Source organism: Lepidochelys olivacea, assembly GCF_965140295.1.
Source record: "Lepidochelys olivacea isolate rLepOli2 genome assembly, chromosome: 2".
Classification (NCBI taxonomy): Eukaryota; Metazoa; Chordata; order Testudines; family Cheloniidae; genus Lepidochelys; species Lepidochelys olivacea.
In genome coordinates, this window is record NC_140412.1 from 67,188,402 (window position 1) to 67,249,888 (window position 61,487).

Here is a 61,487-nt window from a genome sequence, read left to right on the forward strand (position 1 = left end):
AGAGCCTTCCCTGAAGGCAGCTGGGAAGCAGAAAATTTTCATTTGCGGTCTCCTGAACTGAATTAGTCTTTAAAACCTTTTCTCAAACAAATTTTGTGTTTTTGATGTTTCTTCCTGCTTCAGGATGAAACTTTTTCTTAAAAACACATAGTATTTTGTGAAAGGGATTCCCTTTTTTCAGCCATTTGTACTTGTAAGTATGCCTTGACTGACTGGGACTACTCGTTAAGTGGGCACTATTGGAATACAAATAATAAACTGATTATGGGAGTATGGTCTAATGATTAGGGCCCTAGCCTGTGGCTTCAGAGAGGTGGGTTCAATTTCCCTGTACTGCTATGGACTTCCTAGATGACCTTGGGCAAGTCTCTTAGGTGTTCTGTGCCTCCATTTCCCATCTCTAAAAATGGGGATAACACAGGGATGTTGTGAAGCTAAATATAGTGAAGGTTGTGATGTGCTCAGACACTGTGGTGATGGGGGCTATTTGAACTAAAAATAGTTAGGGGTAAAAACACTTAGGAGTTTGGATGTTTGTCTACCTTATATGTTAATACTACATTTGCACTCTTTATTTTAATAAATCAGGAATTACCTTTTTAATTCAAAACATTTATGGTTATAAGAAAGATAAATTAAAGGTCAGTTAATGAACAAATATCCAAGTGAGTTAATTGGCAAGATAGGGCTACTTCTATTCTAACCCTTGGCTTTTTCAAAATCACCTTTCCTAAAAGATCCTAAGTTGTTGGGTCAAATACTTCCTGGGTGTAACTCCATGGCCATGGATTTACAATCCGTGATGAATCTGATCTAGGGCTTTCGATTAATCGCAGTTAACTCTCGTGATTAACTCAAAAAATTAATCATGATTAAAAAAATTTATTAAATATTTTGGGTGTTTTTCTACATTTTCATATATATTGTATTCTGTGTTGTAATTGAAATCAAAGTGTATATTATTTTTTATTATAAATATTTGCACTGTAAAAATGATAAAAGAAATAGTATTTTTCAATTCACCTCATACAAGTACTGTAGTGCAATCTCTTTGTTGTGAAAGTGCAACTTACAACTGTAGATTTTATTTTGTTACATAACTGCACTCAAAAACAACACAATGTAAAACTTCAGAGCCTACAAGTCCACTCAGTCCTACTTTTTGTTCAGCCTATCGCTAAGACAAACAAGTTTGGTTACATTTACAGGAGATAATGCTGCCTGCTTCTTATTTACAATGTCACAAGAAAGTGAGAACAAGGCATTTGCATGGCACTTTTGTAGCTGGCATTATAAGGTATTTACGTGCCAGATATGCGAAACATTCATATGCCCCTTCATGCTTCAGTCACTATTCCAGAGGACATGCTTCCATGCTGATGACACTCGTTAAAAAAATAATGCATTAATTAAATTTGTGACTGAACTCCTTGTGGGAGAACTGTATGTCTCCTGCTCTGTTTTACTCACATTCTGCCATATATTTCATATTATAGCAGTCTTGGATGATGACCCAGCACATGTTGTTCATTTTAAGAACACTTTCACTGCAGATTTCACAAAACACAAAGAAGGTACCAATGTGAGATTTCTAAAGATAGCTACAGCACTTGACCCAGGGTTTAAGAATCTGAAGCGCTTTACAAAATCTGAGAGGGCTGAGGTGTGGAGCATGCTTTCAGAAGTCTTAAAAGAGCAACACTCTGATGCAGAAAATACAGAACCCAAACAACCAAAAAAAGAATATCAACCTTCTGCTGGTGGCATCTGATTCAGGAAATGAAAATGAACATGCGGCAGTCTGCACTGCTTTGGATTGTTATCAAGCAGAACCCATCATCAGCATGGACGCATGTCCCCTGGAATGGTGGTTGAAGCATGAAGGGACATATGAATCTTTAGTGCATCTGGCACATAAATATCTTGCGACGCCAGCTACCACAATGCCATGAGAAGGCATTGTATATTGCTAATGCTTTCATATGCATTGGAAAAGAGTTCAGGACGGGCTGAAAGAGTGTGGAGTGAAAGATTCCTTTGCAGGTTGCGAGAGGCCGAAGGGGGAGGAAGGGAGAAAGGAGCGGGTTAACTTGACACTCCAGCTAGGTCCGAAGATAAGAAGCTGACTCCAGCCCAAGTTTACTGCACACAACAGATTCTCTGCTACCTGCCAAGAAAGACGGGAGCCTAGATTCCAACCCCGACCAGCCACGAGAAAGGAGAATTGCTGAACAGAACTGCAGGGGCTGCAAAAATGAGTGAGACTGCGAAGGTCAGCGAGTGGGAAAACAGTCTCGCATCCCTGAAGGTGTATATTAGGACAGCTGAGGAAGCCGCAGAAAGCCAGTGTGGACCGGTACAAAGAGCACAGGGGACAGAGGTACCTGAACGAAACGCCCCAGGGCTTAAAAATCCTCTCAAAAGCCAAAGCAGGTCGGAGATCAACAGCAGACCCTGGACGGCCTGTGCACAGGACTGAACTCTTGTCCACCTTTCCCCCTCTTCTTCTTACGTTACTCCCAGGCTTGGCCGGCCTTGGGTTGTGCGTGTGAGTATGAAAGCAGATGAGGGCTCAAACACTAATGCTTTCTTCCTTCCTTTGAGTGACGTGGGGAGAACCCAGCATTCACCTGTTATTTTATTAATAAAGCTTCAAACTTAATCACTTGGTGTGCTCCTTCATCTCCTCCCCTAAAGATCCTGTGGCCTCAGCCTGATCACCTGATGCCCCAGACAGATCCGTAACCTAAATCTGTCAGATTTCAGAGCAGCAGCGGTGTTAGTCTGTATCCTTGACAAGAAAAGGAAGACTTGTGGCACCTTAGAGACGAACAAATTTAAATCTGACGTACAGTCAGGTCCTCAGCCCCTGCCCGGCTGGGTGGCCCTGGGCGAATCCCGGCCCGGCTCTGCGGCTCGGTTATGGGGAGGGGGGCTAGTGACGATGCCCGGCTTTGGATCCGGCTCTGCATGACTGACAAGGGCTGCGAGTCCCGCTCGGGCCCGCCCACTGGGTAGCCACTGCCGGGCCTCGTTAATAACCAATAGCAGCAGCGGCCGCGGCTTGGTGGGAGTGTCCCCGCCCGGGGCCGGCAGCAGCACGGCTCTGGCACATCCCCCTGCAGCCGCCACCGCCAAGCGCCGTGTGGAGCGAGCCCGGCCCGGGCCTGGCCAGCGGGGTCCGCAGCCGCCCGCGCGGGCGCCCCGGGCAGTGAGCGGGAGGCCGGCCGGCCGGCCCGCCCGCCCCGCGCTCTCCGTGCCCCGGCGGGGCCTGCAGGCGGCCCCATGGCTTTCACCCGGAAGAGGCGGCAGGAGCAGCAGCTCTACTCCAAGGAGAGGTGGGGACTCCGCCGCGGGCTCGGCTGGGCCGGGCAGCCTGGCAGGGGCGGCCCCTCCCGGGCCGGGCAGCCTGGGGGCAGGCTTCGGCTTGGCCTCTTGCGGCAGGGGGGCCCACAGACACCCCTCCCCCCAGCAGAGAGGAAGGGCCAATTTGGGCAGCGCTGCCCCTGCCCTCCAAGAGGAGGGGGTCGGATTTGGGCAGCACTGACAGTTCCCGTTTCCTTTCACAGTGGGGGTGTCTCGTACGGGGCTGTGCATAGTGCAGACTCTGTCACACACACACACACTTATACCCACGGAGCAAGTGTTCTGGACGTATGGAAGCACAGGATAAAGATCTGTTTCAGAGCAGCAGCCCTGTTAGTCTGTATTGGCAAAAAGAACAGGAGGACTTGTGGCACCTTGGAGACTAACAAATTTATTTGAGCATAAGCTTTCGTGAGCAGTTCACGAGGTGCCACAAGTCCTCCTTTTCTTTTTGAAGATAAAGATCTGTTTATTGTTACATTTGGGGCATGGGGTTGGGAAGATGACATGAACACTACTCTGAGCACTTCTGGTTAATGGAGAAGACTAGAGTCACACACATTGGGTCAGGCCTAACTCTTCATTGATGCATTGTACTCTTCATCCTCGGCAAGGAAACCACAGAACGATGAGACAAACTGAATGGCTAATTGACCAATGGCTAATAGAAAAGGGGAGCTGGGGTGAAATTAGTAAAGCATTCTACATATACATTAAATACAAATGTCCATTGGATTACTTTTATATTATTGAATATTCTGTTTACTTATAATAAAAAATACCACTTTTATGCTACTCTGATGCTTTTGGGGTAGTGTTGGGCACTGCCATAGGAGAAGGGTGTGATTCTTAGGAATATACAGCCTTGAGGGGGAAAAATCTTGTTGGAGGAGGAGGAAAAGAACAATCCTTAAAGCTCTGATGGGGCAAAGAAGTTCTTAGAGGGAAAGAGGATAGGAAAGAAACACTAAATCTGTTCCACCAAATTTCTTGTTTTGTGGAAGAATGGTTTTCTTTTGTTTGAATGGAGAACTTGTAAAATGTAAAAAACATGATGAGATCGGGGTTGGAAAACTTAGTAGTGGCTGATAGAAAAGGTGAAGGACCCATTATCACCTGGGTTTATGGGCAAACTCATGTCTAATTCATTGTTCATTATTTGTGGATTGTCATCACTGCTTCTGAGACATTTTCTCAGCCATTGAAATCTGATTATTTTTCTCTCAAATTTAATCTCACAATTTTATTGCCTATTGTTTCTAATTTCAGCAATTCAAGAAATACTGATTTCCATCTTTACTAGTATTTATAACCCCTCCCAGTTTAATATCTGTGAATTTCATTTCAAGTGCTTGCTCCTTCCCAATCATTAGTCAAAATCAAAGTTCCCTTGAGCCAGTGGCTCATGGGGTTGACCTGGTTAAGTGACGTCAATTTCATAGCCAACAGTACACAAGGTAATGATGTGGCCAGTGTGTCCTGGTGCCTTTGAGTGCCCTAACCTGCTGGACCAGCTACACATTTTGCAGCTGGGTGAACTGGAGCTGGCCTTTCAGTGTGAAATCGAGTGAGACTTGAACCCACAACCTTCAGAATTGTGATCATGTGATTGTACCTGTAGATTCCTTTGTTTTGATACCCAAATAGATGCTCCCCCTTTAGTATATTGGTTTGTACCCTTTTTATGACAAAGAAGACATGAAAACATTTAAAGCAGGGGTAGTCAGTAGGCAGACCCCAGGCCAAATCCAGACTGCCAGATGCTTTTGAATGAATCCTTTTACTTACGTATTGTCATTATTGTTGTTTTTTAAATTATTTTTCTCTGGAGTCTGGACCTTGCCTATACATTGACCAAGCAATTTGGACCTTGACAAAAAATAATTGACTACCCTTCCTTTAAAGTGTTTTTCTGCTCCACATGTTTTTTTTTTTTTTTTTCAGTAATATAAAGTCTTGACACTCCTGTTTTTCTTAGATGCTTTTTCATCCCTTAATTGAAGGGCTAAGCTGTTGATTCTCTAACAGAGAGATTTTCTTCTATTTGCTTGCTGGGTATTTGTTAAAGGGACACAATTTTTGTCCAAATGCCTTTATCTACTAATGTGATCTTGGGTGTTGTAACTATATAACTGAAAGAGATTTGATTTTTTTCCCATTTTATTTACTTTGTGCATTTGACAGTTTGTGTATAGTCAGTTTTGCTGGCTTTTTGCACAGCAGCATAGAGAAATATTTAAGATATAAGATGGTAAAAGTAGAAAATTTGACTGAGAGGCTGGCATAGTACCTCAAACAACATTTAACTCTCTTCGTGAAACTGACTAGATTAATTAGTTAATTGTATCCTTTTAAATGACCCACAGAAAAAGTTTTAAATCTCAATAAAAATAATTCCCTTCTCACTTAGTATCTGATTTCATAAGTCTCCTACTCTCCAGTTATCTACAGTTTTCCAGAAAAACAGGACAAGACCAGAATTTCTTGTGGTACAAACTGAGCAAATAAAAAAGCAAGACTTCTTTGTATTTCTTAAAAAATGTCAAACACGAAAAAAGGGCACAAAACCCAGTGTCTCTTTTTTTCCTTTGCAGACCATCTTTAATAGGTTTAGAACAGAAATATCCCTTTCAGATGGGTAGACATCAATTCTTATTTCTCTGACACTTTTTTTCTCCCATTTGCTTTGTAAGAAAACTACTTGAGGGGCATGTATTGTGTCCCTTTTAATTGACTTGAATGAAAATCTTCTGTTTTGTAGCTGCTATTTTTGCTGTATGTTTGTTATTTGAAGGAAATAAAATTAGGTTTCTAAAAAGTACACTAATTTTAGTTACAAAATTTACAAGTAAAATGATATGGCTTTATTTCCTGTAAGATCATTGTAGTGTTTATGGATTGAGTTCTCTATGCTGTTGACTGTTAACGTGAACAGATGGGGGTGGGATTAACTCATTGGTCTGACACCTGGTACAGAGGAACTTATAAACAGATATCTAATGATCTACATCTTGCATGCTACACCGTTTCCTGTTTAGGAAGCTTATCTGTTTCTGCATTAGTGTTCTGTTTGTGTGTAAAATATGGCAGCATACAGGTTCTGCAGGTGGATCCTGAGCAAAACAATTGTTTGGCTTTTTTTCCCCCCTAAGCTAATAACCTTGTCATCCTCTTGGAGCAAAATATCCAAAAACTTACTGAGGGCTGTCATGCTCAAACATCTGTAAATGAGTGCCACTTCTTATTTATGGATACTTTGTTCAGTTAATAGTGTCTAAAATTTTATTATGAGTTTTAGTTTATGAATAACCTGGTGATTCCAGCCATTGCAGATGTTACTCACGTTCTGATGCTGCAAGCTGTTCTATATAGATAACTTCAGTAGGGCTCTGTGCAGGCACAGAGGTCCACCCATGTGGGGCACGTTGCAGAACTGAAGCTTAAAGCTGCACAAGTTGGAAATCCTACTTAAGGTTGCCTCCTCTCAAATAAGTATGTCTTTGAAAGTCTGAGAGTGAGCTAAAGGTGGAAATAGAACTTCTATTTATTTTGTCTTACTGAAGGCTTTAAAACTCTGTAGTTATCTAAAATCTTCTCTCAGTGAATATAATTGGGCTGATTTGGTAAGCAGACAGCTTAGAGACCCAGTGGGAAGGGAGAGTGGTGAAACTTCAAATTTTCAGGCATCTACTAATCAGATTGATATGAGATGAATTTCTCAGCAGGATCCAGGGAGTACCCTCTCTGCCTAGGCGCTGAGGATGGTAATGATAGAAATGGGCTTCTCACAAGCGATTGACCTTGGTAGCCTCGCTTTCATATCGGTCTCTTTTTAGTAGGTTTGACCAAGGGGTTCCTGAGGTACAGACTCTTAGGGGGAAAAAACAGCTTTTCTTAGTGACGACACACTCTAGTAACATTTTTTTTGTGCACAGATAGAGATGAAACCAGAGCGCCGATCATCTCATCAGGGTCTCAATTGCTTGAGGGTGCCTAGCACCCATCAGCCTTTTGCAGGAGCTCAAATGAAAGCGTTATTTCAAAAAGAGTTTGGTTCTCCATGTTTGTGCATGTGAAACAGTTCTTAGGCTCATGTGCCTATTTATGTAGCTAATGGATTTCAGATGTGCAGAGAGAGAGGCTAGCTATCTGGAAAACTATCTCCACATCACAAGACCTCAGGGTGTGTTATGGTTAAGGTTGCGAATCTGTCATGGAGGTCACGGATTCCATGACTTTCTGCGATATCCATGAAATTCTGCTGCTGCAGCGGATAGTGTGGCTGACCCCCAGGGCTGTCTGAGCAGGTGGCCACGGGGCCAGCCGCTCAGGTGGCCACGGGGCCAGCCGCTGCTGGAGTGGCCCCACAGCCAGCCGCACTGTCTGCTGCTGGAGCAGCCGCATCAGCCGCTGCTCGGTGGCCCCGGGCAGCTGGCCCTATGGACCGCCCAAGCAGTGGCCAGTGTCGCTGGTCCTGGGTGCTCCCCAGAGTAGCAGGTCCCATGACAGCTAAGATTTAGTCACATGTGTGTATAGTAAAAGTCATGGACAGGTTCGGCTGTGAATTTTTGTTTGTTGCCCATGACCTGTCAATGATTTTTTCTAAAAATACCCATGACTAAATCTTAGCTTTAGTTATGGTCACTGGATCTGAGCACCACCTCAGTCATTGTAGGTTTGAACCCAAACCAGGGCAGAATCTGAAGTGAAAAAAGCAGACACAATGCTCCAATCCGCCTCTGTCAAAAGTTGGTTCTTATTTTGGGGAAAAGTAATTTGAATACAGCAGAATATTCAAAAGGTGCTGAAACCATTTTTTGAAAAGAAAACAAACTACATAAGAAAATGCTTGCTGGTAGAGGAGATGATTGGGGTGGAAGAGCAGGTGGGACTAGGGGAGAGGAGTGGGGGATGGGAGGGGACAGATGGGGGAGTGGGAAGGAGGACATAGAGATGAGTGACGGGGGGATTGGGGAAGAATAGAGGCAAGTGCCTGCCAGCCCCACATTCCCCTCTCCTGTGCGTGCCATGATCAGGAGGCCCCCAGCCCATCTACAGGGCTGTGACCCCCCTACCGTGCCTCCCTCCCATTTGAACCAGCTTTTAGAGGGAGCTTGCCTATCTGAATGAGGAGGTCTAAGTCCCTCTCGCTGTGCTTTCATGTTAACTGCAGTCTGGGGGTTCCTGTCCTTTGGGAGTGTCTGAGCCCTGAGCCATGCCCTCGTGGTGTGCCAGGATCTGGGGGGACTCTGCCCATATATGGGGATGTGACGTCCCTTGGGATGTCCCACTCACTGCCCCACTCTGTGTTCCAGAATCTGGATGCTCCTGCCCATCTGTAGGGGTCTGATCCCACCGTGTGAGCTAGATTTGAGGGAGGGGACTTGCCTCTCTAGGAGTGTCTGGGACCTTCTCCTTACCCCCTCATGTGAACTGGGATCTGGGTTTTATTGTGTCTCTAAGGGGGCCTGAACCCATCTCCCTACCACCTCCTTCCATATAAATTAGGATCTGGGGAAGCCCTGCCAGTGGGTGGGGAATTTAGGACAGGTGTGCTCAGAGTGTTCATGGACAACACACTGGGGTGAGGAACTGAGGATGGGTATGTTTGATCCACCCCAGGACTGGAGAGTTTCTGAGATGTGGCAAGGGAACGCTCACCGACATGAATGGATCAGTTTGTGCATCATAGTGCTATTGTTTCAGGCTGTGTTACTCTCCATTGGGTGTTCTGTTTCAGCTGAGAACAAGGCCATGTCTTTACTACCACTTATGTCAGCAAAACGTATGTCACTCAAGGGTGTGGGGAAAAAAACCACCCTCCCGAGCGACTTAAGTTTCACCGGCATAAGTGGTAGTGTGGACAGGGCTGTGTCAGCAGGAGAGCTTCTCCTGCCAAGATAGCGACAGTCGCTCGTGGTGGTGGTTTTATTATGTCGATGGGAGAGCTTTCTCCTGTTGGCATAGGGCGGCTACACAAGCAATCTTACAGCAGCACCGCTACATGGGTACCGCGGTGCCACTGTAAGCTCTCTAGGGTAGATGTGGCCCAACTCATTGAGATGAATGGGCACTTAACACCTTTCCGAGCCCGCTATGCTCCCTCTAATTTCATAAGAATTTATAATGAAGCGTCAGCTCATCTGTAGCTATGGTTGGGATTCTTGCTTAAAGGCTGACTCTTTTGAGGGGGTAGCTACACTTGAAATACTGTAGCCGCACAGCTGTGCCACTGTAGTGCTTCAGGGTAAACATGACCTACACCGATGGGAGGGGTTCTTCTGTTGGCGTAGGTAATCCACCTCCCCAAGAGGCGGTAGCTATGTTGCAAGAGATGGAAGAATTCTTGGGGAATAGAGATCCTGGAGATGGTCTGCAATTCTCTGCCCAAGGCTTCTTGGAAGGGCTGCCTTGTTTCTTCCCCCATGGTCGGACACCTTGCCATGCCACTGGGCAATGACTTCCGGAGGCACCATTGCGGCACACAGGCTAGCAGCATACGGACCTGGTCTGCAGTCAGACGCATGCAGGAGCTGTTGCCTTGTAACTTCAGTTACTGTCAGGAGTGATATATCAGGTAAAATCACCACCAGCTGTGAAAGACTGAGCTAGTTTTCAGTGCAGTAGCCCTATCCATTTGTACTGATGCCACAGTGCAATCCCTTCCTATTATTCCAACTCACCCGCTTCTTCCCCGGGCCATACTCAGCATGACTAGGGCTGCCATCATGCTCTGAGTCCCAAGGGGAAGTGAGAATGTTGTGCTTGTAACTTGTGTGGATCAAGAGGAGTAAATGCAGACAGTAGTACCTCTGCCCATTGTTTCATTAGCAGCTGCAAATGTAGCATCACAGCAACCCCCACGGTTGACTGACTCCAAACTGATTCCTGACTGACTGATAGCAATCTGGCATTGCCAGCTTCCTCATGGTGATCACCACTTGCTTCTCCACTGTGAATGCAGCTCTCATTTTGGTGTTGCTGCGCCGGAGGGCTGTGGTGAGCTCCATCCATGGTTCCAGGAAAGTGTCCTTGCCCATCCGAAAGTTCTGCAGTCACTGCTCATCATCCCATACCTGTATAATGATGCGAGCCCACCACTCAGTGCTTGTTTCTTGGGCCCAGAACTGACGGTCCCCCATGTGCAGCTGCTCTGTGAATCCCAGCAGCAATTTGAATTGTTTCTTTCCATGGCACACAGCAAGGCAAACACCAAGGCATCTTCATCAGATTCGCAGCTCAGGAAATGCTGCAGGGTCAGATGTGTTCATAATGCTCAGCACAATACTGAAAAGCAGTGCAGGATCCATGCTTTCTGACAGAGATGGCGGGCATGCAAGTTACTGGGCCTGTTGAAAAGTGTGGTGAAACCTACATGGAATGATGGGATGGAGAAAACTGCATCATGGGATTCTGAACCTGCCCCCATGAGGTATTGCACACTCTTTCTAAAGTATATGGTGGCGAGTTGCAGAGTGGGCTACCCATGGTGCACTGCTCTCTTTGCTGATGCAAGAGTTGTTACTGTGGATGCGCTCTGCTGATACAAGGAGTGTAGTGTGGACATGCAATAGGGTTGCCAGTTTTGGTTGGATGTATTCCTGGAGAGTTTATCACATGACATAATCTTTAATTAAAGAGTAATCTTTGAATCCTGGAGGGTTGGCAATCTTACGGTGGTTTAATTACAGCAGCAGCTGTATGTTGCCATAATTTACTTCAATTTAACTTTGTAGTGTAAAAAAGCTCTTAGTATTAGGATGTTTGGCTGTTTTCCTCCATAGGTACAGTGGCTTGTGCCAACACTCTTTCCCCCTGCTCTCCCACAATGTTCAATCGATAGCTCAGTGGTTTGAGCATTGGCCTCCTAAACCCAGGGTTGTGAGTTCAATCCTTGAGGGGGCCATTCAGGGATCTGGGGCAAAAATTGGGGATCGGTCCTGCTTTGAGCAGGCGGTTGGACTAGATGATCTCCTGAGGTCCCTTCTAACCCTGATATTCTATGAAAGTGTAGATGATCTGTTGCTCAGGGTCAAGTACTCAAGCAGTTTTCTATACATGTGTCTTAGCATCTCCGCAGGCAAGATTTTTTTTTTTTTAAATTTCTTCTTCAGAAATTATATTCCACTTTGTCTCCACATTTATTTTTCTTGTATTTTAGTAAATTAATCCATTAATTTAATTGGCACAGTGTAAAAAACAGAGCTATGAAATGAAAGCTGTTCAAGCAAAACTATATAGGTTGTTCTTGGTTACTACAGAAAGTACCCTTATGTAGGCATTTTAAATTCAGCTGGTACTGTGATATGTACAGTATTAAAAAAGTGCTAAACACTTTCTACACCCACTGACATCAATGGGAGTTGAAATCACTCAGTACCTTACAGGTTCTAGTCCCTAAATCCAGATTATCTTTTATGAATATGTAATCTCTTATACAATAGCAAATGCTTTTCAAGCCTCCAGTTACTAGGTTCGTACCCCTCCATTTCCAAGCTGTATTTTAGGTTTCAGCACATCTCATGAAAGTAACTAATAGGCAGTCCCCCATCTCTGGTATGTGTTTTAAAAAACTAAAACAAACATGTATAAATAGCCGTGTATGTGTGTGTGGAGATAGACTTTAACAATCTCATTACACCATTTCAGAGAGAGATCCATGTGAGCCAATACACAATATTACAACGCTTCCTGTTTCACAATCCGTCTGACTAGGTTAATTTAATATCAGCTGAATTTGTTTCCATAAACTCACATCATCTTCTCTTTTAATTTACACATTGATACTGATGTGCATCCTAAAGGTTTTTTCCCCCACTATCAACAAATATTTTTACCTGAAGACGTGAGACCAGCTTGTGATCTTAGGTAGTCTCCAGAGTTTTACTGATGCCTTCTGATTGCCATGAACACTTTCTGGAGACTATTTCTGTGGATGTAACCCCTTTGCAGACAGTCTGCTTGCAGACACGGTGTATATTCAATTGAGTTTCCTTGCACTGGCTGCTTGCTGGTATCGTTATGTTGGAACTGGTAGGATAGTTGCTTCCACATCCAGAAAAAAATTATATTGAATAGCAGAGTTCCTGGAACCCCGACCAGGGGTATTTTATCTGCTACCCAAGATCCATAAACCTGGAAATCCTGGACGCCCCATCATCTCAGGCATTGGCACCTTGACAGCAGGATTGTCTGGCTATGTAGACTCCCTCCTCAGGCCCCATGCTACCAGCACTCCCAGCTATCTTCGAGACACCACTGACTTCCTGAGGAAACTACAATCCATCGGTGATCTTCCAGAAAACACCATCCTTGTCACTATGGATGTAGAAGCCCCCTACACCAACATTCCACACAAAGATAGACTACAAGCCATCAGAAACAGTATCCCTGATAATGTCAGGGCAAATCTGGCGGCTGAACTTTGTGACTTTGTCCTCACCCATAACTATTTCACATTTGGGGACAATGTATACCTTCAAATCAGCGGCACTGCTATGGGTACCCACATGGCCCCACGGTATGCCAACAGTTTTATGGCTGACTTAGAACAACGCTTCCTCAGCTCTCGTCCCCTAATGCCCCAACTCTACTTGTGCTACATTGATGACATCTTCATCATCTGGACCCATAGAAAATAAGCCCTTGAGGAATTCCACCATGATTTCAACAATTTCCATCCCACCATCAACCTCAGCCTGGACCAGTCCACACAAGAGATCCACTTCCTGGACACTACGGTGCTAATAAGCGATGGTCACATAAACACCACCCTATACCAGAAACCTACTGACCGCTATGCCTACCTACATGCCTCCAGCTTTCACCCAGACCACACCACACGATCCATTGTCTACAGCCAAGCTCTACAATACAACCGCATTTGCTCCAACCCCTCAGACAGAGACGAACACCTACAAGATCTCTATCAAGCATTCTTACAACTACAATACCCACCTGCTGAAGTGAAGAAACAGATCGACAGAGCCAGAAGAGTACCCAGAAGTTACCTACTAAAGGACAGGCCCAACAAAGAAAATAACAACTCCACTAGCCATCACCTTCAGCCCCCAACTAAAATCTCTCCATCGCATCATCAGGATCTACAACCTATCCTGAAGGATGACCCATTACTCTCTCAGATCTTGGGAGTCAGGCCAGTCCTTGCTTACAGACAGCCCCCCACCCTGAAGCAAATACTCTCTAGCAACCACACAACAGAACCACTAACCCAGGAACCTATCCTTGCAACAAAGCCCATTGCCAACTGTGTCCACATATCTATTCAGGGGACACCATCACAGGGCCTAATCACATCTCCCACACTATCAGAGGCTCGTTCACCTGCGCATCTACCAATGTGGTATATGCCATCATGTGCCAGCAATGCCCCTCTGCTATGTACATTGGCCAAACTGGACAATCTCTACATAAAAGAATCAATGGACACAAATCGGACGTCAAGAATTACAACGTTCAGAAACCAGTCGGAGAACACTTCAATCTCTTTGGTCACTCGATTACAGACCTAAAAGTGGCAATTCTTCAAAAACAGACTCCAGTGAGAGACTGTGGAATTGGAATTAATTTGCAAACTGGATCCAATTAACTTAGGCTTGAATAAAGACTGGGAGTGGATGTGTCATTACACAAAGTAAAACTATTTCCCCATGTTTCTCCTCCTTCCCCCCCCCCCAACTGTTCCTCAGAGGTTCTTGTCAACTGCTGGAAATGGCCCACCTTGTTTATCACTACACAAGGTTTCCCCTCCCCCCCACTCTCCTGCTGGTAATAGCTCACCTTACCTGATCGCTCTCCTTACAGTGTGTATGGTAACACCCATTGTTTCATGTTCTCTGTGTATAGAAATCTCCCCACTGTATTTTCCACTGAATGCGTCTGATGAAGTGAGCTGTAGCTCACGAAAGCTTATGTTCAAATAAATTTGTTAGTCTCTAAGGTGCCACAAGTCCTCCTTTTCTTTTAGCAGAGTTTGAGTTGGCACACTGTGTTGATAATGTCAAAAAGGGGAAACTGTACTTCTGTGGTATTCTCTTGTGATTTCCATATTAAAATGAATTTCTCTTTACTCTGGCCTTCTACTGCTATAATACAAATAATAAATAATTATCTTAATAATTTTTCACATTGGTCTCAGAAACAGTAGATGGTAATCCTATGTATTCTAGGTGTCCTGCTCTCTTTTAAAATACATCCCCAAGGCCCCAAAAGTTGGCAGGGTGGCTCAGATAGATATGGTACCAGAAGTTCCTTTTAGCTGACTTGATTTTAAATGCTCCAGTCCAATATATGAAGCCCTTCCCCCTTCCTAGGCTTCATAGCCTGAGCTCCAGCTTGAGCCGCAACTTCAAAGCAATGTCTCTACAGCTATGTTTAGAGTGCTAGTGTGAACCCTGCTAACTCGAGTCTCTTGACCTGCTTTAGGAGGCTCACTCCTACTAGTAGCTCCAAAACATTGTGGAGAGATACTCTTTGAGCTCTTTTGAAAGCTTCCCCCTTTTGTTTAACTCCTTAAAGATGTCCTTTTCCTTTGTCTTCTGTTTTAAGGGTATTGTTGCCTTTAAAAGCAGTCTACTATTTTTCATTCCAATCCCACACTTAAGATAAAATATTTAATGATCCTCAAAGAAGTAATAATTTATGAGATACTCATTGTATGATGTGTTCCTATCAATGTATTTCTGAGCAATTAAACTGCATAGTGGTCCTACAACTTGTGGCCATATCGATGAAAAGTGTGTCTTGACTTACAGAGAGGCAACATAATTTGATTATATTACATACCCCTGAGGGAATTTTGCACCACTGCGCAATACAGAATTTTGCAGAAATTAACGTGCCTGCAGAATTTCCTTTTTCCCTCCACAGAAATGTGATGCAGAGATGTTGGCCGCCACTAGGGGCCACTGGACCCAGCAAAGCCCAGCTCACATATAGTTAAGGCCAGGGGGAGGAGAAAGGGGAGGGAACTTGAGGGTTCCCAGCAGCTGCAGTTCCAGCATGCTCTCAAGGAAGGAGAGGGTGGTGCCATGCAGGAAACTCTCTGCAAGCATGGGACCCTGCATCAGCTGTTTCTCCCTCTGGATCCCTGGGCTCTGGAGGAGTACAGGGTTTGAGCATCTGGGCTGGGGTGACCTGCAGCTGGTCTCTTGCGGGGAGGAAGCATGAGTGTCTAGGCTGGGGGGGGCGGAGGCAGCTGGCCTCTGGGGAGTAGGGGATGTGAGTGTCTGGGCTGGGTGGGGGGCCTCTGGTGGAGATGGGCTGAGAGTGTCTGTCCCTCCGGACACTCTCAGAGAAACAGGAACTGGGCTGTCATAGGGGTTACTTTAAATCTCTACTCCTGGAAGAATTTTTGTCTGTCTGTATTATTACAGATCTATTTGCTGACAGGTATTTTGGAATAAATTACCAAAATAATTGAAAGTGGCATGATTATATAGTTTTATTTTGACAAATACAATTTGCAGAATTTTAAAGTATTGTGTGCAGAATTTTTAATTTTTTGGTGCAGAATTCCCTAAGGAGTATATTACACAAGTGCTTCCTATGATCAACTTAAAGTGATGTTTCAGTATGGGTCGCTTGAGGTTTGAGCCCAACAACGTTGAAGTCAAAGGTGGTATTTCCATTGGCTTCAATGTGCTTTGAATCAGCTGGTTATGTGTATAGTGCTGAGTTATTTAATATAATTGTTAACAGTTAGTGTTAATTAATTAAGTGTCTTACACATGGCAAATTTCTGATAGCAATAGTCGATTTACACACTTCCAGAAAACTGACCACTTTTTGGTGTGAAGAAAAATCTTAGTCATCCACAGTTCTCTCTAATTTCACAAAGACCCTACAGGTTAGGGCCAGACACTAGTTTTCACTCATACCAAATAATGGAACTGAGAAGGGCTGAAACAAATTTGCCTGAAAGTGTGTGTGGGGGGGAACATCGCCCTTTTATTTCTAATACAGAAAGCAGGGCCTTTCAGAAGGATTCATTGTTGTGGTTATTCACAGATTACCCAAACAATCTTGACAGTGCAGTTTTTAAAAATGTTTATTATTATAATTTAAAAGATTATGCATATACATAATGCTTTCCTTGTAATGCTTACAAGAACATGTACATCTAAGTGATGGTGGCATAGATAATATCAAATGATTCAAGGCTATATTGTGGAGAGAAGCCTTACTTATTTTGAAATAATTGTTTGCTTCCTGTTTCCTTTCAAACTGCTGTGAGGTCAGCTTCTGTGAACAGTGCTTGGTGATACTTGTTCCCTGGTTTACCTTGATCAGGTTGAGCTATACTGGTCTTTGTGGTCCTGCTGGGTTCATCCAGGCAATCAGGATTGCTTTTTTGACCAGAATAGTAACAGAGCATAAAAGATTTCTTCTATGGAGTTTTAACACTTCAGAAATGCCTGAAACACAATTGTGGTATTTTTTATGAAAACCAGTTTCCAACATGTCTTTAATTGTTACTCCTGCCCATTTGACAGTATATTTTAATAAGAACAATGCAGAGTCTGATCTCTGCATGAAGAACAAAGTTTCTTTAAAAAAAATAAATTCCTCTTGTTGTTTTTATTTGTAGGTTTTCGCTGCTCCTTCTTAATCTGGAGGAATATTACTTTGAACAGCATACAGCTAATCATATTATAAACAAAGACTGCAGAGATGAAAGGTAGAAAGCCATTTGTGTTTTGAAAATTATACTGGAGTCATTCAGCTATTGGATCTCAATTTAGTTATGCAAATCTTTTTTTTTCTTTTTTCCTTTCTCTTTTTAGGAAAATCAGAGGTTCACTAAAAATCTGCTCAAAATCAATTATTTTTGAACCAGATGAGCAAATCCAGCCCATTATTAAGGTAAATTGTCCAGTCTGATCATTTGGTAGTAACTTAATTTCTTTTTAAAATGTATGTTTAAAGAAATATGTATTTCTATAACTTCCTGCAGATCCCATTGCGAGACTGTATTAACATAGAAGCAGCAGAAGATAATGAAGAAAATAACCCTTTCACATGGTATGTGGATTTAAGATGTTTAGATACTTCTATTTTTGTTTTTAATAAGTTGAATACTTGTATTTCAAGTACCTTATCTGCATTATAGGTATACACCTGGAGTGATTTCTGTTGTATCCAATCAGGTAAGAAATACATATAACAAATTTGTGGCTCATAAGTAAGAAAAGTTTTTTTTCTACGGTTCCTTTAAGTATTTTCAAAAAACAATATTGGACACAGTGAACTAGAAAACAATATGCCACATTACCTTTCTTAACATCTTTCATAAATAAGTAAATACAGAAAAACACAAATGTTCAAATCAAACTGAGTTGAGGTTATCTCTTGAATAGATGGTAAGTCAGATACGATAAATTTACCTCCATGCTCAATTGCAAATTGCCTAATAAAGATAGTATTTTCAGAAATGAATGGATACAGGAGGATCACTTTTATCATTAAAAACCAAGGGAGGTGTATTCCAGCTTTGATACTTCTTGTTTTGGTCTTTCTGCATGTCTTTCAGTTTTTCTGACTCTCTACTCTCACCATGGCTTATATTTGTCTTTTGAAAGATTCAAGTGGAAAACTCTGTTCAAAGATTGGACGCTGTTCTGCGTGTGCATTAAATTTTTCGGTAACTGGTCATGAAGTATGGAAGTAATGTTAGAGCATGGAGTGTCTTGGGTGTGATTAATTCAGATTTGTAAATAATGTTCAATACTCTATGCTTCATTTTTAAAGTGGAGCGGAGATAAAAATTTCAAAATTAGAAAGACTTCAACAAAAAATGGACATGCTTTTCATGAAATCTTTTGAGAAAAAATTCACCCCATTTTTCATGTTGGTCCACTGGTAGATTTCACACTTGTAATCTTGTTTTTGCTCTAATAAAGAACAAATTGCTGCAGTCCAAAATTAATTTGGGCAGGTTACTAGATTGTCTACATGGGAAAGTTTTACTAGTTATGCTGATGTAGTTATACCCAGTATAGTTAGTTATGCTCTTTTCAGTGTAGAGCTTCTGTAAAAATGACATTCTGGGGTTGTGGGTCCATAGCAACAACTTCTATATAAAATGTCCTCTGTTTACAAATATAAAGATGCCTTTCTAACAACCAGTCCTGCAAACTCAGTCAGGTCCCTCAAAGTGGAGCTATGTTCTTTTCCTTTTCGTCCCCACGCTCCCCGGTTAAAGTTGTGAAGAACAAAACACGTTAGCCTAATCTGTGGTCCAAGGAGGATTCCTCTTACAGTATCTCAAAAACATTTTATAATGGAAAGTGTTTGGCAAACTAAATATGGGGTAGTTAGACGCTACCATCTCCTCCCTATAATCAGGGTGCTGGAACAATTTTTGTGAGGGGGTGCTGATGATGGAAACCAGGTCTTTGGTGTTTGTTATTACTACTTCAAGCCAAAGGATGCAGGAGTACTCTTAGTTCCAGAACCACTGCCTATAACACTGGTAACGTATTGAAATCCTTGGATGAAAGCTGTGATATAAAAGTATTTTATATAAAAGAGAGGGAATTTAAAGTGTATAAAATGTATATAATTGACATTTTCTGATTTATGTCACTCTGTGCAGAGAAACCTTTATTAGTATATAAGAATTAGACATTATTACATCCATTTTGTAATACGTTGTAGTTATATTGAATTATAATGGAACATTTGTACAGTATAATCGCAGTCAGGATTACTTTCTCTGTAAACTCAAAATTCATTGCCAGTGCATGACTGAATAAGAAGCTTTTTGTTTTGACTGCAAATAATAGGCAACTGAAAAGGTATTTAATGCCATAATATCTGCGAAATAAAACCTGTAATGTGAAGGTCATTGGAGGTTATCAAAACAGTATTAAAAAACTGTAACTTCTGCTTTTGTTATCTCTGAGGAATAACAAGATGCATTAATAATATATGTTAAAACCTGAAAGAGCCTTTTCTGTTATACTTGTTTGGTAATACAGATGCTTTCAACCTTCATGTTCTATTTGGTAATTTAAATTTGGGATACCTATTTGAGAGTTCTCCAAACTGTAAAATATTCATTTAACATGCAGTAATACAAGCTAACTGCAGTGTAAGCAAACTTTAGGATTAGGCCCCAATCCTGAAATGTGGGCAGACCTCTGCGCCTGCACGGAGCTTGTTGCTAGGTCAGGGCTTTCATAGCCATAGTTTGATTATTACGGAGCACCTAGGAGCTCTAGTCATGGACCAGTACCCCATTGTGTTAGATGTTGTACAAAGACAGAACAAAAAGACAGTCCCTGTCCCAAAGAGATGTCTACAGAGCTAGATGGGGGAGTACAAGGAAACAGTGAATCAATATTGGTCAGCACAATCGGCAGTGCTCTCAACACACCAGCACCCACTGTCAAGTTTTTTGTAGGCATTGCTGAAAAGGAGAGTTTTTAAGGAGGATAGTGAGGTAGCTTTTGGGATGTGTACATGGAACTACTCCCAAGCATGAAGGGCAGCATGAGAGAAAGCATAAAGGTACTTTTTTTGAACATTTATCAGGTGGCCAGTTGGAGGTGACATCTTTTCAATGGACTGTTCTGGCCTTGAAATCTATGAATCTTAAGAGTGAATGAGAGAGAGGCCATGCAGGGCCTTGAAAGTGAAGATGGTTTGGAATAGTAGTTTGATTTAAACATTAAAACTAATTCAAAGAACAACATTAGAAATGTTAAATGCAAAAAAATTTCTAGGAAAGGTCTGTGTATCAAACAGCCTTCCAATAAATATAGTTAGACTTCAGTGCTCTTTCTGTACATTGCATTTAATCCTCTAAATGTTGTGGAGTCTTTTAGAGAATAGATAAAAATGCACTAAATCAAAAAAGATGTTTAAGAAATTAAGCTTCTTGGCTGAATTGAACACTTGTGCCTTTTGTAGGTGGTGGTCATATTGCTGAAAAGTGATAGCTCTCGCTAGCAGAAGTCACTCAAAGCAAAAGAGTGCAATCCTGCTTCTATCTTGCTTAATAGTAATTTACTGTCTTTAAAATCAGAAAGTGCTTACAACTTTTTAAACCTGTTCTTACATCAGTTTTAGTGTGTATACACACACACACATTATGAATGCCTTTGTTCAGCAGTATCACCAGTGAACCTGCCATGCTAATGGCAACGTAAATTCTGGGTACAGCTAATTGAGTGAAAGGCATCATAACATAATTTAGTTAAAAACATTTAATGTAACTGACCTTCTTATTAATATTTGTTTCTATCTTTGGTCTTTTTACATAACATAACAAAACAGTGATGTTGACAAGTTGTTTTAACAGTCATAAATCTTTAACTTTTTGAATCTCAACATCTACCGTCACTAAATAATTATTGTCTGATCCCTTCATACTTTCCTGCAACTGTGAAAATTTAAGCGATAAAAAGCTTAAAAATAAACATTGATATTATCCATCAAAATTATATAAAAACAATTGAATTCTGCCAAGCCTAATTATATAGGATTAGAAAACAAAGCAAAAGCTGCGAAGTTTAAGAATGGATACAAGTCCTCATGCTTTAGGGCATAAGCCAACTTCTAAATGAAGAGTTTTATGAATGATGTTTTATGAATTTCTAAATGAAGAAATTTTCCTTACAAAAAGGTAGTTCCATAATTGTCCACGTTTTGGTTTCTTGCACCTTACTCTGAAGCATCTGGTACTGGCCACTTTTGGCAACAGGATACCAGATAGAAATTGCCAGGAATGGCCCATGTTCCGACCCCTTTGTCACTGTCACTCTCACTCCCCTCTCGTTTCCACCCCAAGTTAATAGAAGATCTCTCCTCCCTGCGCAGACCTCCACATACACCTCATGAGCGCACACACTTTATCCACACATTATCACCAAACAGTGTAATTCATAGAGAGTTTATTGTCCAAGTGTATTCTGGCTAAATGATCTTTTATCCTTTTTCAGGCTTTTCTCATTAAAGAACAAAACATTATTGCACCCTATAAAACTGAAAGAGTAAGTAGACATTTTTCATTATTTTTAACAATCTAAGGATTTTATATGAACTATGCTCTTGTTCCTGAAAGAGCAAGATTATTTATTTAATTGCCATCTGAGGTTTATGGGAACAAGTGCAAAGTACTCATAATAAGTACTTCTGTGTACTGTATAATAAACGGTGTCTGGGTATTTGTCTTAATGTATGCATGATGTGTCTTTAAAGGTCTAAGGCTGCCATGACTTGGTATTGAAACAAACTTTGAATGCATATAAAAGCTTTTCAATTGCTAGGTTAAATTAGATCAAGGAAAGGCAAATGGAAGAAAATGCAGTGTAAAGAAACAAACTTTTATAAAGTTGCTGTGAAAGAACATAAGCGCTCAAATACCAACAAACTTCGTTCTTACCCAAAAGTTACTGGAAAAGAGTGAACAGGCACAAGAATTGTTTAAATTGCTCAAGATGTTCTGTCTTCCTTAAATAAGGGCAAGATTTCAAGAATAACACAGCCCACAAATTCCTATTTCTATAATGAACAGCAACATGTCTTGGAAATGCTCTCTTGCTCCCTTCACAACTTTTTTAGGTTTTCTATGTACTCTTTATTAACTAGATCTCTATTCATAAAACATAAGCACTCTTGAAAGTTAGGGGGAAACAGTGAAAACCTTGTTGCACTGCTTTTCCCCTGATTCACCAGCAGTATGTTGGCAGTACAGAAAATAAAACCTTATTGACAGGAAAAGGTCCTTGTGACAGGATGCTGGGCTAGGACTGTTGAACCAGGCCTCTGTCACGCCAGCTCCAATTAAGGGAGGTAGATTGGAGCTGCCTAGAGAAACCTGCACCTGATTGGCAAAGGGGAAACATCTGCCAGCCCAATTAGCCTGGGGCTGCATAAAAGCCTCAGAGGAAGGAAGCCAAAGTGGGGCAGACAGAAAGGGGGGAAACCAGAGAGTGGAAGGAGAGGGGTAGCTCGCTCCCCCCAGTTGCAAAGATTGAGAAGCCCTTAAGGCTGAAACCTCCAAGCTTTAGATGGTGAGAAGGTGGTGGGATTACACACTGTAAATAAACTGCACCGATGATTGCTGAGCCAGAAGGTCTCTGCTTGGTTTTTGGAACAGAGCAGAGGCAGATGCAAAGGAGGCCCTGCTACACCCTGTTACAGTCCTGGACAACAACAAACCCAGCTGGATTGAGCTTGACGGGAAGAGATTGAGTCCTTGCTCCAGAGTTCAAATTTACTGGAGGCTGGCTAATTGAGAGGAACTTTTTCAGTCCAGTTCGTGACCAGTTCAGTCCAGTTTGTGTCAGTTATTTTTAGGTACTGGAGATGATTTATTTATGTGAGTGGTAGGGAATCATAACTAACACCATAAAGGGATGAAGCTGTATTGCTGCATGTTAAAACAAGAAACCTAGTGTTTCTTCCATAGCTTCAAGGGCTCACTTGTTCTGCTGTTACCAAACCGATCTTCCCCCTGAATGATTACTAATTCCAGACACTCATATGAGTACTTTGCTCTGGTACTAAGTTTAGGTGTGTGTGTTTTGAAACTCCACTCGTCCTATCCTACCTAACACCTATGCAGTAACACTCTCCAACAAATCAGAATATCCTGAGTTGTGGTTTTTATCTTTCCATGTGACTGGGGAGATGGACTTTTTCTGAGATACCTTTTGCCTATGATGGCTATAAATAACCCACGACACTATTCTCTAGCATTCGTGTTGGTCTGGCAGCTTCCACCTTTTCATATTTTCTGTATGTGTATATATATCCTCTTACTATATGTTCCATTCTATGCATCTGATGAAGTGGGCTGTAGCCCACAAAAGCTTATGCTCAAATAAATTAGTTAGTCTCTAAGGTGCCACAAGTACTCTTGATCTCCCAGAGTCACTCCTAGTCATTGAAGGAAAGGTGCAATTCCCGAAATGTGCTATAAGGGTCGTCCTATCAGGCTAGGACCAGAAATACTTTGTTGTTCAACCCTCTTTCTCTTCACTCCAACCCCAAGTTCTTTGAGACTTCCTATTTTCTTCACTATCATATCAAACATTTTATTTTTATTTCCTTAGTTGGATTGCTCTCTACCGTCTGTGAACTGGGACTGTAAAACTGAGTTGAACATAATCCAGATCTCACTAGTTCTTTGAGCCTGAAAAGCAGCTCTTTTGCAAAATAAATCTTTCATTGCATCTACCTGTATCCCAGTGTCACCAAATACCTCTTACTATTCATCTTGCCTCATTAGGTTGTATGTTTAAAAAAATCACAGGAGTTTATTTGATATACTTTTATACCATATTTAAGGGTTGTCAGAAGATTCTGGGATCTCCTTGTTGTGATACAATAGAGTGCAGATGTAAAATAGAGATAGTTGAAACTGAACCTTGTTTTTAATGTTCAGTGTTTTTCCATTGTACATATTCTCCTTCCTCATTCAGAGACCTGTACTGCAATTAACCTGTATAGCCTAAAGAAAAGGAGTACTTGTGGCACCTTAGAGACTAACCAATTTCTCTAACGTGCCACAAGTACTCCTTTTCTTTTTGCGAATACAGACTAACGCGGCTGCTACTCTGAAACCTGTATAGCCTGATCTTCTAAGATGTTGTAGATTAGAAACTTTTGTCTAAAAGATGTACAGTAGCACTAATTGTATCCTACAATAAAAAGTCAGTTGCTAGATAACCATGTACTGGTTCTAAAGTTACAAATAAATATGTTGACCCTCTCTTTTAGGTGTACAAGCATTTAAAAGCTTTTACTTCTAACTAGGGCTGTCTGTTAATTGCAGTTAACGCACGCGATTAACTCAAAAAAATTAATCAGGATTAATTGCAGTTTTAATTGCACTGTTAAACAATAGAATACCAATTGAAATTTATTAAATATTGTTGGATGTTTTTCTACATTTTCAAGTATATTGATTTCAATTACAACACAGAATACAAGGTGTACAGTGCTCACTTTATATTTTTATTACAAATATTTGCACTGCAAAAATGATAATAGTATTTTTCAGTTCACCTTATACAAATACTGTAGTGCAATCTCTTTATCGTGAAAGTGCAACTTAAACAAATGTAGAATTTTTTTTGTTACATAACTGCACTCAAAAAGAAAACAATGTAAAACTTTAGAGCCTACTAGTCCACTCAGTCCTACTTCTTGTTCAGCGAATCGCTCACACAAACAAGTTTGTTTACATTTATGGGAGATAATGCTGCCCAGTTCTTATTTACAATGACACCTGAAAGTGAGAACAGGCGTTCGCATGACACTGTTGTAGCCAGCGTTGCACGGTATTGACATGCCAGATATGCTAAACATTCATATACCCCTTCATGCTTTGGCCACCATTCCAGAGGACATGCCTCCATGCTGATGACACTCATTTAAAAAAAAAATGTTAATTAAATTTGTGACTGAACTCCTTGGGGGAGAACTATATGTCTCCTGCTTTGTTTTACCCACTTTCTGCCATATATTTCATATTCTAGCAGTCTCGGATGATGACGCAGCTCATGTTGTTCATCTTAAGAACACTTTCACTGCAGATTTGACAAAACACAAAGAAGGTACCAATGTGAGATTTCTAACGATAGCTACAGCACTCGACCCAAGGTTTAAGAATCTGAAGTGCCTTCCAAAATCTGAGAGGGACGAGATGTGGAGTATGCATTCAGAAGTCTTAAAAGAGCAACAGTCTGATGTGGAAACTACAGAACCCAGACCACCAAAAAAGAAAATCAGCCTTCTTCTGGTGGCATCTGTGTCAGATGATGAAAATGAACGTGTGTAGGTCTGCACTGCTTTGGATCATTATCAAGCAGAACCTGCATCAGCTTGGATGCATGTCCTCTGGAATGGTGGTTGAAGTATGAAGGGACATGTAAATCTTTGGCACATCTACCACGTAAATATCTTGAGACACCAGCTACAACGGTGCCATGCAAACGCCTGTTCTCGCTTTCAGGTGACATTGTAAACAAGAAGTGGGCAGCATTGTCTCCTGCTGTAAACAAACTTGATTGTCTGAGCGATTGGCTGCACAAGAATTAGGACTGAGTGAACTTGTAGGCTCTAAAGTTTTACATTTTATTTTTGAATGCAGGGTTTTTTGTACGTAATTCTACATTTGTAAGTTCAACTTTCATGATAAAGAGATTGCACTACAGTGCTTATATGAGGTGAATTGAATTTTTTTTGTTTTTTTACAATGCAAATATTTGGAATCAAAATTATAAAGTGACCATTCTACATTTTGTATTCTGTGTTGTAATTGAAATCAATATATTTGAAAATGCAGAAAACCTAAATATTTAAATGGTATTCTGTTATTGTTTAACAGTGCAATTAATTGTGTGATTAATCACGATTAATTTTTTAATCGCTTGACAGCCCTACTTCTAACAGTATAATAATCTGAAAACTTGTCTCAAAATGTTTATTAAATACTGACTAGCTTGCCAAATACCACTTAAAAAGCTGCATTTTGTAATTTATTGTATATTTGTTATGGGTATGAAATCCAAAATAGTTCAAGAATGCCACCTTCTTTTAAAATACATTTTGGCTAGACAGTGTGTGGTCTTTTGGTACTGTGCTTAATTATAGTCTCTCCTCCAGTACTAAACATACTTTTTGTCTTTGTTAGGGTAAAACTGAATACCTCTTTCAGTTGGATGTTGCTGGGAAGACGGATGATGTTATACAAACTCTACTTCAGGTACAAGTGTTTGACAGCTTTGCAAACTTCACCACCACATCATCTAATTTTGGAATATGTGATACAGGTAGAATCTCTCTAAGCAAATAGTTTGAATAGCTTCACCTTCTGAAGGCAAATGAAAGGATTTTAGGACACTTCCCTCAGAGTACTACTGATTTGCTTGGAGAACCTGTGGTAAAGTACACTAATCAAACATAGTGCTCATTTTGAAATCTGCCTTATACGTCTCTCTTAGAAAACTTTTATTTCTTGATGGTGCTTATCTGCATAGACCACTTATTAAAATGACTTCAAATTTGAACAGTAGATCTGAGTAAAAATTTCTTTTAAAATTAATGCACGTCATTTCTCAGTTAAGTCAGTGTGCAAGTCTGCTGAGTGCCCTCAACTTCTATTGACTGTAGTATGAATCTATATGGTATTTAATTGTAACTCCTTTTTTTAATAGCTCAACCGGGCCTCTCACCTGGACAAGCTGGGAGATCAAGCTGCCATGGTAAATCCCTGACATATTTTAAGGGCATGTTGTTGATGATGATGATCCAACTGCAATTAGGAACATAAAACATTTTAACCTTTTTTCATTAGATAACTGCTATATTGCAGTCACGTTTGGCTAGAACATCATTTGATAAAAACAGGTATGTTTCTAATTATTTTTTACTATGAAGTTCAAGCGTGTTTAGAGATTAACAAAAGCTAATTAGCTTGTTTAAAGTGTTTCAGAAAACCATGTTTACCACAGCATGTGCATTTTAATTTAGAGGATCTTACTTCTCTTTGCATTATGACTCAGTATTGTAGCACCTTACATTTAGCAGAGGATGGAAAATTCTCCGCTATAAAGTCAAATTTGTTACCATTTTATACATCTTCAGACTGTTCTGAGTCCTTCTTATCCATGAGTTTCTGGTAGAAATATGGCATTTCTGAACAGACTGTGGAAAATGCAGCAGTGCATGTGAAGCTGCCAGTGCTTTAAAATGATGGCTGCTGCAGAATGTGATGGAGACGGTGTAACAACTTCTACTTCGAAGTAGCAGGGAAGATGGGGAGAAGACTCTGATACATTTTTCAGAGAACCTGTTTTAGGCATGCAATAAGGTGCACGTAAAAACATTTCTAGAGCAGTGTGTGACCATTTCAGTTAAGCAGGAACTAGTGAGAGATAAATTGACTTCTGTTTTGTTTTTTAACTTTTTTCAGATTTCAAAATGTTTCTGAAACCTTGCATATGGAATGTGAAGCAGAAATGGTGACACCACTGGTGACTAATCCGGGGCATGTATGCATCACTGATGCAAACCTGTATTTCCAGCCTCTTAATGGGTATCCTGTAAGTAAATAAAATTTTGTATGTATTTTTTTTCTCCCCACCCTGCTCTTCTGTGTACCATATATAACTTTTTTTCTAGATTACTCCTCTTAAGAAAATGCCTTCTCTTGGAACACATGCAATAAGCACCTACGTAAATGTAATTTGTTGTGTTGATTAAAGTAATAACCATTTAATTTTCCACAGTCATCTTATGTAATATTATACATATCACTTAAATAACTGGGACTGTTCCTTGGTCTTGACTATTTCATTGAAATGAAAACATAGTTCTTATTTTTTGATTTGTCAGAAAGAGATTATTTTCATTGGATACTGGCCTAATAGCAATTATTAAATTGCTTGGCAGACTTTCCTTGTCTTACTATTCCATGTAATTTACAATTTATAGGACCTTATTCTAAAGTACTGTCCCTGCATAGTGGAGATTTGAGTACATTCTGGTTAAAACTGAACAAGGTTAACTACATGTAGGGGGCTCTCCAGTTCTTGGCCTACTAAACTTTTTTTTTTCGATGGGGGTAAAAGGAAATGTGTTGTAGATTAAACTGGTTGATCATTGCTGCTTCATTCATGGGACTGTTTTTTGTTTGTGCTGTCAAATGGTTAAAATGATTCTAAAACAATTGTTTAAAAAACTGTTCCAGAACCTACAATAGATTACCACTATGTCCTAAAGTCAGATCCACTGCCACCTTGTGCTGTGTTAGGTGAAAGAAATGCTATTTTATCTTTGTCCATAAGGTGGTATCCACAGCTAGCAAATATTTTTCCTAGCATGCTTATTCTTCAAGGACCTTTTCCATATTCTGACAACTTCCTCGTTTTGCCTTCTACTGTTGTGTGACTACTGTTTTGAGAAAAATTTCTGAATGATGTATAAACGGTGGAGTTGTCACTAAAGTTGGCTCTCAATCTGGGAAGCAGCTAATAGCAAAATAATTATTTCTCCTACAAAATAACTATTTCTTAGGAGAACAGGGGTAGTTTCTTCTCTAATGTGGAGAATAAATCTTGCCTCCAGGGCATTACATGCCTACAAACAAAAAAGAAAAACAAACCCTTGTTTAATTTCCTTGAATGTTACTGATCTCATATATAAGAACCTGTGGAGTATTAATGCTTTTGGGCTATGTCTTGATTTTTATTTTACAGAAACCTGTGGTTCACATAATGATGCACAATGTCCGTCGCATCTACAAAAGAAGACATGGTCTAATGCCATTGGTGAGCTGGGGTTGTTTGCTTTTAGCTACATATATTGCTAATACCTTTCACACTTTTTTCTCCTGTTGGATAGATTCAGAGAAAGTAACTCCTCTTGCTTTTTGAGAAGTATGAATTAAGAATAAGACTGCAGTTTTCACCCACCATGTGTTTTGTTAGCAAGGTAGAAGTTATAAACTGAAAGGAACAGTGAACTGTCTGTATGAGGGTGAGAAGCCTCTTCCATAGTTACTTCTAAAAAATTAATATTTCAGTTTGATGTTAGTGGGAACTAGTCCAGATCTTATGCTAAAAAGCTATTTAAAGGATTTTATTTAATTTGCTGATTATTCCGATGTGTGAATGAGATGCAAACTTAAGTAAACTCTCAGTAACTGACCTATATTACAGTTATTTCACGGTGAAGTAACCGACCTACTTTCTTTTGTTTTCCATAAAATAATTTGGTTTATACATTAACTTCTGTGGCTTTAGTGTCCAGATTTGGGGTATATTAACGCTTTTTTTAAACTATACATTCTTCTGCAAAATGGCCCGCTTGGTAAATGTGCGTTCTAAAGATTATATATAATCTTGAAGTACAAGAAGGAAATTGTGTTAGCTTACATGACTGATGTGAGAGAGTGGCAGAGGGGCAGCACAACAATTCTGCAGTGAGATCTTGGTTGTACACTTTCAGTGTTTTTGTTTGTTTTAACATAATGTAAATGTAAACTCTAGGCATAACAAAATTTGAGGGGAGGGACCCAAACTTTTGCATTGTTTCAGTCAATTAGTATATATTTTATAAAATTAAAATGTGTACTGTGTATTGTATATGAAATTGTTTGTTAGATTGTCTCATGTGGATCAAATGTGTACAGCTATAAATTTCCTTTCTCTGATTACAAGAAAGTGCATGTGTATGTGGTTGAGAAGGGGAGGAATCTTTACAACAGGCAGCGTATTAGCCAATAGTTAGGCAAAACTGCTGGCAAACTTCTAATATGGGAACAGTCTTAAGTTTTGGATATCACTAACTGGAATGGGCTGTTAGTAACATGGGCAGTAGGGCTTGTCGCTGAATTTCTACATTTAGTTTTTCTCCTTTAATTTTGAAGGGCCTAGAAGTATTTTGCACGGAAAATGATCTGTGTTCTGACATCTACTTAAAATTCTACAACTCTCAAGATCGAGATGAGCTCTATTTCTATATTGCAACATATCTAGGTTTGAAACCATTTATTTATTAAATGTCCTCCTTCTCCCCCTTGTGGGGAATATGCTGAGTTCTGTTGTCTTGATGTGTGGGAAGAGGTAGGTCACAGTTATGCAACTTTTTAATAGGTGGAAAGTGCCATTCCTCTGTGGACTTTTGGGCTTATAGCAGTGCATTTAGAGGCCAGCTGTACCCCCTGTTCATAGGGGTCAGCAGCCTTCGGCACGCGACCCATCAGGGTAATCTGCTGGCGGGCCGCGAGACATTTTGTTTACGTTGACCATCCGCAGGCATGGCACCCTGCAGCTCCCAGTGGCCGCAGTTCACCATTCCCGACCAATTACCCCGAGGATCACCTGTTCTATAAAGGTTACTGGGTAGCTGCAGGGGAAGTAGAATGAGAGGGTATGAAGAATAACCGGTTTCTATATATCTGTGCTGTAGGAGCGCATATAAGCTGCCCTCTTCCCCTCACTACAGGTTATCATGCTTGCACTGTAACTAGCTAAAGATGTTTTTATTTTTGGTGGAGGTTGGCAGGGGGGTTGGTTTCTAGGAGCCACCCACAGACTTGCATCTAATCTTTGATAGTCTTAAGGAACCTGTCGTCCGCTACGCCACCACCCCCAAGTTGCATGTATCAACCTTTGTAACGATGTCTTCTAGTTGCAGAAGATTGTATCTTCCACCTTGATTGTTGCCTTCTTTGTTTTTTTTAAAAAAGAGATGAATGCCAGCCATTCATCAGTAGGATTAAAACTATCGTGTATTTGTTACCAGACTTGGCCAATATTGTTAGGGCTAGTTCACTTTGTGACGACATGTATTTGTGAAATATTAGGATGCACTGTTGAGAGCTCTCTTTTCATCTTACAAACTCAGTGAAGGTGTTAACAGGATTGTCTTAATGAATAACATAATTAATGTTCTGTGAATAATTTAATAAGAGGCTGTCATACAAATCCAAACCCCCTTAGTCTGTGATTAACCCAGTGTGTGTCACAGGGGTGACATAGCAGAATCTACTTAGATAAGCTCAAATATAATCAAAGAAGCAGCCAATGTGACAACAGTACCATATTCTGGAAATGGCCTTTCAGGGTTCCTTCCCCACTCTGAGGTACAGAAGTGAGGACCCGGTTGTAAGACCCCCTAAGCTTATTTTTACCAGCTTAGCTTAAAAACTTTCCCAAGGCACAAATTCCACCTTGTCCTTGAACAGTATGCTGCCACCACCAAGTGATTTAGACAAAGAATCAGGGAAAGGACCACTTGGAGTTCCTGTTTCCCCAAAATATCCCCCCAAGCCTTTACACCCCCTTTCGTGGGGAGTCCTGAGAATAATATCTGAACCAGTTGGTTACAAAGTGAACACAGACCCAAATCCCTGGATCTTTGGACACTGAAAAAAAATCAATCAGTTCTTAAAGAATTTTATTTAAAAAAAAAAAGGGGGGGGGTAAAATCCCCTCTGTAAAATCAGGTTGGAAGATAACTTTACAGGGTAACAAAAGATGCACAGAACACAGGGGGAACACCCGCTAGCCTTAGTTTCAAAGTTGCAACAAAATAGGGATAAACCTCCCTCCAGCAAAGGGAAAAGTCACAAGTTGAGAAAACAAAGATAAACTAATACGTCTTGCCTGGCTGAACTTACAATTTCTGTAATACGAAGGACTGGTTCAGAATGGTTTGGAGGAAATGGTTTGATGTCCGGTCCCTCTTAGTCCCAGGAGCGAAAGAACACAGAAACAAAGAACCCAAAACAAAGCCTCTTCCCACCCCACCTCACCCCCCCCCCCATTTGAAAGTATCTTTTGTCCCCATTGGTTCCTTTGGTCAGGTGCCAACTGGGTTATTTGAGCTTCTTAACCCCTTACAAGTAAGGAGGAAGGCTAGGCTACCCTTATGGTTATGACATGGCCTGTCAGCTCAGACCATCTTTTCCTTTAAGAGTATGGCTTGCATAGCCATACTTCCATTAGAACTGTATTATTTGGTTTTGGAGCTAATGGAGGGGTGGATCTCTGACAGATGCTCGACTCGGTATTCCACAGACAGACAGACAGATCCTCCTGTAATAATTTCCTTTTTTCTGTGTGGTGTTGGTATTGCACCTTCATCAAATCTGTTAAACAGGACCTCATTCACAGAAAGGTGAGACCACGTTTCACTAATAGATGTTAAGCAGGCACCATTAGTTACTCCATAGCAAAACAAATTCCTTTCATGTAGTCTCATCCCTTAGTAAGCCATGGTCCAGAATCTTAAGAGTCTTCTCACTGCTAAGAAGAAAATTCTTCAAATACTATAGACGTCATGTTTCTCTTTATTTTCACAAATGTTTAGTCTTTTTCCCCTGTCCATTCAATTGGACTCCTTAATGATTTTTATGCATTTTAAAGCTATAGATAGATATGTTTTAATTAGATTGTTTAAACTACTACACATTTGGAGTGTATAATGTAGTGAAATAATTCAAGGTGCTGTAGAATAGAGAGAAGCTAATTTTATTTATTTATTTTTTATTAAAGAAAATCATATTACAGAGCAGACGGCTGAGAGTTACATGTTGCAATGGCAGCGAGGTCATATTTCAAACTACCAATACCTTCTTCATCTCAACAATCTGGCTGATCGGAGCTGCAATGATCTCTCCCAGTATCCTGTATTTCCTTGGATCATAGCAGATTATTCTAGTTCAGAATTAGGTAAACAACATATATAGGAGGAAAAAACATAGTCTGCACATGATGTACAAATCTGAAACTGCTGCTTTTACACTGCATAAATATCATGCCACATCAACCTGAGGTTGGAGGGTGAGGAACAGGATGTTAATCAATGTGCTAATCCCAGCTCTATTATGTCAAACAAGTGACCGTGTCTGATTTCTCCATCTGTAAAATGGGGATAATACTTGATGATGAGGTGTGAAGCTTAACTAAATGTTTGTAAAACCTTTTGAGATGCTTGCTGAAAGAGCCACATTGTCGTCTTCCACAAGATTTTTTTTAAGAATGAGTCAACAATATCTGGTGGTCAATAATCTCAACAGCTTTTTGCATTTTTTTTATAAGTCTACATGGACCAACCATATGATAGTCTGGCATGGAACAGACTGATAAAGTACAGAAGAAATGTATGTTGCTAGACTGGGCCATCACCACTTTCTGAGAAACGCTTCCTAAAAAAGGAAAGTTCAAGGCAAGGTACTAACTGTCAAGGTTAGTGCCTAAACTGGCTTCCTGAGCAAGGTTCTAACTGTAACCTGTTTGTGTTGCTGGTAGCTTGCCCTCCTCAGAGTTGTGAATGCCTTTTCCATTAATGGGTCCAGCGTGTCTTCGCTTATGCCTCTCAGCTTCCACTCAGACACTTCCTATTCAAACAATGTTGTCATGACACAATGTAGGTGTCAAGTTATTTAAAGGATGGTAGGGGGGAGATACGCCATTTATCTGTGCCTCAAGGCCACTGGGGACAATATTAACAGATGGGAGATGTTTGCCCAATCGTAGTGCTGTGGAACATATAATGTTAGCAAAATCCTACTCCAGAGCTAGCTGTTATGTGCAACTTTTAGATAAGTAGCTGAAAAACTAATGTTGCGAACAGGGTATACAGTCACTTAGGGCAAGTCTACACTACAAAATTAAGTCAACCTAAGTTATGTCTGCATGTAGCCACCACAGTAATTTAATAGCTTTTTCATGTCCACACTACACACCTTGTGTTGGTGGTGCATGTCCTCATCAGGAGCACTTGCACCAATTTAATTGTGAGTGTAGGAAATTGTGGGACTGCTTCTGAAAGGCTGCAACAATTGATGTAAGCAACACACTGACACTATGTCACCCTAACTACATCGAACTAAGCACTACGCCTCTCATGGAGGTGGAGTTAAGTCAGTGTGATGGGTGAGTTACATCAGTGGGAGCTACTTTTTAGTGTAAGCTGCCTTACGTTGACCTAGCTCTGTAGTTTCAGAGTAGCAACCGTTTTAGTCTGTATCTGCAAAAAGAAAAGAAGTACTTGTGGCACTTTAGAGACTAATACATTTGTTAGTCTCTAAGGTGCCACAAGTACTCCTTTTCTTTTAACTCTGTAGCGTAGGCCATGCCTTAGTGTGAGAGCTTCTTGTGCCTGTAGGAAGAGGAGGAAAATGTTTTAAAATATTGGTTTACAAGTGATTCCTATCCGTGGGAGCAATCCATACAGATTAATTTCTTTTCTCTTTTAGATTTGACAAAGCCTGAAACGTTCCGGGACCTTAGTAAACCAGTTGGTGCCCTGAATAGGGAAAGGCTGGAAAGACTACTGGTATGTGGAGTTCAGTTTTTTTTTGTTCTATAATTTGTGACCTACAAATCTTATTACTAAGAGGACTCAGTTTTCCATCTAGCATCTCTTGTGAGGATGAAATTTGCACAATACAAAAATAAAATAAACATGCTTGTATGACTTGTATTCAGATATTTCTAGGATTATTCACTGTATTTCTTATGTTCTGCAATTCTTAAAGCTGTTATTGAAACGCAGACTACAAACGTTATCAGAAGCAAACTCTACCTGTATTAAGTTAGTGTGGTGTGGCATTCGATATATACATAATTAATAGTGCAAACTTAAATATCTAAAAAAGAAAAGGAGTACTTGTGGTACCTTAGAGACTAACAAATTTATTTGAGCATAAGCTTTCGTGAGCTACAGCTCACTTCATCGGATGCATTCAGTGGAAAATACGGTGGGGAGATGAACACATCCGATGAAGTGAGCTGTAGATCACGAAAACTTTTGCTCAAATAAATTTTAGTCTCTAAGGTGCCACAAGTACTCCTTTTCTTTTTCTGAATACAGACTAACACGGCTGCTACTCTGAAACCTGTCATTAAATATCTAAGAAGCACTGCAAGTAAAATATGGAACACAAACTCTTTAAATCTCATTACAAATATGAGGCTTTATGCCTCTTTAAAATGAAGTCCAGTAGGTAGTTAACTGTTGTGATTGCTTTTCCATGGATACTACAACGATTAGCTATATAAAACCCTATGATAGATGGATAGATTACAATACATAATGTAAAATAAGTGTGTGTGGATCAGTCAAATTATTTTTTAAAAACAGAAGAATCTGTTTTAACAAACACTATGGTTACAAATTAAGGTAGAACATAGGCACATGCTTCTAAAGCCATGTCTAATTTTTAGGTTGGAAAAACTTGTGTCGCCAGACGGGGTGCTTTTTCACCCCCCTGAATGCCATGAGTTTTGCTGGCATAAGTGCTTGGTGCACAGCACTATGTCTCCCACCGACATAGCTACTGCTGCTTGTTTAGGTAGTTTTATTATGTCAACAGGAGAACTGTCTCCTGTCAGCATAGAATGGCCACATGAGCTATCTTACAGCGGCACAGCTGTATTGATACAGCTGTGCCACCATAAGCTTGCTAGTGTAGACATGGCCTAAGTCTCTAAGAAAAAGGGTTTAATGGGGAGAGGAAAGGGGGGGAATATTTAAAAAAGAAAAAAAAATTGCGCACACATGGCAAAAGACCAGGGTAAAAAGTGAATGCAGTTATAGACAATGCCACATTAGAAATTCTTTCCCATTCCACATCAGGAAGGAATTTTTTTCATGAGCAATCTAACATATAAATGCAGTGTTTGAAAGATCCCCGTCTCTTCACTAGCGTTAGACTTCATGATTGTAAGACTTAGACATAAAGCTGCAAAAACACTTTAGAGAATCCTAGTATATTCTTTATAGAACCTGTCTTATTGGCAAATTGGCAGCATTAAGTTATCATAAAGGAAAAATCATATGAAGAATATAAATATTATTCAATAATTATCCCCATGCTGCTGAGCTACCTTAAGAAGCACTGGGACAGGAAATTCTTGCCAAATCAGTAGCATCTTTACTTGTGAAAAAGAGAAAAGGGTTTTAAAGAAATAAAGATTCTTAATGCAAATTCTGACTTCCACCTGTAAATTTCTTTGATTCTATGCTCTGAATCAGTTGATTGCTTTATTTGTATTGGAATACATTCTAATTTCAAAAGGTATCTTGAAAATATTAGTTTCTGCTAATAGATACCATTGAGTTGGAGTTGTATGTGGAGAGGCAGCATGTCCAAATAAAACAATTAAAATTATTGTAGTTATACATGTTTGGAAACTTACATAGATTCTTAGTCTGTGATTGTTATGGATGATTTAAAAAAGTATAACCTTTAACTTGTCCTAAGATGTGAAGAAGAGCTACAACACTGAATTTACAGAAATGCTTTAAACTTACAAAAATGCAAACTGCCAATGTACCTTGGTGTTTTTCCACTTTTAGCCTGCTCCGCTCTTTTCAGCGTAATAGGAATGCATTTCAGATCTTGTGTATAGAAAGATATATACACACACACATGGGAATACAGGAATTCTTTCCTGAGATTAAGTATCTGTAACGACACAATTTAAAAGCTTTGTATTTTGTTTTTATCTGAATGAGAAGAAGTGTTCAATCCTATCTTAAGTTTTCTGATAAACGTGTGTGTTTAATACAGAAAAAAATACTATGATTTTAAACAGTTTGTCTTGTTTTCAATATGTTGCAGACACGTTATCGGGAAATGCCAGAGCCTAAGTTTATGTATGGCAGCCACTACTCATCTCCAGGTTATGTTCTGTTCTATCTTGTTAGAGTTGGTAAGATTGCTTTCATTGCAAGTCTGTTGAATACCTGGTGGGTTTGAAAATAGCAGCATTTGGACAGATCTGACTTCCATTCTTATTTCCCCAGCACCAGAGTACATGCTTTGTTTACAAAATGGAAAGTTTGATCATGCTGACAGAACGTTCAATAGGTTTGTTTAAATTGAATTTAACAGATTTATTTTTCACTATATAATGGTTTCCTTTAAATTGTATACTTATACGGGGTGTAAAGTCCTTTTCTGACTGATATACCATTGACTTTATTATGTCTAGTATTGCAGAAACCTGGAAAAACTGTCTGGATGGTGCAACAGACTTCAAAGAGGTAAGTAGCCAGAAGCTACTTGAGGTCACATTACCTGAGTGCTCTGTCCTCCTTTTTTCCAGTTCAAAATTTTTAAATTTCTGTTGTTTGCTTCTTATGGAGGTGAAAACTGCCTTGCTATGCCTGGTTTGAGCTTGGCACTGAACATAGGTTTAAATTCCTTCTCTTAATGTTCACATGGCTTCTGGTGGGCTGCTTTCCTTTTTTTTCCCCCCTATTTTGATCGGATCATTGGTTGGAGATTTTAAGTGAAGATCATGAGATTATTCTACCAAGTTCTTTTCCTCACTAAATGTAATTGGGACTTGGCTTTTATAGTGCAGCCCATTTTGAGGGTTTAGAATTATAGTGCATCTTTTTTTGATAGCTTCTGTTTTTAAGCATCATAGAAATATTGCATTTGAGGAGTCTTAAAAGCCTTCTCATTGTTCTTAATGTCTTTTGAAAAACTAAAGGAAATCTGTCAGGTAGATATTTGGAGCTGGTAAATCATGCTTCAGTGACATCAGAGAAGCTTGAATTGAGAAAGGAGGCTTTTCTTAACATTCCAGTCCAGTTTTCCACTACAGAATTAGGAGTGGTTAATTATATCTGATCTTAAACAACTGGCTTACCTGAAATGCTTTAGAACCTTGGCCTGATATGTTTGACTCAGAGTTCTATTTGCTATTTTCAGAGCTTTAAAATTGAATCTATGCAAGACTTAGCTCTTTATCTACCTTTAAGATGCTTTGGGGGCTTTCCAAAATGTTGACAAGTTTGTAATACTGTAATGTTACAAAAAGAAAAGGAGTACTTGTGGCACCTTAGAGACTAACCAATTTAATACTCCATGTGTTTTTAGCAGTATTGTTTCAGCATATGTATTGATTTATTTAATTTAAAATTATAAAAAATAAAGGAAATCCTGAAATGTTTTTCTTCCCTCCCTCTTCCATCCTCGCACTAGCTGATTCCAGAATTCTATGAAAACGATTCCAGTTTTCTAGTGAATAGTCTGAAGCTGGACCTAGGGAAAAGGCAGGGTGGAAAGATGGTTGAACATGTAGAACTTCCTCCTTGGGCATTAGGTAATGGCACTGTGAATGCTTTTACTAAACTCAATACTGCACACAGTTTACCTTCATTGTTTTCAGACTCTTGGAATCCTTTGTCTTCCCCTTCCCTCCCTCAATTTTATTTTTATCTTCTGTTCTGTTTGCTGTTACAAAAACTTAAATAACAATAAGTGCAGCTATTGGAGAGGAATAATCTAAAGTGGCTATTAATAAATGAAGATCATATTCTTATATGAATGTATAAATCAAATACTTTTTTTCAAAATGTTACTAAATAGCTGAAGTAGTGTTATTTTAATAAATCTAGAAGGTTTCTCATTGGAATGTCTGTGCGGGTGAAAGAGAGGAGAGTTCAGCCACATTTAACCGTGGTAGATTTCTGCACTGATTAAACTTTCTCTTGTTAGATCCTGATGACTTTCTTCAGAAGTGCCAAAATGCCTTAGAAAGCCAGTATGTGTCAGAACATCTCCATGAATGGATTGACTTAGTATTTGGCTACAAGCAGAAGGGAAGTGAAGCCATTGCAGCCCACAATGGTAAATTGTAAAATTCTCTAAAGAATCACTTTTTTGACATTCTAGCTAAACTCGGATGGAAAACATAACTAGCAAGGTTTCCATGCTGCCCTGCGTTCTTTTGAACCTGCATCATGCCTGTGCTTGATCCTTCAGTAATTGAGAAAATTGCCAATCCTTTTCCACTGAAAATAGTGACTCCTCTTCTAAAACTTATTCCCTTTCTTGTAATGCCTGTCTTCCCGGAATACAGTATATAAATGAGAAATGTTTGATTATGTATTGTGTGTAGCTGTTGCACTTAAAATGACAGTCAAGAGAGACCGACAATATTTTTGTCATTTCTCAAGTCAATGATAATGGCAATTTGGTGCTGAAATAGTCTCTTGTGTAGGTTAAAATGGGGCTGGCACACAAACCATTTGTGTATTTCACATTTCTGCCCAAAAGTTGCAGCATGAAACTTCAGGTTCATGTGGGTAACATTGGTTTCCAAGAAGAAAGTGAGAGGGAAGGGAAAGGATAAATAGGTCGCTGGGCTTCTCTCTGTGTGCCACTCTAGCGACAATAAGTCTTTGACTCACTTACGATGGTTCCTCTTTTTTTTAAAAAAATTTTTGTGATCTTTATTTTGAGTCTTATTGCTCTGTCTTTGCTGTAATTAGCCCAGAATATTAAGACATTGTAAATACTGAAAGAAAAGTAATACATTCTTTTTTGAGTGACTGAAAACTGTTTTGCAGCATCAAAAGCAGTTCTTTCATGATGAAGTTCTCTGAATTAAACTATTGAAAGTCTGCTACATCAGAAATCTGGTGTCTCATTTAGTTGGGTTTTTAATACATTTACTAACTTCTCAGTGAGGAAACACATAACATTTTGCCAAACCAAGTGGATTTCAGAAAGAGCGGGGGAGTGGATAAAACACCTTTATCTGTTCTAAGCATCTTCCCCACCACACACATTCTTGAGTTTCCTTTATAACCACCTCTAAGCCAAACAGCCATGTAGTCAGTTCTCTCCAGTCTTGTTACATAGCTTCAATTTAGATGTAGCTGAATGTAAGGCACATGTAGCTTAGTTGTACTAAGCTAAGTTTTATGTCTCTGAATTACATTCAATGTTTATCTTCCTGGGGAGCAAGAGATTGAGATCTGAAATCTATCCTAGACCTATTAGTAATTGAGTCCTTCAGAGATCTAATGAGGAAGCAATAATTGTGGGTGGGTGTGTGTGTGTGTTAATACTGAACTAACCCTAAATCACCAAGCCTCTCAGCTTATCACTTAATCACAGTTTACAAAATTCTCACTTTCTTACAGATATGGGATTAGTCCACTGTGATGATGGGCTCTTATAATGATGTAATAAGATCACTGTTGTGTATCCAGTTACTGAGAGTCTTTGAAATCACAAAAAGAAAAGGAGTACTTGTGGCACCTTAGAGACTAACCAATTTATTAGAGCATAAGCTTTCGTGAGCTACAGCTCACTTCCAAGTGAGCTGTAGCTCACGAAAGCTTATGCTCTAATAAATTGGTTAGTCTCTAAGGTGCCACAAGTACTCCTTTTCTTTTTGCAAATACAGACTAACACGGCTGTTACTCTGAAATTTGAAATCACAGAAAACATCCTAGTGAAATGCACAGTCAGGAAAAGTTGTGTCTGAGACTGTTTTTTCCTCTTTGGCCTAGCTCATACCTTTTCTGTTTGGCTTGAAACAAACTATAACTTGCAATAGGTGTGAGGTGGGTGGAATTGTCTAGATGTGTAGCACAGTTAAATATTTGTGGTTTACAGCTCATGTGTGAGTTGAAAAAAATAAGGCATGTTTATCTACATTGTGCAAATGACTCTCTTTCCCGCTTCTTTCAGTGTTTCATCCATTAACTTATGAAGGTGGAGTGGATTTGAACAGGTAATTAATGCTTATAAGCAATGTTTGGTAGAGGCACGTATTAAATTTCTCTTTATCCCATAGAGTTCCCTGTTAACTATCTAAGTGCTCCCAACAATTGAGGTAGCCATTCTGTTTTGGACTCCAGAAGACACTGACCACCAATCTTACCATTGTAACAAAGGTTGTATTGAAGGACTAAGTTCTCAAATGTCTGTGCAGTCTGAGATTTCAGTTACACTGATACAAATTGCTATATTTGCAGAGTAGCATGCATGCAATTATTGCTTTTGTACACACAATCATGGTTATGTGCTTGCATTGCAATTCTCCGACAACAACTATGTAACAGGTCAGTTGTGTATGCCTTTACTGTGACTGTATTTTACAGCAATAACTGCACACATGTGCCTACATTTTCAGAAACAATCTTTCTGTCTTAAAATATTTCACTGAACACTTCGCTTTTCTTAAGTATTATGGACCCCAATGAGAAAGTAGCTCTGTTGACGCAAATCTTGGAGTTTGGACAGACACCGAAACAGTTGTTTACAACTCCTCATCCCCGGAGGATAATACCGAAGTTCAAAAGTTTGTCTCGAACATCGAATCACAATGTTTCCATAGCTGAATCTCCAGGTAAACGTGTAAAAGAATGGTAGTTATTTTTTGTATTGTTACCTGAAAACATAACTGACTTGACCTTATTTCTGGGAGGGTTGTATCTTTTTTGTTTCAGAGGTTCATATGTTATATAACTTGCTTGGCTGCTTTCCCTGTAAGTCATGGAGAAATAACTACCCGAACCAAAGGCTCTGACAGAAAACAGACTTTTGCCTGGCAACTCTTTTTTTATTCTGTTTTAAACAATCAGAAACGGAAGCATTGTCTTGTTGAGCTCTGATTATTCAGTTTGCCTCTTAAAATTGTTTCAAGGGTTTAAATGAACATCAGACTTTACTTCTATCATCGATATACAGGCCTATAAATATACAAGTCAATAACTCCTGCAGTTAATATGCAAATTACAGCACTCAGTTTTTCTATTCTATGTGGTGGTGACTTTACCAAAAAAAAAAAGTGAATTCTGTGACCTGTGAAGTACCAGATCGACAACAGTGGCAATCAAATTAGTATGTCCACAGCATAGGTACGGGATGCCCACTGGCAGTGCAAGCTCCACACAGTGTCCCACTAATGTACTTTTAATCCTGTCCTGGAAGGATCACCTCTAGGGTGAGAGGGTAATTCAGTTCCTATGTCCACTCAATCATTTAGCCACCGCTGAAATGGCCAACAAGCGTGCCAGTCAAGATGGTGGCTCTTGTGATGTGGACAGGGGGCCACTTAGAATTGGACTAAAATGTGAGACCACATATATGCTTAAATCGGTCTCTGTACCAGATGACTGTAGGGTAGCTAATGTAGTGCTGATTTTTTAAAAAGGCTCCAAAGGGGATCCTGGCAATTACAGGCTGCAAGCCTAACTTCCGTACCAGGCCAGCTGGCTGAAACTCTGATCATTCTGCTTGTTACTAGACATTTAGATAAACGCGATATGTTGGGAAAGAGTCAACGTAGCTTTAGTAAAGGGAAATAGCGCCTCCGCAATCTATTGGAATTCTTTGAGGGGGATCAACAAGCATGTGGGCAAGTCATTACAGTGACCTTGAACTTTCAGAAAGTCTTTGACAAGGTCCCACTCCAAAGGCTCTTAAACAAAGTAAACACTGCTGGGATAAGAGAAAAGATCCTCTCATGAATGACTAACTGCTTAAAAGATAAGAAACAAAGGGTAGGAATTAATTATCAGTTTTAACAATGGAGAGATGTAAATAGTGGGGTCCTCCAAGAATCTGTACCAGGACCAGTGCTGCTCAACGTATTCATAAATGGAGGGGTGAACAGTGAGGTGGCAAAATTTGCTGATGATAAAAAATTAATCCCAATAGTTAAGTGATTGCGAAGCTGACTGCGAAGAGTTTCATGGGGATCTCACAAAACTGGGTGACTGGGCAACAAAATGACTGGCAAAATACGTTGTAATGCACATGGGGGAAAAAATATTCCCAACTGTACATACAAATGATGAAGTCTAAATTATGAAGTCCAAGAGATCGTGAAGTCACTATGGATAGTTTTCTGACAACATCCATTCAATATGCAGCAACAGTCAAAAAAGCTAACAATGCTAAGAACCATTAGGAAAGGGTGGGTTAGATAATAAAACAAAAGATATGATAATGCCACTATATAAACCTATGGTATGCCTGTTTCCTGGGGTTATCTGAACCCAAAAAAATGGTAACTAGTTTGTGTTTTCTAGGCAGTTTCAGGACATAAATCACTAGGGACATAGCTCGTCTGTCTGATAAATGATTGGTGTACACACAAGTGCTTTAAACCAAAAATCCTTGTTTTTGAGTCCAAAGCACACATCTAAAATAACAATAGTCTTGAGCATCCCCAATATAGTTACCCAAATAGATTGAGATTGTGTCAAGTGGTCAGCAGTACATTTCCAGTGGCCAGCTTTTCTCCTAGCCGCGGGGGAGTTGTATGTCAGTCTCTTAGCTCATCAAAATCCTCTCCAAAACTTCTCCAAATTGCACACCCTAACTAATCTCTTTTATAGGTTGCTCAAAACAAAGCACATAACTCATAGTAACCCCTAATGGGCAAGTAGTTTCCATAGCAACAGCCAGAAAAAAAAAATCTTATTAGCAAAGCAACTCCCACACCCAGATCCAAGGTCAGCTATCCACACTCCCTCCCCATCTCATGAGTCTGTCATTTTGTCTCCTTGTCAGCAACAATGAAGCTGTACCGCTGTTTTGTCTGCTCCGGCAAAGGCCAAATTATTCCTGACTGTGTGGTGGTCTCACTTCCAAATAATGATGGCTGAATACACAAAATGGCTGCGGTTATGTTAATTACAGTTTGTCATAACATGCCCACACCTTGAATACCACATGCAGTTCTGGTCATCCCATCTCAAAAAGGCTGTATTAGAATTGGAATGCAAGGTGCGATTCCAAGATGCAGAGAAGGTGTTGGAATTATTAATGTTTATGAAGGGTATTAGCATGACACTAATTTAACCATAAATTCCTTTATTAAATTCAAAGGTCACATGGTATTTATACAATTGCTCTGAACATGCCTATAAAGTCTAACTAATAAGCAATTTGCTACACCTACAGTAACAAAACATTTATAGGCATTTGCTCCAGATACTTACAAACGGGCTAAATGCATCCATATTGGTTGGTTCCAAAGTGGTCAGGCAGGTATTAGCAATGAAGCTTTTAAGAGTTTTCTTTCTATACCTTTTAACAAACAAATGATGTCCTTTCCAATTACTGACTTCAGCTAAAGACCAATTGGGACAAATCCCCCTTATTTGCAGTCTTAGGAGGTGGTAAATTTTATCTGGATTTTCTCCCCAAGGTCTTTCCTCCCTATCTCTTCCCCTCCTTGCTGATCAACATTTTTTCTTTTGCATCTGGTTCACATCGGCCCTCATTTTTTAAATAAGACTGGTGCGTGGGTCGTATTGGCTCATCTAAAACTGATTCTGCTTCCCGCAGTTCCCATTGGCCGGGAACAGTGAACCGCGGCCACTGGAAGTTGTGAGTGGCTGTACCTGCGGACGCTCAGGTAAACAAAGCGTCTCGTGGCCCGCCCTGAACAAGCTGCGAACCAAGTTTGGGAACCCCGGCGGCTGAAGCAACTGGCATTGACCACTATCAGAAGAAAGGATACTGGGGCTATATGGACCATTGATCTGGCCCAGTATGGCCATTATGTTCTTATACTCTGTCAGCCAATAACTATGCTTTTGACCATCATCTTAGATTTATACCATTTTCCTCATTCCCCTATTGGGTGATCTTTAACTTTGAAGTAAAGGAGTGACAATACAGGTTGCTGTTTTAAGTAGAATATCTCTTCCAAATGACTCTCCTAGAATTAATTCTAAGATTATGTTGGGTGGTTTGTCAAAATAAGATTCTATTAAAAAAATTCTAGAAATTTAAACATTTCTAAATCATGTTATGTATTCTCACGGCTTGGCAATTCTTATTGACTTGGTGGTATTCTTGGTAGCAGTTGCCGCATAGTTAGCTCATTTAATTTCTTTAAACCCCCATAACCTTTGAAAAACATAAGCCATAATTTTAAACCTACAGCTTTACAGAATTTGACTCTTAAATACATGAACATAAAAGTGGCAGCCAGTCATAACAGAAGAACATATACTGTCTAAAAACTTCTGATCCATTTAGGAATTAACCAGAAGATTTTTGGCTATTTATGTTCTTGAACTTCTGTCAATAAATATTGTGGGATAGTTAATGACAATCTGTCATAAATTCTCTCCTCTCTATAATAGAACTGAAATGATAGAGGTGCCTTTTTGTATCATTAAATGTATTCGTATTTGTTATAACTTCAACTAATTTATTATCTGAAGTCTTATCTTTTTTTAATTTTCAATTTATGACTTCTCATTTTATGGTGGTATTTTATTTTAGTTTCTCCAAGTGAAGAATCTTTTGAAGATTTGACAGAAGAAAGTATAACGCTTGCATGGAACAACATTGCCAAACTAAAGTTAGATGAACAACATAAAATTCATAAAGAGTAAGTCTTTGTAGTGTCCTTGTCTGTGGTATAATTATTTCAAAATCTATTAATCTCCTGTAGTCATCTTGATAGTTATTGGATCACATGTTTATCTGGATGCATTATGTGAAGGAAAGCTTCAAGAAGGTGCATTCCTTCATGAGATTATCTGGTTGTTTGGCAGTGAAAAATGAGTTGTATACTAGGAATGGGCCTGATATCTTAACAGTCATCTTATTATTGGCTGACCCAGTAGAGGCTAAATGACTTAAGTGGGTATGGGCCAATTTAGGCTTTCACCACCTTAGGCACGTCCTTTTTGGTTAGGGTTGAAGCATGCTGGCAGAACAATGTGGGGGGAACTGGTACTGCTCCTTTTAGTTCTTTGGCAAGGTCTATTTTGTCTGTAGAATTGTGATGCGCTCTACAACAATCGTCTTAATTTGTTTGTGTCTAAATTAACCCTTGTGAAGATCAAATACTGAATTGCAGCTGTAAAAAAGTCACTGTATAGTATGATTGTTGAATGAAATACCCTTTGAATTCACTTCCAAATTTATTTGCCTTGAATAGGGAAATTACTGGAATAGCAGTCTCTTGCAATGGGTCTTCAGTTTTCACTACATCGCAAGGTGGGTATTCTCGTACAAGTGTCTCCTTGTAAGACACTGTGATGCAAACATTGCATCACTGTGTTATAATGTCTTGGCTTAATGAAGTTTCATGAACCATCAAAAATTCATACCACTCAAAGTATACCTTTGGATGGGATTTGCAAAAGTGCTTAGCATTGGCCTCGCTCTGCTGTTCTTGAATTCATGCAAGTAACTTCACTAAAAACAGAGTTAGGCCAATACAGTGATTTTGAAAATCCCATCCTTAGTTTGTTTCTTTGACTTTTTCAATAAAGTAATCCACTTTTTGACCTCTAGACAGGCTTTAATGACCTGTCGAATGCAAAAATCTGTTTCAGCCTGTACTCTGGAGCCACCATCAGCGTTTCCATTATGTGTCTGTTTCTCTCAAAAAAACATGTGAATAGATACAGGATTAAAAAACTTCAACAATAGTCTAATGTGATGTGAAGGCTTCTTATCTGAATGAGTTTGGGATAGTCAGGTTATCCAGCTCATGCCAAATAAACGTTGTTAAAACTGTGCGCCACATTACAATGTATATTCTGCCATATATTTAACATACTTAAAACTGCTATAAAACCAATTTTAGGTCACTTTTTATATACATAGTTGTCATGCTGTTGAAGTTGCATCTTGAAAATTTGCAGGTGCCAAGTAACTGAGAAAAACTGATGATGCTGGTAACTTCTATTTTCTAATGTTACAAAGTTCTTTAGTTAATTAGCTGTTTAGTTAGTTTAATTAGTCAGTGAGCCCGGGCCAGGGCATGCCCAGGGGTTTAAGTCTTGCGGCTCTTGTAGGTGTTCTATGCCAAGTAGTGACCCGCACACAGACTGTTTGTGCTGCTTGGGAGAAACCCATATCAGTGAAAGGTGCAAGATTTGCAAGTGATTTAAGCCTTGGACCAAAAGAGAAAGGGATATTAGGCTCCGGGCCATCCTGAGAGAGTTGGTGCTGACCCTGACCCCGGCACGCCGCTCTGAACTGGTACCTGGCACTGCAGCATCGGTACGTGGTGACCCTCTGGTGCCATCGACCAGTCGGCACCATTCCCCATCCACGAGGCACGCCAAGAGGGCCAGGAAGACTTCCTCTTTGCAGCGGCACCGAGGGAAGTCTGAGACAAAGGCTAGGCCCATGTCGGGCAGTCCTTGATCCCCACCGGGCCCCAGGCCTCTGAGTCACTTTGAGAGTGACTTCTCTTCAGAACAGGCCTCTCTGGATGTCAGGATGCCGTCCACGCCTGAAGCCCTCCAGGTGGCCCGGGACGTTATGTCCATGCTGGTGCCTGGAGTGCCGCCGATGTCAGCTCCGTGCTTCAGAGGCAAGCCACCACTGGGATCTTTGCAGTCGCCTCCAGCCTGGTACCGGTCTTGGTCGAGGGAACGTTCCCAACGCTGATCACCGCCCACCAATCGCTCGGGGCAGAGTCCAGGTGGATCACCCTCAATGCAGACCAAACTGTCTGGCTGGATTCCGTCCGGATGGGACTCGCGGCACCGCTCGTCCTCAAGGAGCAAATGTCGGCGGGACCACAGCGGGCGTCGCCATCAGTCCTGGTCTTGGAGAGGGTACCGCAGTCAATCACAGCATGGTCGTTGACACTGTACTTGCTCGGACTCCCGCTCCAAGTCTCCGCCAAGACATCACAGCCCCAGGAATTGATAGCCGGCGTTTCGCTATCGCAGGTCCGCCCGTCGAGGCCGTTTGCGAAGCAGCTGTTACCGCCGGTACCAGTCCTCCATGTTGAGATCACGGTCTCGTGGCCATCATAGATCCCGGCACCGCTGCTCCTCCCGGTCTAGAGACAGCAGCAGATCTTATGCCAGTCTGGTCTCCATTGATAGCTGTCCTTCGATGGGGCAGGCCAGCCAACCTGAACAGCCGGCCCTGCCACTGCCACAGCAGGTGCAGTGGCTCTGAGTATCGTGACCAGCCCAATGGTAGCAGTGAGCATCGTGGCTTCCGGCGCAGCCCCCAGTGGGAGCTTGCTCGGTGGCCGGAGTTTCGGAGGCACCGTCGGCCTCCTTCTCCAGACCCCCGAGAAAGGAGGCGGTGGGACATGTGTCCGCGGCACCATGCCTGGAGACCGACCATGTGGTGGACCCTCCGGTGCTGGCCAACACCCAAAGCACCGCACTGGCCTCTTCGCCCTGCCCAGAGGAGGCGATTGCGGCCCCGCCCCCCTCCATCCTGCAGGAGGACTTCAGGGCCCACCAAGAACTCTTAAGGAGGGTGGCAGCAAGCCTCCACTTCCAGGCAGAGGAGATGGAGGAGCCCTCAGACTCCCTGTTTAACGTGTTTTCCCCATCGGCACCGGGTAGGGTGGCCTTGCCTCTCCATGAAGGGGTGGCTAAGATTTCAAATGCCCTGTGGCAAACACCGGCCTCATTGGCCCTCATCTCTAAAAAGGTGGAACGCAAGTACTTCGTACCTGCTATGGGGCATGAATACTTGTATACCCACCTGGCGCCCAACTCCCTGGTGGTCGAGTCGGTCAACCACAGGGAACAGCAGGGTCAGCCAGCCCCGACCCCAAACAACAAAGACTCTCGGAGACTGGACTCTTTTGGAAGGAAAGTTTATTAATCTTCGAGCTTCCACTTATGAGTGGCAAACCATCAGGCTCTCCTGGGCCAGTACGAATTCAATCTGTGGGGCTCCCTGCCCAAGTTTGAGGACTCCCTCCAGGAGCGTGATAGGAAGGAGTTCAAGGCACCAGTGGAAGAAGGGGCAGCGGCTGCTAAGGCATCCCTGCAGGCAGCCTCGGATGCTGCGGACATGGCCGCATGATCAGTAGCCTCCACGGTGTCCATGGGACAGGCTCCTGCTCTCTGGGCTGTCCAACAAGGCACAGTCTTCCAGGCAGGATCTCTCGTTTGACAGGAAAGGTCCATTTGCGGAGGAAACAGATACAAGGCTGCATGCATGAAAGACTCCCGCACAACCCTCCACACTCTGGGCCTCTATGTCCCAGCTCCAGTAAAACCTAATTTCAAGCTGCAGCAGACTCCCACCCAGGTCGCCCTCGCGAAGTACGAGGCCGCCCATTAAAAGGAGCGGGACTATAAGAGACGCCCTCAGAGGCAGTCTTGGCCCCTAGGTCCTCCAAGGGCAAGCAGGCGGGGAAAAGGCGTTTTTGATGGGATGCTCGGGGGCACTCCACCAACCCTCATCAGGAATCCACCCCCAATAAAGCTCCCCTTCTCCAACTGGTTGGGTGCTTTCCTCCCAGAATGGTCGCGGCTAACCTTGGACCAATGGGTCCTCAACACCATCTCCCAGAGTTACACCCTCCAGTTTACTTCCTCCCTGCCCAACCACCCCCCCGCCTCCATCCCCCTTGGGGGACCCCTCGCACGAAGCTCTAGCAGGAGGTGGGGTGGCTCCTAGGTCTAGGAGCGATAGAGGCGGTGCCCGAGGAGTTTGTGGGCAAGGGTTATTACTCCCATTATTTCCTTATCCTGAAGGCCAAAGGGGGGCTCAGGCCCATCCTGGGCCTCCGAGATCTGAACCAGTACATGGTGAAGCTCAAGTTCTGCATGGTCTCCCTGACCTCCATCATCCCTTCCCTGGATCCCAGGGATTGGTATGCTTCCCTCGATCTACAGGATATGTATTTCCACATCTACATATTCCAGGGGCACAGGTGCTTCCTCTGTTTCATGGTGGGACAGAACCGTTACCAATTCACGGTCCTCCTGTTTGGTCTGTTCACTGCCCCCAGGGTGTTTACAAAATGCATGTAGATGGTAGTAGCCTACCTCAGATGGCGGGGGGTGGGGGTCCAGATATTTCCCTATCTGGATGATATCAGTGATGAACAACAAATCAGAATGTTTAAAGATTACACCTTCAGCATACCTCCGTTATCTTGGGTTACCTTTGAATATAAAACACTAGGACTGCCTTTCCCTTCAACTCCCTGTTCTCCTTCCTCATTCACTTCTTCAGAGTTAAGAAAGAAAAATGTTCGGTAGTTTCTGTATTTAACAGTATCTTACAATGTGCCTCTTATAGTGACATTTTAGAAGTGATGTATGCATCCCTTGCCTGTTGTTAGAATTAAATATTTCAATATTCACACAGGAGCAAAAATTATTAGTTTAGGTGAGAGTATTGCAGTACAGTCCTGTTCTGTCTTCATAATTACCTTCCTAATGTTTGCATTAGATTCAACCTTGAAGATGTTTTCTAAAGAATCAAAAACACTCCAAAGAAGTATATCCTTTTCAAACATGGTGAGTAGTTGTCATCATTAAGGGAAGTCTTCCTGAAAGCTACCCACAGAAAGATGTCCCTTGTCAGCAGTATAGCAATGAAATGCCAGATTTGCCTTTGTTTCCTTCTCTCTCCAGCCTTCTGCATTTTCTCTTGCATGAGTAATTTACCGATGTGGGGTGAGGTTCAGTACTGTGCCTCCAAAGAAGCATAGCACAGCTCGCACCCTCCTAGGTTTGGGCTGCTTTGAGGCCCAGAGTAAACCTGGTGATGTAATTGAGACCATCCAAGGGTCTGCCTATATTACATAAATTCATCACTGATTGTCTAAGGCCAGCTATGCTGCCCCGAATCTCTGCAGCACTACATGCTCTCTCATGCCCCTGACATGTCCCCTGGACCAGGGCTTGCAAGGGGATCCTTGGAAGAATATCTTTTGTCTATCTTCCTCAGTTCTGTGCCAGGAGAGTTATCCTCCAGAGGGAGCTGAGTCTTTTAGAGCCTCTTTACACAGCTCCTGTCATTTTAGTTAACATAAAGGGTCTGGAGCAAGGGTGAGAATCTCACCTGTGGCATTGACTAGGCTGCTGCTAATTCTGGCTGTGACTGCTGTTTTCTTTTCTTTAGTACTTTTTTCCTAATCCTTGGCCAAGGAGCCAGTTTCTCTCATTAATGGGCCTTGTCTACACTGACATTTCTCTTAGTCTCCTACAAGTGCGGTGCAGCTACATTGCAGAAATGGTGAAACCCCTAGTAGAGACTTGTAGCTGCCTTTCTGCCACTGTTACACCTAACCCTGCTTTGGGCAGGTGTAGCACGCAAGGCAACAAAAACACCAGCAACAGAACTACACAAATTCTCCCGCTGTTGCTGGTAGTGCTGCTGGTTGTATAACTGCAGCAAATTTCAATAGACAAGCTAGTGTAGACAAAGGCCTTAGCACTAACAGCACTGTCTTTCCTTAAATTGATAGATATTCTTTGCTTGTTCAGAGCTAACAGGGCTGCCTTTTTACTTATGCACTGCAGAGAGAAATACCCTTTCACAATCAGAAAAATATAATCTTCCATGCACCCCTTTTCATGAAAATATCGTTCTCTGACTAGTAGTTATCATGAGATGGTTCTTGGCAGTGTAAATATAGAACAAAAGCTTCCTTTTACTTCGGTGGTTTTAGGTGTGTTCAGTATTTGCTATGTCTCAAGTGGATAGGTAGCTGCAAAATTGAAAAGCTTGTTCATGCGAATAGGATGAAGCAACGCACTGTATTCTTGAAGCATGAACTAAGATTTACTGTATCCTCTATAACATACTGGAGGGAGTTGGAACTCTTATGCAAAGCTGGTAACTCTCTTATGTTGACCATAGTGAATCCACCATCCTTTAAGGCAGTAAGAGTTCATCTCGGTCACCATCTTTTTTTTTTTTTTTTTTTTTTTGAGAACATGAAATGTATAGGATGTAGATACTGTTTGGTTTTTTCCCAAATACGTGCTAATGCACTTTAATTGACTTCTATGCTATCTGGCACTAAATTGAACACTGCTCTGTTTTCCTTATAGGCCTTGTCATCTTGTTTAATCTTACCGGGAGATACCACTGTCATAAGTTCTTCGTGGGACAATCATATGTGTGTATTTATTTTGTGGATTATATTTAATCATACCGTTTTTGGGTAACTGTGCTTTATGAAACTTCTTTTGAGAACATGGAAGTAAGTCGCTGTCGGGAAGCATTTACTCTTTTTCTATATTTTTTTTTTTTTGGCCAATTTCTATCTGTTATTTAGAAATTATAGAAGCTAAATTATTTTAACTTATTTAAAACCTATAAAAGTTTGCTCTCTAAAGCTGTACTTTCATAACTAATACTTTTTTCCTGATAGCTATTTTTATTCAGTCGCATTTGGAAGACGGCAAGACACCTTAATGGGACATGATGATGCCGTCAGCAAGATCTGCTGGCATGATAATCGCTTGTATTCTGCATCTTGGGACTCCACTGTAAAGGTTTGTATGTCAGCCACTTTACTATTTATACTCATGGTTTTCATTAAGGTGATAGTGGAATACTCCAGAGTTCGTGATAGTAGCTTTCCTGTTGCTAACAAAGATTGCTGTAATTGTGTCTTTATGTCCTTTATAATTAAGGCTGCAAGTTTGTCACGGAAATCATGGATTCTGTGACTTTCCGTGACTTCTGCAGCGGCTGGCCCTGGGGCTGTCCAAGCTGCTCGGGTGGCCCCTGGGCCAGCTGCACCGGCCACTGCTAGGGAAGTCTTGGGTCACTGTCTCCTCCCCCCAGCAGCAGCAGGAGTTTGGGAGGGGTGCTGGGGGTTGGGGTACAGGAGGGGGTGAGGGCTTATCTCACTCTGGGAAGTGCTTACCTTGGGGGGGCTCCCCGGAAGTGGCAACATCCCTCTGCTCCTAGAGGGTGGCACAGCCAGGGTGCTCTGTGTGCTGCCTCCACCTGCAGGCACCGCCTCCTCAGCTCCCATTGGCCGCGGTTCCCGGCCAAAGGGAGCGGAGGAGGCAGCGTGCAGAGCTGCATGGCCGCACCTCTGCCTAGGAGCTGAGGGATGTCGCCGCTTCCAGAAAGGCACGGAGCCACCAACCCTCCCCCCCTGAACCCTCCCCCCCCCACCAACCGGGATCCCAGGCCGCCCTCCCTCCCACGGCACCTCTGGGCCGCCCCTTTCCCCAAGAGTTAGTTAGGGGTCTATAGTACAAGTCACGGAGAGGTCACGGGCCGTGAATTTTTGTTTACTGCCCGTGACTTTTATTAAAAATACCCATGATTAAAACGTAGCCTTATTTGTAATAGCCCAGTGGTTTTCAACCTTTTTTCATTTGTGGACCGCTAAAAAATTTCAAATGGAGGTGTCTTTGGAAATCTTAGACATATTCCACAGGTTGAAAATCACTATTCTATGTTAATGACAACTTTTGCGGACCCCTTAGACATAGTCTACAAACCCCCAGGGGTCCCACAGGTTGAAAACCACTGTAAAAACCACTGTACCTTAAATCCACTCAAAGGTAATGCAGTACTTAAGTGGAATATCTTGCAATGATGCTAGTGCTCTATGATCTGCATTGACTATCTATTGGGCTTTGAGTAGAGATTAATGTGTTGGCTTTGCCTTATGACCATTAAATGGGATAAGATCTGCCTAATTAAAATATCACCTCTCCCTGTCTAATACTGTCATAGTTAGAATCGGAGACCTCCCCCCAAACATTTGTTTTAAGAGGGGGAGCATTTGGAATTTTGAAACTTGTCACTGCCCTTAAGGGCATTCTGCAAAGTCTGTCTGTCTGTTTGGTGGATTGTTTTATCATGTTTTCTTGCTCAGTGGGTAGAGGATGCTTCTGTTTGGTTCAGTGGAATATGCTGCTGCTGCTGCTACTGACTGTTTTTAATTGTTATAGACTAAGTTCTTTGTGATTTGTGAAGAGAGCTTAGAGCAGGCAGGTTTAATGTTTAAACCAAAACAAGTTTTGCGGATGATACTAAACTGGGAGGAGTGGTAGATACGCTGGAGGGGAGGGATAGGATACAGAAAGACCTAGACAAATTGGAGGATTGGGCCAAAAGAAATGTGATGAGGTTCAATAAGGATAAGTGCAGGGTCCTGCACTTAGGACGGAAGAACCCAATGCACAGCTACAGACTAGGGACCGAATGGCTAGGCAGCAGTTCTGCGGAAAAGGACCTAGGGGTGACAGTGGACGAGAAGCTGGATATGAGTCAGCAGTGTGCCCTTGTTGCCAAGAAGGCCAATGGCATTTTGGGATGTATAAGTAGGGGCATAGCGAGCAGATCGAGGGACGTGATCGTTCCCCTCTATTCGACATTGGTGAGGCCTCATCTGGAGTACTGTGTCCAGTTTTGGGCCCCACACTTCAAGAAGGATGTGGATAAATTGGAGAGAGTCCAGCGAAGGGCAACAAAAATGATAAGGGGACTGGAACACATGAGTTATGAGGAGAGGCTGAGGGAGCTGGGATTGTTTAGCCTGCAGAAGAGAAGAATGAGGGGGGATTTGATAGCTGCTTTCAACTACCTGAAAGGGGGTTCCAAAGAGGATGGCTCTAGACTGTTCTCAATGGTAGCAGATGACAGAACGAGGAGTAATGGTCTCAAGTTGCAGTGGGGAAGGTTTAGATTGGATATTAGGAAAAACTTTTTCACTAAGAGGGTGGTGAAACACTGGAATGCGTTACCTAGGGAGGTGGTAGAATCTCCTTCCTTAGAGGTTTTTAAGGTCAGGCTTGACAAAGCCCTGGCTGGGATGATTTAACTGGGAATGGGTCCTGCTTTGAGCAGGGGGTTGGACTAGATGACCTTCTGGGGTCCCTTCCAACCCTGATATTCTATGATTCTAAGTAAAAGGAAGAATAATTCTGAACTTAAAAACAAGGAGGAAGTTTCTTGAACTGTCGTTTGTACAGTTGAACTGACCTTTGTACAGCTTTTAGTTAGCATAAACAACTTAAACCTTGCAGTGACAGAGCTAGGTAATTAAAAGAAAAGTTAACACGACCTAGTTGTCCTAATGCTTGTTTAAATAAACTGCAATGTTGGTATTCTAGGTGTGGCACTGTGTTCCTGCAGAGGTTCTGGGCACCAAAAGACATCAATTTGAATTGCTTGCTGAGTTAGAACATGATGTTAGTGTGAGTATGGAAATGTACACATATATAACTTCTAATCAATCAAAGACTACAGTCTGGAGTTACTTGACAATATCTCAATTAAGCTTTTAAAAGATCTGGCATAAACCAACAAAAGTGAAAATTCTGAATTAAGACTACCATTCATCAAAGGCTGTCAGTTGCTAGATATTGCAATGCCAAGACTAGGATGGACTAGAATAGTCTAAGGGGAAAGTGAAAGCTAACTCCAAATATTTTTCTCTTTTCTTAAAAGAATTGGTTCAAGTGTCCACTTCTGGAGAGTGGAAAGGTTGTATAAACAAATGGGTTTTCTTATTATTGGTCTGGCACTACTTGTGGTGTGTGCAAAGGGTTCATGGGCTCTTTCAATAAATCAGAATAAATTTGTCTGAAGTATTTGCATCCTCATGCCTTCTACATAAATACCAAATTTGGCTGTTTAGCGTTTTTAGGTAAAAGTCTGACTTGTTTTCCATGTTTTGTACTTTCCTATGATCTATGTTATCATAAACACCACTGTGAATATCTAAATACATTGTACGTGTTTGGCTCAAACATACAATTAAAAATAAATATGGGCAGATACTGGTATATACATGTACACAAATCCGTTAACTTCTAACATCATTCCTGCAGAGTATTTAGAACATTTGTATTGAAATTTCTTAAACCTCTCAGTGGATTTATTTATAGATCACAAGGAGGCAACAATGCCTGGTAAAATTTACCAACAGCATCCAAGGATATCAAAAACAGATGGGTTGGGCAAAGCGCAGGCTAGTGGTTTTTTAGACCTGTTTGCTATGGTTAAACATTTCTTTGACTGATAACTAATTAGAAATGTAGGCTGTAATCTTCTCTTGGATAAGATCTTAAATGTCAATTCAAATGTCTGATTCTGCAAGGAAAAAGAACGCTTATAAATCTGCTTAAGACTCCATTTCCTGCTCGCATATAGTTGGCAAGGATTTTACATTTTGAAAAAAAGTAGGGATTTTATATAAAAATATGTAATCAACTGATGTCATAAAATTGGATACTTATGGAAGACAGGCTTGTTTGTGAACACTCAGAGGTCTATCAAGAATGCCCATGTGAGAGCTGAGTAAAGGAATAATGTGGTACTTAATTGTCTAGGTAAATACTATCAACCTAAATGCTGCAAATGCAATGCTGGTGTCCGGAACCAAAGAAGGCACTGTTAGTATTTGGGATGTTACTACTGCCACTATGTTGCACCAACTTTCATGTCATTCAGGGACCGTGTATGATGCTGCTTTTAGTCCTGGTATGTTGTGTTTAAGTCTCTTCTAATATGCAGGTGTTGAGAGAGATGAGAATTGCTAGAGGAATCTCTGTCTTTGTATAGCTCTACTGTACAGTGATATCTAGATTTGTAACGTAATTGTAGAGTTTTAGATCTTCGGTTATACTCAGACACAAATCTCCAGTCTCCAGGTTTTATCAGTGCTTTACCATACTTGATGTTAGAATACTTTTCTGGGCTAGTTATAAATTGCTTCAGTTTTTTTGCTTGAAGATTTACTTACTCCTCATTATCTGAGATGTGACTGAAATAACTGCTTTTAATTAAAGCATGTTTTCTGACCTACCTAACTAATGTGCAGTATTAGTCATCATTCCTTCCTTTGACCACTGGAAATATTAGATATGCAGTACTGTACATGTTTAATACATTTAATTTTTGTATAGACAGCAGACATCTGCTCAGCACGGGAGAAGATGGCTGTTTTAAAGTAATAGATGTGCAAACTGGAATGCTCATTTCTTCTATGGCCTCAGAGCAGCCTCAAAGGTAATGCTGAGGAAAAGCTCTGTGTGAAGCGCAACCCCTTCTAGCTACAGTGGCTGTGTGGATAATTGATAGTTATGTCTCTGAATTATAGTGGGGGCAGGAAGTGGACATTGGTGTTTGCATCAAATGCCCAAAGGGAATGTGGAAATGACACAAATATGAAACACTTCTAAGGTATATGTCATCTAGGAGAAATGGGGTCATCTTAACAAGAGATGCATGTATCAACAGATGGAAGTGCAAAGGTTGGGATTCTGTGTGCATTGTCTGCTGCCGCCACAGTTTCTCAATTTGGCTGCTAAAGCTAGGCACTTCTATAAATGACCAGCCTGTCAGATGTGCTAAGCAGCTGCAGTTTTCACTGAAATTAGTGAGAGCTGACACTGAAAATTGCTACAATTAATAGATGCAAGTTTGTGTGTAGTTCAGCAGCTGTAAAGCATCTTGGATTCAAAACTTGTTAGTTTGCAGTATACCAAAAACTATAGAAGTGTCAGCCTTGGTATCTTACGCTGAAGAAAGTATCAATTTTAACTTGAGGGGGCTCTTTCCCACCTCTCTCTACTCAGACTGATCTAGTGTTTCAGAGTATAGAGCAATACGATTTGTGCTTTAAACTATCGACAGCCAGTTTTCTTCATTTTTCAAACTTTCCCTTTACCCTTGCACCAAACTCTCATTGCTTAATTCATAGTGCAGCATTGGCCTCAGTACTAAGTAGAACAGTTTCTTTTATGCATAGGTGATGGACTAAACTAACAGGTAGAAGAGTCTTAAATAATGCCGCCACTTAATGCAAGTGGGATAAAAGATTGCCGAATTATTTTGCAGATGTTTCAAATGGGATGGACATACTGTTTTATCAGGAAGCCAGTCTGGAGAATTATTGGTTTGGGACCTTCTTGCAGGAAAAGTTATTGAAAGAATCAAAGGACATACAGGTGTGTGTGGAGTACTGTGTAATCTCCTCGGGCCAGATCCACAAAGGAACTTAGGTGCCTAAACCCCAGTTTTAGGGGCCTATGTCCCAGATTTAGGCTCCCCTGTGGTGCCACCTACTCCTGTGGCATCTAAACTCACTCAACCCCTAAATTTTTGCTGTAAATGTTCCCTCAACAACTATGTTTCTGCCTCTGCACATGCAGACTGCTGCCTCCCTCTAGGTATCTGGACACCTATCTCCTGTCTAGGCCCCAGCACCATCCGCAAATGGGGGGAAGATAGGTGCTACTCTGCCTATCTTGTCTGCAGAGCCTGATCTGGTAGACATGCTCAGAGCAGCCTAACTACACACACAGCAACCAGAGTGTGGCAGGGAGGAGGACTCTCTCTTTTAACCTTCAGCACAATGGCTAGGGTACTGCCCAGGATGGTGGGAGACCCAGGCGAGTCTCTCCTATTGAATCTGTTCCACTTTAATTCAATGTTTGACTAATTAAATATGAATTGGGCCAGAGGGAGTGAGGTCATGTCTACACTATGGGCTCTACAGTGACACTGTTACAGTGTTGTAGCTCTGTAGTGTAGATACTTCCTACCACAGCAGAAGGGGTTTTTCCTTCATTATTGATGATCTACTTCTCTGAGCAGCAGAATGCTATGCCGGGGGTTCGGTTGGCTTAACTATAGCGCTACGGGGGTGTGAATTTTTCACACCCTTGCGTGATGTAACTAGGTGAATCTAAATTTTAAGAGTAGACCAGGTCTCAGGGTGACTATATAGTCCACTGGCTTCAGCGCTCAACTGAGCGGGGGGAACCCCCTCTTCGAATCTCTTCCATCATCAGGCAGAGGGGGAATTGGTCTGATCTTCTGCATCTGAGGTGAGTGCTCTAATCGTTGAGCTAGTGGTTATAAGGGAGGTCCTCCTCCTTCTCTTGTTTTGTGTGGAATGAGACAGGCACCTAACTTATTGCTGCAAAAAGGGGCTTAGGCACCTAAGCTGCCTGACTTCAGGAGAGGGGTTTCTGGCTGTGGGTTATAGGCAGAGAAAGGCACCTTGCTCCATGAGAAGGGGGGGACTGAGGATACACCCCTCTTATTGGCATCTCCCCTTGGCTGGCTTGCACAGCTCCTCACCTAGCACGCTGGCTTTTGTGGAACCCCTTCTCTCTCTCTCTCTCCCCATGTTGTGTACTGTGAGCCCAGGCACCTAATTCAGGCTTTGTGGACCTAAAAGTTAAGCATTGCAACACCCTACATACCTTTGTGAATCTGAGTCCCAGTTCTGTGCAAGGTTCCTTTTTCCAGAGGAGCACTGTACTCTGACATGGGTCACAGAACAGTTACAATTTCTGACACCATCGCCAGTTTCGGTGAACTGGAATTTCGAATCAAATGACAGTTGGATCAGATGCTAAATTTAAGACCATAGAAAGTCTCCCATTGGCTTTAGTGGAAGATGAAAAGGACCCTTCATCTCCCTTTATAATGCTGCTGGCCCACGAATAATGGATGATCTGCCCCTTGGTGACCTGACGGGAAGAAGAAAGAAAAGATTAACAGGAGAAATGTTGATTTCTACTGATTTGGATGTTGCAGTGATACTGATGAAAACAGGCTGCTCTAATAGCATGCAAGGCCTAGTATACTCCAGCTATGGCAAAATACCCAGGTTTTGGCAGCAGATGTGAAATTTTGGGAAAGTCAGAGTTTGTATTTTCCACATTTAATAAAACCTAATTTTGAAAAAATCTGTCCAAAGTCCATATATTTATTTTGATGTCAAATTCAATTTTACAGTCAGCACACTTTAAGGTTTCGGTGTGTTAGTCTGACCCAAACCTGTTTCAGAGCATCTAAAGGCTTGAAGATAATACTATCTAGCATCAGTTTGCTTGTAAGGTTTCCCTTGCTCTTATGAGGGCTGGAAACAGCAGTGTAATAAAAGCTTACTTGTGGAATTCAGCTCTGCATGGAGGGGTGGAATCTCAGCAAACACACGATTTCTGGCCATATGCTCCCACTGAAGTGTATTGTAGGATTGTGTAGGATGCCAACTCTGATTTTAACATGTGAGAAATGGGTCAAGTGGCAGGGGCTAAGAATGCTGTGAAGGGTCCTCTGAAAGTTGGGCTAAAGGAAAACTCTTGTAGCCTTTGGCCAGTTGACTAGAGTGGAAATGGCTGTGGCTAAATTGACTCATCCAGTTCAAAAGACTGCTAAGGATATGCAGTGTGCTAGAGTTAAGTATACATACTGTAAATGAGATCACTGGTCCTCACTGAGCATGCTCAAGCAAGAGAAATTTTAAGGCTGTGCTGTTAAATGCTATTAATTTGATCAAAACTACCCATCAAATACCTCCTGCAAACTTGTTTTTAAAATAGTACTCTTCTGATTTGTTCACACGTCTCCGCTATTCCCACTGTGTTTGTATCTAACACAAAATTCAATTCCCTGTTTTTCTCAGGTGCTGTAACATGCATGTGGATGAATGAGCAATGCAGCAGTATTCTCACAGGAGGGGAAGATAAACAAATCATGTTCTGGAAACTGCAATATTAAGTGCCTTTTCCCTACAGATACTTAAATGAACTCAACATATTTTAAACCAAACTTCATAAAGGAACTTACCCATGTGCAATGATGGCTGCTGAAGGTCAACCAAAAAAAAAAGCTTGGTTTATCTAAAACTTTCTAGCTTATGGTGACTTCATTTAAAGCTCTTGTACTGTAATTTCCATACTGTAATATTTTTGTTTGTATTTCATTAAGTCTGTCATATTGTCTCAACTTGAAAATGCTTGTCTTCATTTGAGATGAGACTTATTTTTCTGTAATTAAAGAGATTTTAACTTGCAATCACTGTGTGATCTACTTGAACTGCATCAAATAGGGTAGTGTATGTTTAAATCAATAAAGCAAGCCTCTCTTATTTCCGCAAGGACCATGTTCATATCATCTTTTTTTGAATTGGAAGCTTCTAAGCAAAAGCCTTTTCATAAACCTCTGCTCTCTACAAATTTATTAGAAGGAAACATGATCTTCCCTTAGCCCTACCACTCTAAAGAGTCTTTCTCATCTATCACACCTGCCTGCTTCCTAGTATAGTAGAACCTCCAATTTCTTGTGGTGAACAGGGGCAAAAGGAGGAATCTTTACTCATGAACAAAGTGTTTCTATACCTGAGGCAGCTGTTATACTTTAATCACCTACAGGACAGCTGCAGTAGCTCCCACTTTGTGCAGGAGAAACATTTGTTCTGCTCCAAGGGAGCAGAATTGGGGGTTGTGAGGTTACTTACCAATAACTTGTTCTTCCAGTTGCCTTTGTATATTCACATTGGTGCCTCTTGGTGTTGAGCTGCAGAGTCACCATAGGGGTGGATGTGCATTCAAATGCAATGGTGCAATTTCAGCACCTTACTCCTACATGTGTCCTCCCAAACTCGAGTTCTGATTTTTTTTTTGTACAATGCCGAGGGAAAGATGCAAGTAATGTGATGGCAGAAGGGACTGAGAACAGTAACCTCATCTTATTTTAAGCCCCTGTGTACTCTCAGCAGGGGGAGATTAGTGATGGACAGTGAATGAGGAGTTCTGTAGATGAATGTGGACTAGCATTGCTCTCCCAACTGGGCATGAATATGAAGTCTGATTAATAGTGCTTGCTGATTGTATGGTTGGTGCTGCTCTGTGAATAGGAATGTGCCTGAAAAAAGCCCCAGATGATGCAGCAGCTCTGGCAGGAGTGCATTTTAATCCCAGGAGCATTGTGGTTGTTGCTAAACTGTCACCTCACAGTATACATCTTTGTATCCTTCCAAGGAGTGTCAAGTTAGAGCTGAACCCAATTGATTCCCTTTGTTCCACTGGCAGAATCTAGTAAGGGGCACCATGATTAAAACTTGGAAAAATATTTTGCCCAAAACTTTTCCAGTAAAAAATACAGATTGTTAAATTGAAAATTTTGCCAAATTGTTGTGGGTTTTTTTTCTGAGGGACCTTTTTTAAAAAAAAGAAATTGAAGGGTTTTGACACTTTGGAAATGCTTCCATTTTTAAATGTTAAATGCTCAAAATTGAAACACTTTTTTTAATTGTTTTGGTTTGACCCAAAATTAATTTTTTGTAATTGCCAGAAAACTGAAAAGTTGGTTATTCACTTAGCTGTCCTTCACAAGC

The 61,487-nt window shown here is 41.1% G+C and overlaps 1 protein-coding gene across 5 annotated transcripts; it reads left to right on the forward strand.

The window, feature by feature from the left end:
• The first annotated feature begins 3,094 nt into the window (after nucleotides 1-3,094).
• Nucleotides 3,095-60,189, forward strand: NSMAF (neutral sphingomyelinase activation associated factor). 5 transcript variants are annotated; one of them, XM_084621532.1, is made up of 31 exons: nucleotides 3,102-3,338; nucleotides 16,976-17,065; nucleotides 17,172-17,250; nucleotides 17,342-17,409; nucleotides 17,498-17,534; nucleotides 21,333-21,383; nucleotides 26,036-26,107; nucleotides 26,559-26,606; nucleotides 26,699-26,751; nucleotides 27,317-27,446; nucleotides 28,602-28,673; nucleotides 29,774-29,882; nucleotides 32,406-32,582; nucleotides 34,112-34,191; nucleotides 36,482-36,572; nucleotides 36,667-36,730; nucleotides 36,855-36,906; nucleotides 37,856-37,976; nucleotides 38,372-38,503; nucleotides 40,358-40,400; nucleotides 40,855-41,018; nucleotides 44,918-45,026; nucleotides 45,582-45,640; nucleotides 49,820-49,887; nucleotides 51,430-51,497; nucleotides 51,753-51,876; nucleotides 54,463-54,546; nucleotides 55,684-55,834; nucleotides 56,260-56,362; nucleotides 57,194-57,303; nucleotides 59,775-60,183. In XM_084621532.1, exons 1-31 carry the CDS (start codon nucleotides 3,286-3,288, stop codon nucleotides 59,867-59,869), a joined length of 2,757 nt encoding a protein of 918 aa, XP_084477658.1. In that variant the 5' UTR covers nucleotides 3,102-3,285; the 3' UTR covers nucleotides 59,870-60,183. The 5 variants fall into 5 exon arrangements, with proteins under 5 accessions (XP_084477662.1, XP_084477661.1, XP_084477659.1 ...); XM_084621533.1 differs by lacking the exon at nucleotides 56,260-56,362 and having other exon boundaries at nucleotides 3,098-3,338; nucleotides 59,775-60,186; XM_084621535.1 differs by lacking the exons at nucleotides 55,684-55,834; nucleotides 56,260-56,362 and having other exon boundaries at nucleotides 3,096-3,338; nucleotides 59,775-60,188.
• Nucleotides 60,190-61,487: the final 1,298 nt, after the last annotated feature.

Coding starts and splice junctions, on each gene's coding strand:
- NSMAF (XM_084621532.1), top strand. CDS start 3,286: ATGGCTTTCACCCGGAAGAGGCGGCAGGAGCAGCAGCTCTACTCCAAG. Junction 49,888..51,429: donor GTATATCCTTTTCAAACATG/GTGAGTAGTTGT, acceptor TTTTCCTTATAG/GCCTTGTCATCTTGTTTAAT. Junction 54,547..55,683: donor AGTTAGAACATGATGTTAGT/GTGAGTATGGAA, acceptor TTAATTGTCTAG/GTAAATACTATCAACCTAAA.